The sequence below is a fragment of the Papio anubis genome, chromosome 1 (assembly GCF_008728515.1).
Source record: "Papio anubis isolate 15944 chromosome 1, Panubis1.0, whole genome shotgun sequence".
Taxonomy (NCBI): domain Eukaryota; kingdom Metazoa; phylum Chordata; class Mammalia; order Primates; family Cercopithecidae; genus Papio; species Papio anubis.
Window position 1 is genome coordinate 123,825,118 of NC_044976.1, and position 60,948 is coordinate 123,886,065.

The 60,948-nt window shown below is 42.8% G+C and overlaps 1 protein-coding gene across 1 annotated transcript; it reads right to left on the bottom strand.

The window, feature by feature from the left end:
• Positions 1-28,381: 28,381 nt before the first annotated feature.
• On the bottom strand, positions 28,382-47,256 carry PGLYRP3 (peptidoglycan recognition protein 3). Its single transcript, XM_021923882.2, has 7 exons — positions 43,584-47,256; positions 40,014-40,215; positions 37,883-38,001; positions 36,483-36,635; positions 35,041-35,239; positions 31,417-31,535; positions 28,382-30,744 (listed from the first exon to the last, which is right to left on the bottom strand). Exons 1-7 carry the CDS (start codon positions 43,636-43,638, stop codon positions 30,566-30,568), a joined length of 1,026 nt encoding a protein of 341 aa, XP_021779574.1. The 5' UTR covers positions 43,639-47,256; the 3' UTR covers positions 28,382-30,565.
• Between the last annotated feature and the right edge of the window lie 13,692 nt (positions 47,257-60,948).

Below are 60,948 nucleotides of genomic sequence, written 5' to 3' on the forward strand. Positions count from 1 at the left end.
ATTCAATGCCATCCCCATTAAGCTACCAATGAGTTTCTTCACAGAATTGGAAAAAACTGCTTTAAAGTTCATATGGAACCAAAAAAGGGCCCACATTGCCAAGACAATCCTAAGTCAAAAGAACAAAGTTGGAGGCATCACGCTACCTGACTTCAAACTATACTGCAAGGCTACAGTAACCAAAACAGCATGGTACTGGTACCAAAACGGAGATATAGACCAATGGGACAGAACAGAGCCCTCAGAAATAATACCACACATCTACAGCCATCTGATCTTTGACAAACCTGACAAAAACAAGAAACGGGGAAAAGGTTCCCTATTTAATAAATGGTGCTGGGAAAATTGGCTAGCCATAAGTAGAAAGCTGAAACTGGATCCTTTCCTTACTCCTTATATGAAAATTAATTCAAGATGGATTAGAGACTTAAATGTTAGACCTAATACCATAAAAACCCTAGAAGAAAACCTAGGTAATATCATTCAGGACATAGGCATGGGCAAGGACTTCATGTCTAAAACACCAAAAGCAATGGTGACAAAAGCCAAAAAAGACAAATTGTATCTAATTAAACTAAAGAGCTTCTGCACAGCAAAAGAAACTACCATCAGAGTGAACAGGCAACCTACAGAATGGGAGAAAATTTTTGCAATCTGCTCATCTGACAAAGGGCTAATATCCAGAACCTACAAAGAACTCAAACAAATTTACAAGGAAAAAAACAAACAACCCCATCAAAAAGGGGGCAAAGGATATGAACAGATGCTTCTCAAAAGAAGACATTCATACAACCAACAGGCAAATGAAAACATGCTCATCGTCACTGGCCATCAGAGAAATACAAATCAAAACCACAATGAGATACCATCTCACACCAGTTAGAATGGCAATCATTAAAAAATCAGGAAACAACAGGTGCTGGAGAAGATGTGGAGAAATAGGAACACTTTTACACTGTTGGTGGGACTGTAAACTAGTTCAACCATTGTGGAAAACAGTGTGGCGATTCCTCAAGGATCTAGAACTAGAAATACCATTTGACCCAGCCATCCCACTACTGGGGATGTATCCAAAGGATTATAAGTCATGCTGCTATAAAGACACATGCACACGTATGTTTATTGCGGCACTATTCACAATAGCAAAGACTTGGAATCAACCCAAATGTCCATCAGTGACAGATTGGATTAAGAAAATGTGGCCCATATACACCATGGAATACTATGCAGCCATAAAAAAGGATGAGTTTGTGTCCTTTGTAGGGACATGGATGTAGCTGGAAACCATCATTCTCAGCAAACTATCACAAGAACAGAAAACCAAACACCACATGTTCTAACTCATAGGTGGGAATTGAACAATGAGATCACTTGGACATGGGAAGGGGAACATCACACACCGGGGCCTATCGTGGGGAGGGGTGAGTGGGGAGGGATGGCATTGGGAGTTATACCTGATGTAAATGACGAGTTGATGGGTGCTGATGAGTTGATGGGTGCAGCACACCAACATGGCACACGTATACATATGTAACAAATCTGCACATTGTGCACATGTACCCTAGAACTTAAAGTATAATTTTTAAAAAAAAGAAAATTTTGAAAGCAAATCTTGAAAGCAGAGAAAACTGACGTATCATCTGTAGGGAAACTATTATTTGAATGATAGCAGATTTCTTGTCAGAAACCAAGAAGGCCAGGAAAAAATGTCACCACATCTTTCAAGTGCTAAATGAGAAGAACTGTCAACCCAGAATTCTGTATCCAGTGAAAATGTCCTTCAGAGATGAAGGTAAAACAAAGATAGTTTCATATGAAAGAAAAATAAGAAAATATGGTGCCGGCATACACATCCTAAAAGTGTGACTAATGGAAGTTTTCAAACAAAAAAGAAATGAAAGAAACCAACATGGAACATCAGGAATAAAGGAAGAACAATGTGAAGTCTAAAACTATAGGACAGTATCCTTTTCCTCCTGAGTTTTTTAAAATTATATTTGATAGTTGAAGCAATAACCACATCATTGATATATATATTTTGTTATAATAGCACAAATGAAATGAGGCAGAGGTGATATATCATTGTGACTTAAATTTGCATTTCTCCAAAAATTAATGAATGATTTTGAGCACTTTTGTATACCCGTTGGTCATTTGTATGTCTTCTTTTGAGAAATGTCTATTCAAATCCTTTGCCCATTTTTTAATTGGGTTTTTTTTTTCTTACTATTGAGTTGTTTGAATTCCTTATACATTTTTTATATTAACCACCTATCAGATGTATGGTTTGAAAATATTTTCTTCATTCCTTAAGTTGTCTCTTCACTCTGTTGATTGTTGCCTTGGCTGTACAGAAGCTTTTTGGTTAGATACAAGCCCATTTGTCTATTTTGCTTTTGTTGCCTGTGCTTTGGGGTTCAATATCCAAAAAATCATTGCCTAGACTGGAGTCATGGAGCTTTTCTTATGTTTTCTTCCCGTAATTGCACAGTTTCAGGCCTTACATTTAAGTTTTCATCAATTTTGAGTTGATTTTAACATACGATGTAGGATAAGGGTCTAATTTCCTTCTTCTACATGTGGATATCCAGCTGTGCCAACAATTATAGAAGAGACTGTCCTTTTTCTATTGCATGTTCTCAGCATATTTGTCAAAACTGATTTGTTAAGTGGATTTATTCTTCCTTTGATCTATGCCTTCAATTTTGATGCCTTTTATTTCTTTCTCTTGTGTAATTGCACTGGCCAAGACTTCCAGGTTGTCTTTCGCCATAAAGTATAATGTTATCTGAGGGTTTGTCATCAAATAACCTCTACAAGTTGGGAGATAATGTCTTCTATATATCTGGATCTTCTGAGAGTTTTTATCAGAAAAGGTGTTGAAATTCCTCAGATGTTTTTTCTGCATCTATTGGGGGTGATTCGTATGGTTTTTGTCCTTCATTCTGTTCATGTGGTACATCACATTTATAGATTTGCATTTTTAAAACCATCCTTTCATTCACAAAACAAGTCCCACTTCATCATAGTGAATGATCCTTTTAATGTGCTTTTTTTTTTTTTTTTTTTTTTTTCCAGATGGCGTCTCGCTCTGTTGCCCAGGCTGGAGTGAGGTGGTGCGATCTCAGCTCACTGCAACCTCCACCTCCCTGGTTCAAGCAATTCCCCTGCCTCAGTCTCCTGAGTAGCTGGGATTACAGGTGGGTGCATGATAATATCCTGCGCTTGTGTGGGTTTGGTGGTTTGGGTGTGGGGGGTGTTTTTTTTTTTTTTTTTTTTAGTAGAGACAGAGTTTCACCATGTTGGCCAGACTGGTCATGAACTCCTGACCTCAGGCAATCCACCCGCCTCAGCCTCCCAACTGCTGGGATTACAGGCGTGCGCCACTGAACTCAGCCCTTTTTAACTCAGTGTACTAATAACTTTGTTAAAGATTTTTACACCTGCATTCATCAGGGTAAAATGACTTCTAATTTTCTTTCCTTGTAGTGTTCTGTCTGGCTTTGGTATCAGGGCAATTCTAGCCTCGTAAAATGAGTTTGAAAGTATTCCCTTGTCTTTCATTTTTGGAAGAGCTTGGAAAGGATTGATATTAGTTCTTTAAATGTTTAGTAGAATTTAGCAGTGAAGCCATTGGATCCTGGGATTTTTTGATGGAAGACTTTTTATTACTAATTTAATCTCCCTACTAGTTGTTAATCTGTTCAGATTTCATATTTCTTTGTGATTCAGTTTGATAGTTTGAATATTTCTAGGAATTTGTTCATTTCTTCTGGGCTATCCAAATTATTGGTGTATAATAATTATTCATAGTCTCTTATGATCCTTTGTATTTCTCTTGTATCAGTTGTAATGTCTCCTCTTTCATTTCTGATTCTATTTATTTGAGTGTTCTCTTTTTTTCCTAAGTAATCCAGCAGGTTTGTTGATTTTATCTTTTCAAAAAACCAACTCAAGGTTTGTTGATCTTTTCTGCTGTTTTTTTTCCTCTACTGCATTGATTTCTGCTATTATCTTTATTATTTCCATTCTTCCACTAACTTTGGGCTTATTTTATTCTTGTTTTTCTAGTTCCTTGAGATGTTATTTTAAGTTGTTTATTCAGGACCTTTATTCCTTTTTGATGTAGGCATTTACTGCTGAAAACTTCACTCAGAGAACTTGTGCTATTCCCTTTATGTCTGGGTATGTTGTGTGTCCATTTTTGTTTGTGTCAAGATATTTTGTAATTTCCCTTTTAAGTTTTTCATTGACCCATTGATTGTTCAGCAGTGTGTTGTATAATTTCCATGTATTTGTAAATTTTGCAAAATTGCTCTTGTTATTGATTTCTTGTTTCATACCATTAAGGTCAGAAAAGATAGTTGATATGATTTTAATCTTGTTATTTGTTAAGACTTGTTGGCTAACATATGATCTATCCTGTAGAATGTTCTGTGTGTCCTTAAGAAGAATGTGCATTCTTTACCATTTGGTGGAATGTTCTGTATATGTCTGTTAGGTTCATTTGGTCTAGAATGTAGTTTAAGTACAATGTTTTCTTATTGATTGTCTGTGTATATTATCTGTCCATTGCTAGAAGTGGGATACTGAAGTCACCTGCTATTATTGTATTATAATCTACCTTTCCTTTCAGGTGTATTTGTATTTGCCTTATATATTTAGATGTTCCAATGTTGGGTGCATAAACATTTACAATTGTTATATTCTCTTGTTTCATTGACTCCTTTGTCATTTTACAATGACATCCTTGCCTTGCTTTACAGTTTTTTACTTAGAGCCTATTTTATCTGATGTAACTATAAGTACTACTGCTGTCTTTTGGGTTTCATTTGCATGGAATATTTTTTGTTATCTCTTCACTTTCAGTCTATATATGTTCTTACAGGTGAAATGAGTTTCTTATAGGCAGCAATAGTTGGGTCTTGATTTTTTAATCCATTTGGTCATTATATGTCTTTTGATTGAGAATTTAACCCATTTACATTCAAGGAAGTGTTGATAGGTAAAGACTACTGTCATTTTTAAATTGTTTTCTGGTTTTATTGTAAATCCTTTGTTCTTTTTTTCCTCTCCTGCTGTCTTCCGTTGTAATTAAGTGATTTTCTCTAGAGGTATGCATTGATTTCTTACTTTCATCTTTTGTTTATCTACTATAGGTTTTTGTTTTGTGGGTTACCAGGAGGCTTACAAAAACATCGTATAGTTGTAACTGGTTATTTTAAATAGATAACAACTTAACTATGATCACATAAAAATAACTCTATGCTTTTACTTCACCCCTCCCCCATACATTTTAATATTTTTCATTTTAAATTTTTGATGTCACAATTTACATCTTTTTTATTGTATATCCCTTAACAAATTATTGTAGCTATTATTGTTTTTAATAGCTTAGTCTTTTAACTTTCATACTAAAGAGATAAGGAATTTACACATCACCATTACAGTATTAAAGCATTTTAAATTTGACTATATAATACTTTTCCCTCGTGAGTTTTATATTTTCTATGTTTTTATGTTACTAACCAGTGTCCTTTTCTTTCATCTTAAAGAATTCCCTGTAGCATTTCTTGTAATATAGGTCTGGTGGTGATTAACTCCCTTGGCTTTTGTTTGTCTGACAAAGTCTCTACTATCCTTCATTTCTGAAGGGCAGATTTGCTGGGTACAGTATTCTACATTGATTGTTTTGTTTTATTTTGTTTTTCCTTCAGCACTTTGAATATATTTTCCCACTCTCTCCAGGCCTGTAGGATCTCTGCAGAGAAATCCACTGTTATCCTTATTGGAGCTCCTTTTATGTTATTTTCTTCTATTCTTTTGCTGCTTTCAGGATTCTCTCTTTGTCCTTGATTTTTGACAGTTTGATTACAATATGTCTTAGTTAGTCTTGTTTGGATTGAATCTGACTGGAGACATTTGACTTTCGTGTACTTGGATATTTATATCTCCGTCCAAATTTGTAAAGTTTTTGCTATTTGTTTAAATAAGCTTTCTATGCACTTTATCTTTCTCTCTCCTTCACGAACTCTTACATCTCAAATATTTTCTCTTTGGATACTGCCTCATCAATTCCGTAAGCTTTCTTCATTCCTTTTCAATCTTTTTTCTCTTTTCTCCTCTGAGTAAATATTTTAAAATAACCTGTCTTTGAGTTCACGGATTCTTTCTTCTGCTTGATTAATTATGCTGCTGATGCTATTTCATTTTTCATTTAATTCATCATCTTTCTTCAGCTCCAGAATTTCCATTTGTTGTTTTTCTTTTTACCTCTACCTTTCTTTTTACCTTTCTCTCTATTTTCTTGAAGTTTCCTGAGCTTCCTTAAAATAATTATTTTGATGTATTTGTCAGGCTGTTTGTATATCTTCATTTCTTTGAGGTCAGCTGGTGGGTAATAACTATGCTTTTTTGGTGGTGTTATGTCTCCTTGGTTTTTCACATATCTTGTCTTATGTTGATGTCTGTGCATTTGAAAAAGTAGAGACTTATTCAAGTCTTTGAAGATTGGTTTTACCTGGGAAATCCCTTCACCAGTTAGTCTATCCATAGATTCTGGGCAGGTCATCTGGTATAGTCTAAAGGCAGGCTTGCTGCTGGAATCCTTGAACAGGTGACCTGGTGTCTGGGTTCATGGAGTTGGGCCTGTAACTTGGATCCTCTGGAGTAGACTTGTTGATTGGGTCTTTGGTGATGGGCCTGGAGCCTGAATCTGTGGGGGCCAGCCTGAGACCTCAGTCCACAGAGACTGACCTGGCACTGGAATGGGCCTTGAATCTAAGTCTCCAAGGGCTGGCCAAATCTGAGATGGGCCTGGTGCATGGGTCCACTGGGATAGGGCTGTAGCCTGAGTCCCTGAGGGCAGGTCTTGGTCCTGGATCCACAGGGGCTGGCCTGGAGCTTGGGTCCGCAGGAGTGTTCTTGGAGCCTCAGTTCATGGGATCCAGCCTGACACCAGGATCTACTAAGTGGGCCTGAACCATGGGTCTGCTAGAGCAGACCTGGATTTTGAGTCCTTTGGAGGCTGGAACCACAAGGACCAGCCTGGAGTCTGGGGCCAGCCTGGTGCTAGGGCCAGCATACAGCCTGGGTCTGTGGAGGCAGATGTGGAGCCTAGGATTGTGGGTAATGTCCTGGTGCTTAGAGCCACAGGAACTGGCCTGGAGCTTGGGGCCTTAAGGGTCAACCTGGGACCTAGGTACACAGGGGAAGTCCTGAAGCTTGGGTGTGTTGAGGTCAGTCCACCACTGGGGTCTAATGAGACAGACCTGTGCCATGGTTCTTCTGGAACAAGCCTAGACATTGGTTCTGCTGGAGCGTAGGGCCATGGGAGCTGGCCTGGAGGGTGAAGCCATGAGGACTGGCCTATCATCGGGCATATCTGGAGCCTGTGCCCATGGGTGACCACCTAGTGTTTGAGGCAAGGAATGCCAACCTGGTGCTGGGGTGGGCCTAAAGCCTGGGGTCACAGCTGAGTGCTGGGTGAGCCTGGATCCTGTCTGTTATGGCCAGTCTGGAGGCTAGGTCTGCATATGCCAGACTGATGACTAGGGCTGCAGGGCTGGCCTTGCCCTGGGGCAGGCCTGGAGCTTGATTCTGGGAGGGCTGACTTGGTGCTGGGGTGGGGGTCAAAGCCCAGGGATGCTGAGGCCTACCTGGCACTGGGGCTGATATGGAGCCTAGGGCTACTGGGGTCAGCCTGGCACTGGGGCAAGCCCAAAGCCTGCATTTCCTTGTCAGGCCTGGAGCCTGAATGTGCAATGTCTTGTCTAGCACTGGGGCAGCCTTCGAGATTCAGTCCTCAATTACCATCCTATAGTCTGGGGCTTGTTTGGTACTGGGTTGTGCTGGGGTGGGCCTGGTTTGTGGGTCCAAGGAAAAGTCTGGCACTCACTTTCCTGGAGTGCAGTGGCGCAATCTCAGCTCACTGCAACTTCTGTCTCCCAGATTCAAGCAATTCTCCTGCCTCAGCCTGCTGAGTAGCTGGGATTACAGGCGCCTGCCACCATGCCCGGCTAATTTTTGTATTTTCAGTACAAATGGGGATTCACCATGTTGGCCAGGCCAGTGTCGAACTCCTGACCTCAGGTTATCCACCCACCTTGTCCTCCCAAAGTGCTAGGATTACAGGCGTGAGCCACCGCACCTGGCCAGCACTTCCTTAATAAAATCATTTACACACAAACCTGTGGTTCAAGGGAACAAAACCTAAGACACTACTTCAATTTTCTATTGGGTTTGACTTCAGGCCAATCCTCCTCTTTTTGGTAGAAGCTTTTTTTTTCTTTTTTAATTCAAGATGTGTTTTGGATATAAGGCCACCTTTCATCGAGAACCTCACATCCCTCCTGGGATGATAAAAGACCCTTTGTCTTTTCTAGCAAATCCTTTCTGGTATAAAGACCGCTGTCCTGGTTTGAGTACTCTGGTTTCTACAGAATTTATCTTCTGTCTCTGAGGCATGTCTTTGCTGGTGAATTTACTTTTTTCTGCACACCTAATTTAATATTTTGTTTGATCTGCATGTCTGGTTTAAAATTTTTGTGAACATTCTTATCTTAATTTGATTATGTGCATCTGTAAGTGATTTGGCTTTTTTTCCCTTGCTTGTTTCTAAAAATCTTCTAAGAGCAAAAATAAACATTCTAAATGTTGGATACAGAATTATTAACTAAACACCACTAGAGCAGTCACCACCACTAAAACACTGATCTAAACTCCTGATGTTCTTTGATGCTACTTATGGGATTTTCTTTGCTCTCTAGAAATTAAGGAGAAATGGAGTGGGATTTTCAAACATGAAGATATGCCAGGTTTTCTGGGACTCCGGCTGGCTACATATTACTGACTCAGAGTAAAAATGGCCATTATTCAAAATTTCTTTTAAAAAACAATTAAACCCTGCAGCTATAAAGTTAACATGTACAGACTTCTAAATTCTCTATGTCTCTGGTGTTTTGTTTTGTTTTCTGCCTACTTGGAATCTGCTAATTTTTCTGCTGGAGTTGAGAGAAAACTTTCTGCTTATGACATTCCAGCCAAGATTTTTAAAGTGCTCTTTAGAAGCTTTCAGATGAATAGCTTTACAAATTATAACAGCTTCATGGTAACTAACAATCTAGATCTCTTTTGGAAATGTAAATTTATAACAGTCTGATGGTCCCAATGTGACTGACATTGTCAGCCATAATTCTGGTTGTTCTCTCTTAAAATGCTGTATGGGATAGAAATAACTAAATTTATTTTTTAATTTTGAACTTCTGTCAGATTTTTAACCATGGCTATTTCAAGTTTTTGTCATCCACAGCTATTGCTTTGGTTTTTCTCTAAAAGCATTTTCAATTGATTACATTTTAAAATTGTATTTCATGGAAAAGACTCTAACAAGTAGTCTTGAACACAGATTTCTGATAACTTTAAGATCAATGAACTAAATAAAATGTCTTCAAAACTCGAAGAAACTGATGGGTTCATGAAACTGAATAAGATAAAGCACAACAAAATTAATTGCATAAGATTGAATAACTGATGAAGATAATGTTTTGATGACTTTTATTTGAAATGTTCCTTACTTACATGTTTTGTTTTACAAATTTCAGAAAATTTTCCTTTTGAGCTATCCATATGTTACAACAATTTGGTAAAGTATACTTTGTGAACAAAGGTGGAAATATTTGCTTTTTCTCCCTACTTGATTCCTCCAAAATTTAGAAACTATTCTTACTATGTTTTTAGCAATATGGTTATTTACATAAGTTCAATAAGAATCTGTTCTCTATTTATAACAGGATACAATTGGAAACATTGGTTATACAAGGCTTTGACTAAAATATCATATTTGGGAATGTGCATGAAATGCCTGGCTTCAAAGGTTTACAGCCTTACAGTGAATGAGTAAAAATTGTCACTTCCTAGCAGGCCCAAGAAACTTAAGTCTAGCTCTGTTGCCCAGGCTAGAGTGCAGTGGTGTGATCTCAGCTCACTGCAACCTCCACCTCCCAGGCTCAAGCAATTCTTCTACCTCAGCCTCCCGAGTAGCTGGGACTACAGGCATGCATGCCACCACACTCACACCACCATCCCCGGCTAATTTTTGTGTTTTTAGTAGAGACAGGGTTTCACTATATTGGCCAGGCTGGTCTCTAACTCCTGACCTCAAGTGATCCGCCCACCTCAGCCTCCCAAAGTACTGGGATTACAGGCGTGAGCTATTGCACCTGGCCAAGACTGTAGATAATATCTCAAGTCTGCTTCGATTTGACTTCCTAACTTCAAGAGATTTTTTTAATAAGGGATTTCCTATGTGGTTAGTGTATAGAGAAAAATTTATATTTCTAAAGAAAAGCTATAATATACCTGTTATTACACTGTAGTTTTGTATGTTCTTTCTGTGTTCTTATTATCCATCTACAGACTAGACTAGATCCTGAATTCTTCTAGATTTCTCCAATCCAACTTTCCTCCATGGAATTACTAAGAATGATAACTTTTCTGTTTCTAAAGCCCTATCAGCAGAAACTAAATGAATTTTAAGAAACAAGTCTTATGCCTGACGTATAGTCCACCCAAAAAGTTCACAAAACCACCCGATGTCATAACTAGAGACATTCAAACTGCAAGCCAGTACGAGAAGTTGATGTTTTCACTCTGTAGATAGCTTTTCTGAGGACATCTGAACAAGACTCTGTATCTTAATGAGACTCTAACCCCTCTTAATGCTACCTTTTACACTTGGCAGGATAATTATCATTTGATTTATTCTTTCAGTTGATTATATGTAAGCCTAGGATCCTGGCTCAAAACCATTATGCAAACTGAGATTGTCATATTAACATTTATTTTATTTGGGAATTTTCCCTTTTTAAACTTTGTGGCTGCTACTTGTTAAATTTTTGTAGAAGTACAACTCTTAACAGAATAATACAGTAGTTCCAGCACTTTGAGATGATAGCAAAAGACTACAAAACAGATGAAATTGAACTTAATAATGGACTCCAGGTAGACTCAGCCTGAGGGCCACTCCCTTCAGAACTCCCTTGTTGCTCAAGTGTGGCTTAAAAAGTTTTGACACTGACTTCTAGCCACCATTCACTCCTTCCAATATGGGATGATATCAATAATCCAGGACAGGCCTTTTTTGGCACCAATGGACATCAAAAGCTAACTACAGGATGATTAATTAGTGACGCTTTTGGAGAAAAATCTTGATAAAAATAAAAATAAAAACTCCCTAACAAACAGAGTAAGGGAAGCCCCTAAAGAGAAGGTTCTCATGCATAAATGCCTGATAACAAAAACAATCATGAAAGACTGCAAAAACCATGACTTGTACAAACGACATTGCAACCTTATGCAAAAAATACTTCTGTTGAGGACACTTGCCCAGCCTTGGACTGGCATCACCCTTATTATTAATCCTTGAAGCCAAGGATAACTATCTCAAAATAATTATGTAATCATCCTCATTTTTTCTTTGAAAACCTTTGTCTTCCTTTACTTCCCTGAATATGCACATAGTTTACTGTGGCACACATATTTTCATTGCAATGCCCTATTCCCAAATAAATATTATTTTCTTTTAGAAAGCCTCTCTGCGGCTGTTATTTAGGTTGACAGAGGACAATGGCAGCTAGCAAGGCCTATCTTGACTAATTCAGCTTCCAACCACAGCACAGAGGAAGATGTCCAAACTAATATGGGGAAAAAGTTAAAATTTCTACAATAGAGGGAATGTGGATATATTAATAACCCTATGCTAATTGGCATATACACTGCAGTGGACTGAATTGTGTCCCCCTCAAGATTCATATGTTGACACCCTAACCACCACTTTGATTATATTTGGAGATGAAGGCTTTGGGAGGTAATTAGGGTTAGATGAGGTCATGAGGATGGTACCCTGGTCTGATGGGATTACTGCTCTGATAAGAAGAAACACCAGAACTTGATCTTGCCTGCTGTCTCTCTCTCTGTCTCTCTCTCTCTCTCTCTCTCTCTCTTTTTCTCTCAACACAGTGAGAAGGCAACCATCTGCAAACCAGAAAGAGAGCCCTCACCAGAACCCAATCATGCTGGCCCCCAATCTCGGACTGTCCATCCTCCAGAACTGTAAGAAAATAGATATCTGCTGTTAGAGCAACCTGTCTATGGTATTTTGTTATGGCAAAATGAGCAGACTAAATACATGGACTTTGTGACTACTTAGCAAACAACTAACATAAATTTGATAAATGAACAAACAAAAGACTTCCCTGAATTCTGTGGCCAGACCTATGAAAAGCAGCACTCGACAGTTCCCTTCAAAGCTGTTCCCTCTGTTGCTAAAGAAAGCATTTGGAGGTGATGAGTTCCTTGTTACATGGGCATGGAAAATCCTTTGGTGGATCGCAGTTAAATAGGAGGTAGAAGCAAGTATGTGGAAATGTCTTTAAGAAAATATTTTTTAATTGTCAGATCTACCAAAAAACCAGTGTGATATGCCAGAAACAGCCCAAGAAGTGGAGTAAAAGAACTGGGTTGGGGACCCAGGGTCTCCAAGGTTTGACCTTGAGCAGATCATCCAACCTATCTGAGCCTCCATAAAATGAAAGTAGTAAAGCCCACATCACACAGCCACTGTGGAGCTCACAGCTACAAATCCCTGTCTATATGAATGGAAGTCATTGTTGCTTCATAGTCTCAACCTATCTGAAAGTCTCTGATGCAGTTTTCAGGTGCCACCTGCATCCCACACACGGCCAAGGGCAGACTTCACCTGCTCCCTGCTGGTGAACAGCAGCACTGCACCTCATGTCTAACACTGGAGCCTCTGCAACCTGAAAGTTTACTGTTCCCTTCCACTCTAGCTGGTATTTGTCTTACTCAGTTGCAGTGTTGAACTGGTAGCCTTGTGTGTATTCATTATTTGCTGATAAGTGTTCCCTGGGTTTAGTCATGATTTCCACACAAAAGAAGGTATAGAGTGTCCCTGTATCTCTATGGACATTAGCAGTAAATAAATAGCTTAGGCTAGATGAAAGTGCCCTGGCTTTGAAGTCAAACAGGCTTGAGTTTGCAGACCCTATGACATGCCCTTAGCAACAAGGCCATCTTGGGCTTCCCACTGGCATTCATTGAGAGTTGTCACCTTTCTTAAGTCACTTAGTCTTCTAAGAAAATACCAAAATATTAAGAGAAGCAAAACAAACAGTTCACATGACTTCAAAGACTGTCACTCCATCACTGTGGATACAGAGTTTCCCACAGCACCCATCTTATAGATACAGAGTAAGAAACTCAGGTTCAGAGAGATTAGCCAATCTATCCAAGGACACTAAGTTTATGTTTGTTTCTATCTTTATTATTGCTAATTTTAACTGAGATCATCACCTTCAACTTGACGAAAAGCCCATTATGGTAGAGGAAGAATGGGGAGATGCAGAGAGAAGGGGTGGAGGATACAACCGGGAAGTCATTTTTCACAGAGAAAGGCAATTCTGCTTCAAGGAGCCCCCAGCAGAGATTCCCAGTTTCCTTCTGGGGTCTAATTCAGCCTGAACTGCCCCTCCACCCCACCAGCCCCCAGAATGATCATCCAAGCCATTTCCATCTGAGGGTATCCTCTTTCCTTTATTCATGATGAAATTCATCTCTCATTTTCTCAAGCTGTTAAGCTACTGACACAAACTATTAAGCAACAACCACATTCAAGAACGGGGCGAGACCCTGAAGACACAGATGAATGGCATGTTAATTTGATTGATCATTGGAGATGTGTTACAAAATCTAGACTTGCAGATTATACTAAGCAGTATAAAATCCAAGCCGACAGGAAGGGCTGTGGAGACAGCATGCTGCTTCTGGTTTGAATCTTGTCTCTGACCGCGCCTTTTTACTCTTCTCTTTAGGTTTTTTCCTCCACCTGCTTGGCATGTCAAAATTTTCCAGGACTCTGTCCTTTTCTCTTTTTCCTCTACCTTTCCACAGATTATCTCCTCATCATCATAGTTTTAATTTCCAATATATTGATAATGCTTGATATATCTGAAAGGCCCTGGCCTTTCCGGAGCCTAAGTTCCAGTGGAGAAACAAACAAATAAACCAATAATACCATTAGTTCATAACCACCTCCCAAAGTGTTTATTGATCATGTAGGGGCTGGGACACCATCTCAGAATAAGACAGAATCTCAGCCTCCACAAAGCTTACAACTTCATGAGTGATGAAGAGAAGTAAGACAAAACCTTAGCACAGCATGAAAAGCAAGAGTTTTCAGGGCCTCTCATTAGGGACCTCTGCCTTGGAGGACTGAGAAGGAATAAACAGAAGACGTGATGTTGGTGCTGGGGTTTTAGGAACCATTAGGTTATCAGGCAGAGAAGCACATTCAGAGGCACTGATCTAAGAACAGGTTCTGGTGTATTCAGGAAACAGGTGTTCTGGTTGAGTCCAAGAGAACAACAGGGACAGGGAAAAGAGTGGATGTGGAAAAGGAGATCTCAGTGATGCTGGCAAAGGGCCTGGTGCGTCAAAACAAGAAGTTTCTATTTTATCCCACGGTTAATAGGAACACAAGGGCCTGATAAGTCAGATGTGTTTTGTGTTTGATTGATTGCTTTGTTTTTACAGAAATATTACAATGTAAGTGGTATGAAAAATGAAAGACAATAGTGTGATTAATGAAGCAACTGGGTGAGAATGATAAGAACATTAACTCAGGCCATGGCATGGAAAGAAAGGGAGGGACTACAGTCAGGAAACATTTCTGAGCTCAAAATCATAAGGCTGGCAACTAATTGGTTGTAAATAATCGATACTATATATATTGAGGACTATTATGCTCTTGGTTGCTATTAGGCATTTCATCTATATTATCTCATAATAATCTGCATTGTCTTCACAATGGCCTTATAGGTTATGAACTTATACATCCCATTTTGCAGATCTGGAAACAAAGGCTTCGATTTGACCCCAATTCCATCCACATCCAAAGTATAAGTGCTGAGCCGGTAACTGCCTCCCACATTGAATGTGGATGAAGAGGAAGGGGGAAAGGTGACATGGAGTTTTCCAGCTTGGAAAAGGCTGTTGGAGAAAGGAGACACATTCACTGCTGGATATGTGAGAGCTGAGATGTCCACTGCAGAGCCCCATTGCACATATGGGCCTGAAGCTCAGAGAACGATCTTGGCTAGACCCATAGAATCAAGCATTATCAATATATTGAAAATTAAAACCAAGATGATGATGAGGCAATCTGTGGAAAGGTAGAGGAAAAAGAGAAAAGGACAGAGTTCTGAAAATTTTTGACATGCCAAGCAGGTGGAGGAACTAAAGAGGAGAGTAATAACGGGCAGTCAGAGACAAAATTCAAATCGGAAACAGCATGCTCTCCCCACAGCCCTTCCTGCCGGCTTGGATTTTCTCTGCCAAGGAAAGCTTACCATAATCTGCAAGCCTACATTTTGTGACACAACTGCAATGATCAATCAAATTAACAAAAAACATATCTGACTTGTCAACCCCTTGATGGGTCTCAGCTACCCGCAAGACAACATTTTTTATTTTATTTTATTTAGACATTGTCTTACTGTGTCACTCACGCTGGAGTGCAGTGGCACAAACTTCGCTCACTGCAACCTCTGCCTCCCAGATTCAAGCGATTCTCCTGTCTCAGCCTCCCTAGTAGCTAGGACTATAGGCACATGCCACCAGGCCCAACTAAATTTTTTTTTTTTTTTTTTTTTTTGGTATTTTTAGTAGAGACAGGGTTTCGCCATATTGGTCAGTCTGGTCTCAAACTCCTGACCTCAGGTGATCCACCCGCTTCGGTCTCCCAAAGTGCTGGAATTACAGGCAGGAGCCACCATGCCCGGCCCCAGGACAACATTTTAATGAAAACATTGAAGTTTTGCCAGTCTAGGGCTGACCTCTCAGAAATGACCCTTTTCACACTTCTCCTTGCAGAAAAGTTTTTATTTCTATACTTAAAACAAACCCCTGCAAATAAGAAAACAGTTTTCCCCAGTGCCATACAGAATGCTGTCAAAATGTGTTTCAAAATCCCAACAGGTCACACTTGCATATTCACTCCTTCAGAATGCTGGGATAAATGAAGCAGGCTGACTTTTTTCACAGAAACCCTTTTGCTTTCCACAGCCATGGCCAATCACCAATCACACATCTCAGCTATGGGACTGTCTAGATCAGTCATGCCCAATAAGAGTATAATGTGAGCCACCAATGACAGCCTCAGAAACACAGACATACAGATTAGAAAGGAAGAAATAGAACTGCCTGTGTTCACAAATGATAGGATTGTCTATGAAGAAAATCCCAAAGAACTGACCAAAACAATACCTGGAACTAATAAGTACAGCAAGGCCACAGGATACAAGTTTCACAGACAAAAGTCAATTGCTCTCCTATATACTAGTAATGAACAGTTGAAATGTGAAAGTTCAAATAATACAATTTACAATAGTACCAAAAACAATAAAATACTTAAGTATAAATCTAACTAAAGGCTGGGTGTGTGTGGTGGCTCACACCTGTAATCCCAGCAGTTTGGGATGTCAAGCCTGGAGGATCACTTGAGCCCAGGAGTTTGAGACCAGCCAGGGCAACATAGTGAGACCCCACCTCTACAAAAAAAAAAAAAAAGTAAATAAATAAATAAATATCGAACTAAAGATGTACAGGATTTATATGCAGAAAACTACAAAACTCTGATGAAATAAATAAAATCTAAATAAATGGAGAGATATATTCTGTGTTCAGAGATTAGAAGACACAGTACTGTTAAGATGTCAACTCACCCAAATTAATCTATAGATTTAATGCAATCCCAATCAAAATCCCAGCAAGCTATTTTGTAGATCTTGACAGAATGATTCTAAAATTTATATGGAAAGGCAAAAGACCTAGAATAACACAGTACTGCAGGACACAAACAAAGTTGGAAGATTCACATCATCTGATTTCAAGACTTGCTAGAAAGCTATAGTAATAAATATTGTGTGGTATTGGTGAAAGAATAGACATATATATCAATGGAGAGCCCATTGGGCCCTAGTCAACTTATCTTTAATAAAGGAACAAAGAAAATGAGTCATTTTAAGAAATTGTGCTGAAATCATTGGGTGACCTATTTAAAAAACTGAACCTAGACATAGACTTTACACCCTTCACAAAAATGAAAAAAAAAGATCATAGACGTAAATGTAAAATGTAAAACTATACAGCTTCTAGAAGAAAACATAGGAGGAAATCTAGGTAACCTTGGGTATGATAATGAGTTCTGAAATACAACACCAAAAGCACAAGTCATGAAAGAAAAATTAATAAATTGGACTTCATTAAAATTAATAACTTCTGCTCTGCAAGTGGTAACGTTAAGAGAATGAAGAGACAAACCATAGACTTGGAAAAATATTTGTAAAACACCACGTAATAAAGCACTTATATCCAAAATATGCAAAGATCTGTTAACACTCAACAATAAAACAAAAACAAACAACTCAATTACAAAACAGTCAAAATATTTAAGCAGATATCTCACTAAATAAGAAATGCAGATGGCAAACAAGCATATGAAAAGATGCTAAATATAATTTGTCATTAGGGAATTCCAAATTAAAATAACAATGAGATATTATTATGCATCTATGAGAATGGTCAGGATCCAGAAAGCTGATAATATCAAATGCTGGTAAGGATGCGGAGCAACAGGAACTATCATTTGTTACTAGTTAATACAAAATGGTATAGCTCTTTGGGGAGATAGTTTGGAAGTTTTTTACAAACTAAACCTAGTCTTACCACATGATCCAGTAATCATACTTCTAAGAATCTACCCAACTGATTTGAGAACTTAGGTCCACAAAAATGTGCATGCAAATATTTATAACATTTGTGCCATTGACTAAAGGTGGTGACATTTTCATCACATATCAGAGGGTACACACTATCAACATGACATCACTATTGGGTTGACCTGGATCATCTGGCAATGTAGCATTAGCCAGGTTTCTCCACTGTAAAATTACTTTTATTCCCCTTTTTGCACACGGCACTCTTTGGACGAAAGTCACATGTGCAATCCACACTTAAGGAGTGGAGAGTTATGTTCTACCTTCTTTGGGGCAAAGGATCTATGTAAATTATTTGTAATACTTTTTTCTCTTCTCTTCCATTTATTTATTTATTCAATTATTTGTTTATATTAGTATGGAGTCATGGATGTTTATTTTATACTCTAGATTATAATCCAATACTAATTCATTTATGTTCTTGTTCAAATTGTTTCATTTTGGCCATTAAGAATTCTTTCAGTTGGCTCCTGTATTTTTTTATATACCCCACCATTTTACTATTACTATTTTTGAGTAGTGCCTTACTTACTGGTACTATAAGAGGTTCCAAACTTATATTGTATATTTCTTCTCAATCCTAGAGTCAGCCATTTCTCCAAGAAGCTTTGGTTTATTTCTTAGAGAATGGTATTAGAAACCAAGATCTGGCTACTAGGTGTGCTCACTGCTATCTCTGCACTCTTTCTCCCAAAAGCCCATAACCCCATTCTCATTATGAGAAAGATGAGACAAATCCCAATTGAGGGACATTTTACAAAATGCCTGACCAGTAATCCTCAATATTGTCAAAGTCATCCACAACAAAGGATGTCCCAGAAGCCATCACAACCAGGAGAAGCCTAAGAAGACATGACGACTAAATACCTGGTGCCATCACTCAGGGAAAGCAGAGAAAGCAGATGGAGAGGATCCTTATGATGGGGGAGGGAAAGGAGCCCTTAAGGAAAACAATGAAAGACAAGAAGAAAGAAATCTGAAAGGTGTATTGACACCAGAACCACAGAAAATGAAAGGTTTCAAAAATATGTAAAAAATAATGAGGTGTGTCAGATACAGTAAAGACTGTAAGAAGAGGAGTGAGTGACAACTGTCCCCTTGGACTTGGCTTTTACAGTGTCCTCAGGAAACCAAGTAAGAGCAATTCCAGTGGAGTAGCGCCAAGTGGGGGTAAGGGCAGAACTGTAGTGCAGAGTAAATAGTGAGAAAGAGAATAATCTTTCTAGAGATGTGAGTGAAAAGAATAAAAAAGAGATTAGAAAGTAACTAAAGAGAGCAGTGGAGTTAAAACAGATTTATTTTTGTTGTTTTGTCCAAATTGTTTCAGGATGAAAGAATCTTGAGTATCTTTATAAACTGTGAGTATGAAGAGAGAGAAGATAGTATGTGAAGATGCATTAAATAAATTCATTCTACAAATATTTTTTGGATTCTTACTCTGTACAAGAACATTTTTTTGAGATGTCTTTGTTCAGCAGAAAACAAAACAGCTGAAAATCCCTACTCTCCACGGAGCTGACATTCTAGTTGGGGGAGATAAACAAGATAAATGAGTAAATACATTGTATGAAAGAGGGTGCAATAAAGCAAAGAAAGGAGACAGTGCTGGAAGGAAAGGGTGTTGCATTTGTGGGTGGGGTGACCAGGGAAAGTCTCATTGAGAAAGTGGCATTTGAGTAAGAGCCTGAAGAATATGAGAGAGAGGGCTATGTGAGTGTCTGAGGGAAAAGCACCGCAGGCAGAGGGAACAGCAAATCGAAGACCCTGAGGCAGAAGCCTGCCTGGAATGGTCAAGGAACACCAAAGAAGCCAGTGAGGCTCGAGCAATGAGAGAGGGAAGAAAGAGTAGAAGGTGTGGTCAGAGGCAAAATGAGAAGCTGGATCGTGTAGGACCTTTCAGGTCATAGTAACAACCTTGGCTCTTATTGTGAGTGACATGGGGAGCCATTAGAGGGTCTTGAGCAGAGGAGAGACAGGATCTGATATGGATTTTAACCAGATCTCCCTGGCTTCTGTGTTGAGAATAGACTGAAGGGCTGAAGGACGTCAGAATCAGAGGGACCAATTAAGAGGCTATTGCAGCACTTAATGTAAAAGATGATGCTGACTTGAACCAGAGTAGCAGCAAGGGAGGGTGTGAGAAGTGGCTGAAATAATATATTTTTAAGGCAGAGCCAGCCAGATGAGGGGAATGGGAGAAAGGAAGGAGTCAGTGGTTCTTTGTCATTTGGCTATGGATCATGAAGCTCCATGCAGGCTCCACAGCTTGAATCAAGTATAAGAGTCCTTCCATGTGTCACCCTTGGCTTCCTATATGAACACCACACTGTTACCCACATGCGTGGTTCAGTATTATTAGGGTGATGTGCCCAAAGTTCACCTGGAGAGCTAAGGGTGGGCTCAGGGTCAGTTGGCCGCAGTACCAGGCCTGACAGTGGAATTGCCATTTACTGATTTGTCCTGAGTGTGGAAGTGTCACTTACTGAGCTGAGGAAGACTGTGGTAGGAGAGCTCTTGAGGCAAGATCAGGAGTTTGGCTTTGGGCATGTATTAGATGTTCTATGACACACAAACGTGGAGAGATAAATACATGGCAGAATTTGAACCTGTATTAAAGAAAAACGTGGTCAGGTGCAGTGGCTCACACCTATAATTGTAGCACTTTGGGAGGCCGAGGTGGGCAGATCACCTGAGGTCAGGAGTTCGAGACCAGCCTGGTCAACAACATGAAACCCTATCTCTACTAAAAATACAAAAATTAGCCAGGTGTGGTGATGGACACCTGTAATCCCAGCTATTCGGGAGGCTGAGGCAGGAGAATCGCTTGAACCTGAGAGACGGAGGTTGCAGTGAGCTAAGATTGCACCACTGCACTCCAGCCTGGGTGACAGAGCGAGACTCTGTCTCAAAAAAAAAAAAAAAAAAAAAAAAAAAAAAAAAAAAACAGTTTCCACTGTAAATATAAATTTAGGAGGTAAAGGTGATGAGTTTAAAAAGAGAGCTCAAGGAACATGAACAGGATGGGATCGAGGGACGGAGTGAAAAATTGACCTTCTGAAGCTGATGACAAGGAAGCTTTGGGAATGTGGTTGCAAGAACATTTGCAAGGTTGCAGGAAGTGGAGCGAGATCCTGACAGATGGCCTCAACTTTCTCTGCTGAGCTGTAGGGGGTTGGGAAGGAAGTTTTGGGAAAGAGGTAAAATGTGGGCACGAATATACATGAGGATAGTGCTAGCAGGAGCCTAGACAGGTAGGAGACTTGTCCCAAGGCAGTGCTGGGGCCCCAGCCTGCAGGCAGGGGAGGCTTAGTTCCTCTGACCTCCAACTCTTGGGACAGACAGCCTCACTACTCTGGCCCCTGATGTGCCAAGAGCAGTTTTGTGGCCAGAAGTACCAGGATGCCAACCCCCCGACCCACCCGTGTAGCAAGCAACTGTCCCAGCAGGTTTGCATCTCCAGCCATTCTCCCGTCCTTTCTGTGCCTGTACCTGCTGGGTGCCCCGCCTCTTCACCAGGCAGGTCTGGGCAATGGCTCAGCTAAGGGTGCTCCAACTCCACACCCACCAGGGTTGGCCCAACCCTAGCCCTGACCATGGAGCCAGCTCACCTGCACCACCTACTGGCGAGGCACGGCAGGACTCCAGCGCCCTTCTGCTGCTATTCCCCAACCCCCCTTCCACACCAACAGCCCCTGGGACTTAGGGCTCACACTAGGACTCAGACTCCAAAGCATTTCAGACCTGGAAAATGCCCAGGTCACCAGTTGCAACCCCACTGTTTTACAAAAGAAGATACTGAAGCTATTCGTTCATTCCACAAATATTTCTGGAGCTACCATTATGTGATGGTGTACCTGGCATCACTCAGGAGCTAGGGATGCACTGGGGAGGTCCTGCCCTCATAAATGGAACAGGTCATTGAGGAAGACAGATATAAAATAAATAGCCACAGAATTAAAGATACAGCTTTAAATGGCGCAACGTTGGAAAGGGAAAAGTTTATGAATGAATTTATGGCTGGCAGGAAGGAGGGCTCCTCTCTGAAGACATGACCTTAAGACTGGAAACTGAAGGTTGAATATAAATTGGCCAGAAAAAGAAATGAAGGTGGGAGAAACATTCCAGACAGAGGAAACAGTATGTGAGAAGGCCCTGATGTCCACAGCCTATGAACAGAGGGCCCTGTCAACAACAGGGCTCCAGGGCTCCGTCTCACCTCATGGGGAGAAGAGCCTGTAAGGCACACATCTGTTCCCTGATGGGCCCCTCCCTCCCTCATCCCCCTCATCTCTAAATGAAAGCCTCCCTAAGGGAAGGCAATATTGCTTGCTCTTACTTTACTCGGTTTGAACAAATGTATTTTATCCCTCAACTTCATAATATTATGAGTTCTTCCTCTTTTCCTTTAGATAGCAACCCAGAGAATTTCACTGTTGCCCAAATTTGACAGAATAGCAAACCAAGAAGGTTGATCAAGTATCCTTGGCTTCACTGAAACTAGCATCTAAACCAAGACTCCCTGTGCTTTTAAACAGCAACACACCTTTAACTTCCTTAAACACCAGAAGGCTATGCATCATGAAGCTCCATGCAAGCTCCACAGCAAGAATCAAGCATAAGAGTCCTTTCACATGTCACCTTTGCCTTACTATATGAACACCACACTGTTACCCACATGCCTGGTTCAGTATTAGGGTGGTGTGCCCAAAGTTCACTTGGACGGCTAAGTGCCGGCTCAGGGTCAGTTGGCCACAATACCAGAAGATGCACCCCTGAAACGTGAACCTCATCACCTGTGTGTAAAAAGACTAAGAGAAGAAAGGCAAGTAAGAATGGAGTTAAGGGATATTCTTGCCTTTCAGGGAAAGTCAATAATGAAAATTCCAGATTTGGGATCCATAAGAATATTGGTGATAAATAAAATGATTGTGGGTATTCAGTAAGGAAAATTGACTAATTCATAATAATGAGCAGTGGTGTTGGTACCACACACACACATACAAACACACAGACATCAGCCATGATTCCTCTTTCCCTCAGCAGTCACAGAATTACCACGATTGGATGATAAATAGTACCTGTCAGTGCTCTTGTGGGCGGTGCAATGAACAGAAGCAGAGACTTGTGGCTAATGGATTACTGTCAGCCTGGAGGTAGATCTCTGCAAAACCTACACAAGGCTATGGTGGTGTGGGGAAACAGACACTACCTAAGCTGAATCTGTTATTCATGTATAAAGTTGGGGGGATAATAGTGCCCTCCTCACAGGGTTCTCGTGAAGGTCAAATGGAGTGATCTATGCAAAAGTTCCTGATACTCATTGCCCAATACATGTGGATATTTGGGGCATGGGTGTTAATGAAGGATTTGAATAAAAATGCTGGGCCTGGGGTAATCCCAACACTTTGGAACGCCAAGGTGGGTGGAGCCCTTGAGCCCAGGAGACCAAGGAGCCCTTCAAGACCAGCCTGGGCAACATGGTGAAACCTTGTCTTTACAAAATACAGAAATTAGGCAAGCATGGTGGTGCACACCTATAGTACCAGCTAATCAGGAGGCTGAGGTGGGAGAATGGCTTGAGCCCAGGAGGTCAATGCTGCAGTGAGCTGAGACTGTGCCACTGCACTCTAGCCTGGGTGACAGAGTGAGACCCTGTCTCAAAAAAAAAAAAAAAAAACCTGAAGATGAAGTGAGCAATGACACGTAGAGGATGACAATATCAAAATTCAAAAAGATTTCAACAGATTTGAACTAAAGGGAACACCACTAATACAACACTAACTCAAGACAAACCAGAGTCTTGCAGTTAGGTTGAAAAACAGGCCTGGTGAAGATAGGAAGTGGTGAGAGGTGGGTTAATAACAATCATGATGAAGTGGAGGCTGACGGCATGATGCGGTGGCCAGACAGGTAAAGCAATCTTGGGCTGCATTGCTATGGCCAGGGTTGTTATTATCGCATGAATTCAGAGCTACAGCATTTACAGAGGGTTTCACTTGTACCACCTATTAATTGAAGAATATTGTTAGATCAAGGGAAGTGATTACTCCAATGAACGCTGAGTCAGGGAATCCCTGGAATTTTGTCTTCTGCCAGTCACTAAGTGTAAAAGGAATATAAGTAACCAAAAATCCCGTGTAATATGGGCAAAGGAACAAAAACCCAGCTCAGCATTGACACGCACTAGCTATGCGACCTTAAGGAATTGACTTCATCTCTCCAAGCTGAGCCTTGGTTTCTTCAACAGAATGGCAGGTCCTGCCCTATAGAGCCGTCTTGAGGATCAGATGAAATCCCATATACCACGTGCCTACCACAGAGTCTGCAAGCAGAAAAGACAGTCCATTGTCATTAGGCCCTCAGCCCTCTCAATTATCCACTTATGGGTATCTGCTCTGTAGGTCTGCTGGAACCTGGTTTCATTTCACATCAGTTTCCTTCTCACCCCTTTGTCATTACACACTGGGCCCTTCCCCCATCCTCACCCCAGTCGGAGCTGAGTGGGGACAGACCCAGACAAAGCCACTGTACTTGCCCCCTTCCCCAAGACATGCCAATGGACTATCACAGCACGTTCCCCAGACCTGAGGCTCAGCATGTCCAAAATGCTGACGGAGCACCAGCTACACACCAGGACTAGGTATGTAGCATCGGTGTGCTAAAGATGGTTCCTGCTTTCACAGAGCTTATAATCTAGTGGGAAACACAGATGATTGAAACATGTATACACGCACAGAGAGAAAAACACATAAATAAGTAATTACAAGTGAACAGAGTAGAGGGAAATCCTAATTTGGGGACCTCAAGAGCTAGACTCTTAGATGAAGTGGCACATGAGCTGAGCACTGAAGAGAGAAGAGGAAACTCCCCAGCTCCCCTTCCAGACAGGCAGCTGTTTCACTTTTGGGTACCAGAGGGCTCTCAGCCACTCTGAGAGGGAGCCCCAGCTCTCCACCCATGGGGTGACATTCTTACTCCAGCCTACCATGGAAAGTTCCCAACACGTCCCTGCCACACCTCCTGGGAGCTCCACCCCTGCCCACCAGTCCTTCCACCTAATAACACCTTCCCCTTTTCCAGGGCCAGGCTCTCATTAACGCCCCACCCGATGGAACCTGCTGGGCCAGAAACACACTGGGTGTGCTCAGTCTCGCTCCCAAATGCATACCTTGCCCAGAGCCACCCTGCCCCTGGCCTTCTGACCCTCTCCTCCCACTCCCAGCACCCCCGCAGCCCTGGGGCAGGGTGTGGAGATGATTTTCAGGGCACAGCATGGAGATAATTTGTGGGTGTCTACTGTACTGAGTCTCAGATCCACTTCCCCCACTAATCCTTTCACACTGCCATATTCTAGATGTTGGTGAAAGAGAAGAGAAAGAATAAAGACAGGGACGAACAGGAGCAGACAGACAGAAAACGAGGAGCATGAAGAGACAGGCAGGGAGGCAGCGTGAGAGAAAAGAACAGAGAGGCTGAGAGGGAGGGGAGGGAGGCACAGACAGACACAAGACACAATGGTGGAAAGAAAAAAGCCCACAGCATGGAGAGGAAGAGCCCAGGAAGCACGGGGAAGGGTGGTAGGAAGCTCAGGAAGAAAGGTTTTCCTAAGTCAGCCAGTCGGAAGAAAGCCACCGCCAGGGGAGCAACTGCAGCCGCCTCTCCCGCCCCGCCACCCACTCTCCACCCCCCCCCCACTCCTCCCCACCCACCCCCAGCCCCAGAGGCTGCATCCACCACAGTGAGGGGTCACAGGAGCCTCCACAGAGGCAGGGTGGAGGGCATTGGTGCTGGAGAAGACAGAATATCTCCTCCAAATCTCACCAGCAGAGGGGAAGCCACCAGAGGGTAAGAGCCAAGGATGGCCTGGCATTAAGAGGGAGTTCCCTGTGAGAAATCTGCGGAGGCTCAGCTGTGGAGACACTGGAATTTTCCACTCTGCGACAAGCGTCTGAGACCAGCTGAGGGAAACACTGCCTCTGCCCAATCCACCCTGGCTTTCCTCCTACAGACGCTTAGGTGGCCCCAGCAGTGTGCCAGGCCTTGTGCTGGCCCAGGAGAGGGAGTGAGGGAAGCAGGTGCAGCCTTCGGGGAGTCCAGGCCGGCAGGGAGAAGGCACGCGGGCAGCAAAGAGACACTATGAGGCCGGGGCCAAGTCCATGGGCGCCTGCGGTGGGAGACGCCATTTCTAGTTTGGAGAAGCAGGTTCTGGAAGATCAAGCCTTTGAAAAGCAGCTAGGAAAAAAAAAAAAAAAAATCACCTACCCGGGAGGCTAAGGTCAAGAGAGCGGCAAGTTATGCAGACAAAGGCAGGAACATGGGAAAGCCCAGAGTGTGAGACTGCAAGTGACCCGCACAGGCTTGTTCTGTGGGAAAAAGACTGTGGAGGCCCTCACTGGCATACTCATGTATTGTTAGTTGACTCAGTGGGAAAGGAGAGGCCATACCATGATTTTAGCACAGGAGCGATAGGAATCATGCTGTGCCTCAGCCTCGGAATCTGGATGCTCCTTCCTCTACTTAACTCACAGGGCGAACTTGAACAGGTCTTCTACCTCCTTCCGGTTCAGTGTTCGGTGAAACAGGAGGCTTTAACCAGACTGATATTCACTAGGCTGGAACCAAAGAAAACTTTGGAATCTTTTTTTCCCAGCTTATAATTGTGAACAACCACTGAGTCAATGAGCTCTGGGCCCTTCCCACCCTGACGATGCCAGGGGCCATGAAGGGGCTGTGCCCCCTCCTTCACCGTTGGCTCCTTCAAACCTGCCCCACCCACTGGCAGGCCTGTCTGGTTCCTCCCTGCTCATCACAAAGTCTGGGCACAACCTGCACCAATTTTCCCCAGGCAGCTGCCGTTGATGCCCACGAAGGCACATCCTTCCTGCCCCTCACACAGGAGTAATAGACAGCAACAATCACACGCCTCACCCGATGCCAGTGGTATGGTTCTCCAATGCTGAGCACGAATTCTCAGACCCTTACACCTGATCATTCATTTAATCCTCACGACAATCCTCTGAGGTGGGTGTTAGTACTGCCCCTCACTCTAAATGATTAAGGGGAAGCTGGGAAGAATTTATGTATAAAAAGACACAGGAGAAGCAAACTGCCTGGAATAAGCTGCCTTGAATTTGCCTTGAAAGAGCGTTTGCTGGTCAGGCGCAGTGGCTCAGGCCTGTAACCCCAGCACTTTGGGAGGCCAAGGCAGGTGGATCACAAGGTCAAGAGATCGACACCATCCTGGCCAACATAGTGAAACCCCATCTCTACTAGAAATACAAAAATTAGTCCATCTCAAGTAAAAAAAAAAAGAAAGAAAGAAAGAGCATTTGCTGGTTGAGTGCTCTGATTTTATTTAGTATGTATAAGATCAATAAAAGTAGATACTTTGGGAAAAACAATAATCCAGACCATGCAGTTTTTGTTTTTTGTTGTTTTGTTTATTTGTTTTTTTGAGACTGAGTCTTGCTCTGTCACCCAGGCTGGAGTGCAATGGCACTATCTCAGCTCACTGCAACCTCCACCTCTCGGGTTCAAGCAATTCTCCTGTCTCCGCCTTATGAGTAGGTGGGACTACAAGTGCCTGCCACCACGCCTGGTTAATTTTTGTGTTTTTAGTAGAGATGGAGTTTCACCTTTTTGGTCAGGCTGGTCTTGAACTCCTGATCTCAGGTGATCCACCCACCTCGGCCTCCCAAAGTGCTGGGATTACAGGCATGAGCCACCGTGCCCAGCCAATATTGTTGTTTTGAGGACTTCATGAGTGCTGATAGAGATGGGGAGTCTACAGTCTCTTCCAAAGTTCATAAGGGATGGGGGTTGGGGAGGGAGGTTAATGAGTCCCTAAGGCCTGGGAATGGTGTTTAAATCAAAAGGAGGAGACCGTCTATTTTGGAGGATTGTAAGGAAGGCCAAGAATTATAAGGATACCTTTCTCATGAAACCATTTCTCAGCATCTCAGTCTACCCCTTTGGCTACTTCCTGCATGAGGGAGTGTTAAACTCACCGCTGCTGGGGAAAGTTCCTCTGGGAAACCTGTGCCTACTCCTACTCCCCACCCCTCCACCAGAAAGGGGCCAGCAGGAGTGTCACTTCTTACTGCAGGAGGAAGACTTTTCACTGCACGAGTTCTCCTGGAGCCACCTTCCTCTGATTGTACAAATGGGGCAAGGGTTCTGAGTCTCCCTGGGTTTATGTGACCCTCTAGACAAACCATTCTTCCCCTGCTTACATAACCAGGATGCCATAGGGCTAATGACAAATGGACAGAATCAATCTAATGAGATCGGAGGGACTGTTTTGAAAGCATAGAGCTGGCCGGGCGCGGTGGCTCATGCCTGTAATCCCAGCACTTTGGTAGGCCGAGGCGGGTGGATCACGAGGTCAGGAGATCGCGACCACCCTGGCTAACATGGTGAAACACCATCTCTACTAAAAATACAAAAAATTAGCCGGGCGTAGTGGCGGGCACCTGTAGTCCCAGCTACTTAAGAGGCTGAGGCAGGAGAATGGCGTGAACCAGGAGGCGGAGTTTGCAGTGAGCCGAGAGTGCGCCACTGCACTCCAACCTGGGCGACACAGCGAGACTCCATATAAAAAGAAAAAAAAACCACACAGAACTGTATACAGATTAGGCTGTTAAAGCCTGCCTTGTAAGAGATGTGAAACACTCTAGAAGCAAAGACACAGCATCAGGACTCAAAACATGTACAGGGGGAAGAAAGCTCATGTTTCTGGCTCCCCTTCTTCCTAATCCCCCCAACTGACTGACAAACCCTCATCTTGGCCAAGGGTATTCCAAAGGAAACCTGAAAATCTAGTTCAGGCCATGTTGGGAAGTGGGGTCGGACATGGCTCATTATACCCTCCTCCCTTAGGGATTCAGGCACAACTGACCAGTATTAACCTTAAAACAGAGATCTTAAGACTGACCAAACAGACTGTTGCAAAAAGATATCAACATGACAGGTAGCAGGCCCTAAAAGAAATTGAAGTATTTTACCCCAAACTATACTTATTTGACATATTTTGAAATGGCCCTGTAATGCTGTCTCTTGTGGGGAAAATTCCCATTCTATAGAGAATTCTCTTCCCCATCCAGGTCTTTTCCCTGATCCAGAAGAGAATTGACGGAAGAGTCTGGCACCTTTTAGGTCTGATGAGAGCTCTGCAGCCTGCTATCTGGAGGTTTCATGTGCATGATAAACCGTGGTCTCCACAACCCCCATCTTAACCCAGACATTCCTTTCTATTGGTTCCAGGTCTTTAGATAATAACTCTTTCAACCAATTGCCAATCAGAAAATCTTTGAATCCACTTATAACTTGGACGCCCTCCCGCCGCCCACCCACCTCCTGCTTGGAGTTGTCCTACCTTTCCAGTGAAAACAATATGCATCTCACATATATCGATTGATGTCTCATGTCTCCCTAAAATATATAAAACCAAACTGTAGCCTGACCATGTTAAGCACATGTTCTCAGGATCTACTGGGGCTGTGTCACAGGCCATGGTCACTCATATTTGGCTTAGAATAAATCTCTTCAAATATTTTACAGAGTTTGACTCTTTTTGTCAACACCTTCCCTTGTTTCCAGATCAAAACCTGTGAAAACAAGAGCCAGCTCAGGTGCTTCCAGTAAACAGCAATAAGTCATCACGCCCCCATCTGAAAAAAAGGAGCTTCCCTCTGGGCAAGAGGAGCCCAGGTAGGGAGGACTACAGAGCACCAGGGCTCTGGGCTCTTTCTAAGCCCAACACCCAGCGGGGCCCTGCCAGGCAAGGGCAAGTGGCAGGTACTGGGCAGCTTGTGTGGACACAGCCCTGGCCTGACCCTAGGGAAGCACATGCTCCCTGCCTTCAGGGTGCTTTTGGGGGACATGGACACAGGACCCTAGCAATACAGTCACCATTACAGACAGGCCACCGGAGCCAGCTCTGAGCCTTGGACTGGGAGGGAACAGGAACGGAGAGAATGCTGGTGGGATGGGGACACCATCCAGGATGGCTACCCCAGAGGGGAAGTTCTGAAGCAAATTGGCCAGGTGAACAGGGACCAGGGTCCATTCATTCATTTATTCATCCATTTCTTTAACAAACATCTGCAGAACCTACTAAACTCCAAACACTGCTGAGGAACTGAGGACAGAGATGAATAAAATAGAATTCCTCCCTTGGAGAAACTTACAACCCAGAGGAGAGGACGGACATATCTATAAAAAATTACACCCTTAAGTAAGGGCTGCATCCAAATATGTACCAGTCCATGTGTAAGCAGAGAGGAGGGGTGGGCACACTGACCTGGGTCATGGGTGAGGGGTGAAGGGTGGGGGCTTCCAGGCAGACAAGAGGGAAGGCTCACCAGGCAGACAGAAAGAGAGAGAGAGAGAGAAGACAGGGGTTGGGGAGAGAGAGAGAGAAATGCCACAAGGACCAGCCCCTTGTCTCACCCGACTGAAGAGGTAGGTGCCCAGGGGAGAGGTAGGTGAGGAGAGAGGAAGTCTAAACTCAGACCAGGAGGGCTGTGAATGCCCAGCTGCGAGGTTTAGGGGCTCCTGGAGGATGTTGGCAGGAAAGGGCATGACCATTCAAACCTGAGAAAGGATGGGCTGGCAGGGGAGGGGGACACAAGGTGCTGAGCCAGGGTGTCTGGTGAGGATTAGAGAGACCCAGCAGGGGAGGGAGGGTAGTCTCAGAGGGAGCGGGGCCTCCTTCAGTGCTTGAAATGAGGCCAGGTGCTGATGATGTTGTACAAAGCCTGCCCAGGGGACAGGATGCTGACCACGTCACTGTGGCCCACCAGCAGGTAGTTTGGAGTCAGGTACCCCTCAACCACGGCACACTGGATCAGGTCCTGGGCCGCCTCCAGTGCTGCAGCATTTGGTGGCTTTTCTGCAAAACACATTTTCCCCATCAGTCATTAGGGGTCAAAGTTTCTTGATTAGGGAAGGGACAAGCACCTAGATTCCAGTTTCTTTCTTCCCTCCGCCCCCGCCCCATTCCACAGTCACCATAGCCAACACATTTACATAAATTGTGGCAATCAGGCACAAAAAGAAAACAAGGTCACAGCTTTCTCTGATTCCTCCATGCCAAAGTTTCTTCCAGAAGGTTAAAAAACTGCTCTGGAAGAGAACTGCAGCACAATACACCACTTCTGAGCAGGTATAAAGCAGATACAGCACCACAGAGACGCCTACTGGTTTTCCATAACAGACATTGGTGCTCCCCAAATTGTTGCCATGACTACCAAGAAAGGGGACCCATTTGCCAACTGAGCGATAAAAGCACTGAAGTTTCCAAAAGACTTTTCCCCCCTTGCTCCATGTTTGCCTTGGATATAGAGCGAGGTGGAGCTGGGCATGGGGATGGGTGGATTTGGGGGTAAATGCTCTGTCTGAAAGGGGATCTTGGTGACATCCTGTATTAAGAGTCCACTTTAAAGCTAAACTGTTCCACTCACACTGCCAGACACTACAGGACTGCCTTTCCCGCCATGCTTCCCAGACATGCCGCCTGGTCCCTCAGCCCCCAGCACCCCTCTACCGCATGCTCACCCCTTACCTACAAAGTAGCCGATGAAGGCAATTCCTAGGGCAATATCATTGAATCCATAAGTGTGAGAGCCTTGGACGTGCCATCCAACCCCTTCATACACGCCACCATCCTGGCCCACCAGGAAGCTTAAGTCAGGAAAAGAAAATGAAGACAGTCACTCTGGGAAACAGAATTTAAATACTTCATTCACTCTTTCAACCATTCGTTCATTCTTTCATCCATTCACCAGATATTGACTGGAGATCTCTTATGTGCCAATGTGGACAAGGACAGAAAACAAAACAAAACAAAAAAACACCACAATCCACTTCAACTTGGCCTTTGTTCCCACCACACCACTAAATCTGACCCCTCCAAGGTGAGCAGTGGCTTCCTGGCACTCAGTACAATGGACACTTATTTTACTTCTGGACTACACTGACCCTGTTGACCACTCTCTTAAAATGTTCCCTTCCCTGGGCTTCCACAGTCGCACCCTTCCACAACCATGACTCACTCCACCCTTCCCCTGCTGCTCTCTCAGGCCCCTCTGCCACCCCGCTTCCCTTCCTCAAACATGGTGGTCCTCTGCACTCTGGTCTAGGCCATTCTCTCACTCAACGTATTCACCCTGGAAAATCATTGCCACAGCTTCAAGAACTACCTGTAAAAACAGTGCAAGCAAACTCGCCTTCTTCTAAAATTTCTCCAGCTAGAAAACTGGACAACACTCTGAATGCCTTCTAGCCTCTCACTCAGTCCATCTGGTCACCAATCATGGCTTGTCAACTGTGTCTCCTACACAACTTCTAAATTCCTCCACTTCTTTCTAGACCGACTGCCATGGTCCCACTCCAAGTCACTGGATCACTGCAATAGCTTCCTGCCCAGAGTTTTGCCTCCTTCCAATCCATTCTTAAAGTAGCACCCAGAGTGATTTTTCTAAAATACAAATCCTATCATAGGTCATGACCTCCCAAATAGTCTGCAGCTGCCTTTCAAATAAAGTCAGTCTCTCTGAGTCCTCTATGAGGCCCTCTGCAATGTGGCCCCCACAGGCACTCCCACCCTTACTGCTCACCACTCCACTCTTTCAAATCTATTTGCAATGCTCTGTCTGAACCCTGGGCCCTGGCAAATGCTGTTCCTCCTCACCCAGACACTCTTCCTCCTTCTTTGCCTGAATAAACCCCACTCCTTATCCTTGTCCTAATGAAGATACTCCTCCCTCTAGAGGCTATTCTCAGACCCCAGTCACTCCCTGCAAAGCCTTGATTAGAAGCTCATCCTATACATTATCCTGTTCTGCATCCATCACAGTGCTCAACACTTTGACTTGTAGTTACTTGTTAGCCCTCCTTCTCTCATATCTATCAGTGAAAGTTGTCAGAATCAAAATGGAGTCAGTTGTGTCAAACTCTAACAAAAATAAATAAAGCCAGGAGGTTGAGAACGGTGGACCCTCATGCCCACAAGCCTACAATAAGAACTAGCGCAAAGACTCTGAAGGACTCTTATGCACACAAGCCTGTAACAAGAGCTTTTGCCAAAAAACGTTCGAAACTGCAGCTTGTTACTAGCCACAAGAACATCTGGTGATGAAGAACACTTGCCCAACACACTGTCTCCACTAACGAACTGGTGTCACCTCCTGCCTCCTGTGATAAGCGCCAATGTTCTCCAGTGTTCCCTTTATTTCAAAACAAATGATGTATACTTTTCCCTTTTGCCTTTAAAAGCTTCCTCTAGCCTGAACCTCTTTGGATATGCCTATGGTTCCTGTAGCATGCATATCCCAGATTTGCAAATTCCCTGTGCACTACCAAATAAACTACTTATCTTTATTCTCTTGCTTTTGTTTTTGGTTTTTTTTTTTTTTTTTGAGACAGGGTCTCACTCTGTTGCTCAGGCCGAAGGGCAGTGGCAAAACCATGACTCACTGCAGCCTCAAACTACTAGGCTCAAGCAATCCTCCTGTTTCAGCCTTCCAAGTAGCTGGGACTGACTACAGCTATACATGCCACCACACCCAGCTAATTATTTTATTTTTTTGAAGAAATGGGGGTCTCCTTACGTTGCTCAGGCTGGTCTCAAACTCCTGACCTCAAGCAATCCTTCCGTCTCGGCCTCCTAAAGTGCTGAGATTCTAGGCATGAGCCACCGTGCCTGGCCAAATTCATCATCTTTGGAGAATCTCTTTCTGTGTGTTGTTAGATTGACATATCTTGTCTAGCACCAGGCATACAGTAGCTATCCAATAACTATTGATTAAAAAGCTAGAAAATAATGTGTGAGTGGATGCTTTGTCCTGATTACAGTCCACATCAGGGTTACAGATGACATATCATGAGGCTGGAGCAGAAGGATATTGCAACAGGTTTTGAAAAGTCAAGGAATGGGGATCGAGTCTCTAAAGACTAAGTGAAAGAGGAGAACAAACATTCCCTCAACTTCTAGCATTTTCCATGTGGAATTTCCAGATTTATAGTCAATTTCCTGTTACCTGTACTAAATAATCATAGAAAGCCTTTGGAAAATCCCGCAAAGTGAAGCAAGAGTTCCCTCCTGGCCGGGCGCGGTGGCTCAAGCCTGTAATCCCAGCACTTTGGGAGGCCCAGCCGGGTGGATCACGAGGTCAGGAGATCGAGACCATCCTGGCTAACATGGTGAAACCCCGTCTCTACTAAAAAGTACAAAAAACTAGCCAGGCGAGGTGGCGGGCGCCTGTAGTCCCAGCTACTCGGGAGGCTGAGGCAGGAGAATGGCGTAAACGTGGGAGGTGGAGCTTGCAGTGAGCTGAGATCCGGCCACTGCACTGCGGCCCGGGCAACAGAGCGAGACTCTGTCTCAAAAAAAAAAAAAAAGAGTTCCCTCCTGCTTGCAAAGGCTGCTTTTAAAACAGGAGTTAAAAGGAGAGACAGTAGGCCCAGAACAACACATTTGCAAAAGCACGTCTACCTGAGACTTTGTAGTATTTGTTGTGATTAAGTCACAGATGAATAATTGAAATACATTCTACTCTAAAAATTCCAAGACATTTTCCAAATAGCTTCTTCTACCCCATTAGTTTAATGTGTTTCTTTATTACAGACCTGGCATTAAAAGTACCAAAAGAGAATGTTTTGATCTCACCCCCTGTATTCAAACAGATAAAGTATTGTCCCTATTGTAGAGATGAGATAAAAGAGGCCCAGAAAGGTCACAAATTCCTGCACCTATAAAATGAGGTAAGTAACACTGGAAGAATAGCAGGATTCTAATATCAGAGAGAGCAAGTTTGGAGCTGGGCAGACTGAGGTAGTAGTGAGCAAGGCCTTTGTCTCTGACAGGTTAGAAAGGATTGCATTAAAAAGGTATAACCCTTCATGGCCTTCCCCGAGGATATCACAGTCTTGCTTTATCACTAGGCTTCTAATTCCTTCTTTTCAGAATCTTCCCAACCACTTGTGGAGATACGTCCAAGCGAGATAACTGACCATTAGCTATGCTCTGAGTGATCCTCAGCCCAGTCTTGCAAAAATAAAATACGATTCCTCATGGAAAGCACCCAGTCCTAAGGAGAGCCTCAGGAAACATCAATTCCCTCCCGCAGCCTTCCTTCCTACAATTCTGAAGAAAAAGAGGCATTGTCTTGGCATTGATCCCACTTACTGATATCCAATGTCACAAAAGTTCCGTGTGTCCATGTGAAAGGACTGTATGTTTCGGACGACAGTCTGGCAGTCTGTGGATACAGTGCAGCTTGTGCCAGCGGTGTGGATGATGATGACGTATTTGGCTGGGAGGTTCATTTTAGGGCAGTGTGTCTCTCTGGCTTCCCAAACAGATCGTTTGATGATGTTGGGGCAAACTGTGGTAAGATGAAAAGTCAAGGGAATAAGAATTTGGTTTTGCCTCCCTGTGAGCAATCGCTCAACTCCAGGTTGAATTATTGCTCAGCCTCTCCTAGGCCTCCAGCACCCACGGGTGCATCCTAATGTAAGATCGGCTGTGGGATCCTGGGGAAGTCCAGATGGAGGGTTTCTGAGTCAGATGGCTGGAGCCAAGGGGCTGAAGCAAAAATCTACAGGCCTGATACCCATAGAAATCAGTGTAGAAGCAGAAGGGAGAGGACTGTGGGTTATACAGAGGCATGGTCATTGTCTTCAAAAGACCGTGCATTGCAAATACATATGCAAGTATGTGTGCTTCTGTATCAGGGCCACTACATGGAAAGTCAGTGGACTCTCTGAACTGATCACACATATTTGGAAAAAACTTAAAATCTAGGAAGAACTGTACAAATATTAAGGAATTATCATTATTGAAGACAGTGCCTGTCCAAAAGCAAGAAATATTTTATTTAGCGATTCACAATTTTAAAAAGCTAATCCTAAAAATATCATTGTTCCCAAGAAAAGGTCCACACTAGCAGAAGTGCTTATTAATTTGACTGGTTTTAGGTTGCTGCTTATTCGCTTCAAAATAATGCTTTACTTTCATTACTCAGCTTTTTGTTATATGCACTCTGATGTCAGCATCATCTGTGAGCATGAGCTTTTCTCTGAGCTGCGGCCATGCTGTGGCCAGGGCAGGTTTTTGCGTTTAGAAAGGTATGTAAGTTTATGTAAGTCTTCATGTCCCCACATAATAGACACAAATGTGTATACATGTTAATCCCACTGCATTCCCACTCTATTTTTTCTCCATAGCCTTTATGCCATCTAACATCATATGTATTTATTTGTTATTTTGTTCATTTTCTGTCTTTTCTCACTGAAGTGCAAGCTTCCTGAAGGTGAAGAGTTTCATCTGTTTTGTTCACAGCTGTATACTCACTACTTAGAACAGTGCCTGCTATGCAGTAAATATTTCTTGATTGAGTGGAAATCTGTGTATATATGTCTTTGTTTTAAGAATAAGTCCATGGCTATATCATTCTGATGGGATAGAGAGGAGGCCAGGAAGATGCCCTGTCAGAATTTTCCAGATCTCAAAGTAGGCATGACTTATTCTTGGTCCTAGAATCCCAATGGGGTCTAACAGGAAAAAGCACTCCCAAACATGGCTGGGTGGTGACAAGGAGGAGGGAGACATGTCATGGAGGGTCTTACCTTTCCTGGGCATCACTGGGTGTTGAGGGTCCAGGCAAGTCTCTTCTTTCAGAAGAAGTGGCTGAATATACCTGGGCGAAAGGTGACCCTTCTGGATGGCATAGGAGATCAGACCCTCTGCAGCTGACAAGGCAGCAGGGCTGGGACTGCTGCCTTAAAGAGGAGGACAGGGAGTACAGAAATGTAAGAAACTTCACCTGGACCAGATACCTGAAGGAAGGATGATATGACCACTTGAGCTTGAATAACTGGATTGGAAGAGAGGAAACCGATTCAGTTGCCAGAACAGAGGGCCTAAGAGGCAAGAAACTACCTAGATCTCTCAGCAGCCAAGGCTGGCAACTTCTTCCAAGAGTCAAGCTAAGACTTTATCCACTCCATCTCTAGGCAGAAGACCTGGAAGGCAGTGAAGGATACATGCAGAGGGAGGCCCACTTGACCAAGTCAGGTGTGTACTAGCACAGGAGAAAAGGCAACCAGAATTTGCTCATAGCTCCCCTGATGAGGTATGCAGTAGGCTCTTTATATCTGTTAACTCATAAGTCTCACAGAAAACCTCTGAGAGAAATGCTGTTACCTAGCCCCAGCTGTCAAATGAGGATGCTGGCAGGTGCTGGTTCTGTACGTATTATTTCTCAACTCCATCCCTGTTCTGTGCTTTTCTCTGTTTTTCTAGGGGCTAGAAGCCTGCAAATTATAGCTCCAGGCCGGGCGTGGTGGCTCACGCCTGTAATCCTAGCACTTTGGGAGGCCGAGGCAGGCGGATCACGAGGTTAGGAGATCGAGACCATCCTGGCTAACATGGTGAAACCTCGTCTCTACTAAAAATGCAAAAAATTAGCCGGGCGTGGTGGCGGGTGCCTGTAGTCTCAGCTACTTGGGAGACTGAGGCAGGAGAATGGCATGAACCCGGGAGGCGGAGCTTTCAGTGAGCCAAGATCGCGCCACTGCACTCCAGCCTGGGCGACTGAGCAAGACTCCGTCTCAAATAAAAAAAAAAAAAAATTATAGCTCCAGATTTCCTTGACTGCTGCCTTCTGGTCAGTTTCTACCAATGGAAGAAACTAGAAGAAGAGATGAGCCATGCTTCTCTGCCTGTGCAGTCACAGCATCTATGTCAGACAACCTCAGACTTTACAAGTGATGGCAATAACTGTGAGCTCAAGAAATGCCCATGCTGGCTTCGGCAATATCACAGGAGTACAGACCAGTAAAGAGAGGCAGAGGACAAAAAGTAGGCATGTCACAGAATTCAAAGGAGAAAAGAACTTCACGAGAAGGGCAATCATCAGATAAGGTAAGCATGATGTAGGGTGAAAAGATGAGCGCTGAGCCTTGGGAGTGGAGGAAGAGAGTGTACACAACTCTCCAGCACAGGGTCCACAGGGAGTGACTCTTACCTATCTTACTGCCAAAGAAGGCGATGCCCAGGGAGATGTTGTTGTAGCCCTGGGTGTGCAAGCCTTGGATGTTCCAGCCAACACCTTCATACACCCTGCCATCATCCCCAACCAGGAAGCTGACAAGAAGGAAATAATGGGTTTATTGGCAAATCCCCATAAATGAAAACCTCTCACTGATCCTCAAAAGGAAAAGGGATTCTGGAGGCTCATAAATAAGTACTATGTTCCAATAACATAACAATGGGAGGTGCAGAATAACCAGTTTTAGATCTCCAAGAGACATGGGAATATATTTTAATTTTTGTTGTGATTTAGCTTACATGTATTTTCCAGAACCTCACTTTAAAAATACTCATTTTGTTCAAAGTGGAATTTGACTGTGTGACACACAAGGACCTAAGGACATTAGTCCAACACTTTTCAAGAGCTTAAGAATTAATACATCATGTTTTTAAATTAAGGGACCAAGCACTTGAACATTCTCTTAAACAATTATGCCAGATTCAATAGGTCCTTTTGTATTGATGTTTTTCTTCAGATTCCCTTTAGGAATTTCCTTAAGCTTTTCTTTACCATAGAAATTTGTTTAGAATGTTCCTTTTTAACATTTATTTTTTAACTCAAATACATTTTTTATTCTACTTCTTTTATTCCTGCCTCTTCATAATTTCTCTCCTCCACTTTCCAATCAGTCTTCAGAACTGATGTTTTCACAACTTTGCCTTGTTCATATTTTAATAGAACGTGAGTTTCCACAGCAAACTGAACACAGAAAGAACACCTCCCTGAGGTCAAGGAAAGACTCTGAACTGAGTCAGACCGACTATCCGCCCTACACCGATGTTGACCTGAGGAATGGGTGTGGAGTCTGGTGTGTCCACCCCTTCCCTGGCTTTGCTGTCAGTACTTTCACAGGTTCCTTGGTCACTCTTACAGCAGCCTGTGGTTAGTCTGGTGTGAACAGTCCCTGACAGCTACTGTCAGCTTCATTGCAAAAACTGGAGATTGTCAAATGGTCACTGCAGAAACCTGACTTAGAGACGCAGTGGCTGAAATAACTTAGGAATACATTGACCAAACCAGACAACACAGCAGCGACAACAGCAGGATGGTGGAGGTACTGGTGGCAGGGGCAACAGGTGAGTTGTGGTTGACACGGCACACACGGTGGGCAGACAGGGAAGACCCAGCCATCCCAGGGGTGCTGGGGGCCACAACCAGGGCCTGTGGCTGCTCTTATTTATTTGTGTTTATAAATAAATAAATAAATAAATAAATAAATAAATAGACTTAGGTTTTCCTTTCCAAAATGGATAATTCAGAAATTATTTATGTTTGTCTTTAGAGTTCCATGAGGGACAGCCCCATTCCCACTCTGTCTTTCCCTCTCCTTCTACATGTGTCTCCTTATTCCTGAGGCTAAGGGAGAAAAGGTTCTGGGCTTCCACTGATGATCCCCAGAGCAGATACTCAATGCACAGTGCACAGCTCCTTCATGCCCTCCCTTGTTTCCTCGTGGGGCTCTCTTCCCTGCCATTCCCAACGCCCACTCTCCCCTGTGGGGTCACCAGACTCGCTGTCAGAGTGGCCCTTCAGGGTAACAAGTGAGGCACTGCTTCCCAGGTGCGAGTCCCTGTGAGGTGAGGAGGAGCGGGGGTTGCACTGACAGGCACCCTGACACAGCTCTGGGTACATGCTTCCTTGCTCTGAGCAGAGATTTTAATTCCCCTGAACCATGGCTTTGTCACCCATGAAATAAGGGTAGGAACCCATTTCTCAGAGTAGCTGGGAGGGCCAAATTGGGTGATATTTGTGAAGACCTCTGTAAACTGTAACGTTTCATGAGTTCCAAGGGCTCAGTTAAAACTGCAGTTGTTACATAACCTTCCTTGCTTCTTCACAGGAGCGCCAGAATCGAAAGCCACTTAAATAAGTGGCTTAGAGTCATCCCCCTTACAATCCCCGGAAGATTCGGATTTTGTTTGATTTCCCTTTTACCATTTTTATTCATTACAAAAGCAACATAAATGAAGCCCAGAAAATAAGAGACACAGAGAAGGGGAAGTGGGAAGCACCCCAAGAGGGGTGACTTTGGATGCGGGCCTCGGGGAGTTGACTAGCCTCTTACTTGTATGCCACGTCGCACCAGCCTATGGTGTAGATGGAATGGGACTGCAACCCCCGCAGCATCTGGTTGCAAATGCTCTGCTCCTGGCACTGCATCCCTGGCAGCTGGTCTGTGATGATGTAGGCCACAGGCAGGGTCAGCAGGGCCCTGCAGGCCAGTGGTCTTGCCCCCCACTCCTTGCGGGAGACGACAGTGGGAGTATCTGTAGGGAAGACCACAGAATGTCACATGGCAGGCCCTGCCCATCTTCCCCCAACAGGTCGTCCATGTCCCCTGACCTCTCACACTCAGGCCCAGCCTGCCCTGCACATGGGAGACACCCTGGGGGAGCTCTTCACCCCCACAGCCCCCTCCTCTCCACTGTGGCTGAACCACTGCCCAGACACACGCAGCACTCAGCCTGGGAAGTCGTGCCACCTTGTTCCCAGACAATCTCTCCTTGTCTTTCCCTGAAGGGCAAATCTCATCCCCTACTGCCCCCTGGCCTACATGCTCCCCTCCTTCAGAAAGCACCCCAGCCAACCCCGCCGCCCACCCTGGGGCTCTGAGCTGCCTCCTTAGCCAGGAAGCCTGAGGATGTATTGTCCTCACTGGCGTTGGTCCCAGTCTCAACTGTGTCTCTTGTCTTCCCCTCCCCTAAGAACTGTGAGTCTCTGAAGGAAGCTCCATCAGTCTCCTCAACAAGCGGCTCCAGAGCTCACAGGAGGCTCCATGAACACGGTGTCTGCGCCTCTTTCTTCCGGGCGAACACTCCCTAGTGGCAGGGCTGTGAGATCCCACCCGCGGCTGCAGGCTACCTGAGGGCTCCCTTTCTCCATCCTCATCATAGGAGCCCCAGGAGCATGCTGAGGGACAGTTGAGACACTGTCATGCTGGAGCTGAGAGTGGAGGACATGTCTTTTCTCTCTGGGTTTTTTCTCCCTCTCTCTCTCTTTTTTTTTTTTTTTTTTTTTTTGAGATGGAGTCTCACTCCATAGTACAGGCTGCAGTAGTGGCGCAATCTTGGCTCACTGCAGCCTCCACCTCCCAGATTCAAGCCATTCTCTTGCTTCAGCCTCCTTAGTAACTGGAATTACAGGTGCATGCCATCATGGCTGGCTACTTTTTTGTATTTTTAGTAGAGACGGGGTTTCACAGTGTTAGCCAGAATGGTCTCGATCTCCTGACCTCGTGCTCCACCCTCCTCGGTCTCCCAAAGTGCTGGGATTATAGGCATGAGCCGCCACGCCCAGCCTCCTTCTCTCTTTTTTCATCTGGGTTTCTCTTCTTTTTCTCTCCTTAGGCTGAGGAACTCCCCTTTGCCTAAGGACTCAGGATGATCCAAGGGAGTGGTTGGAGATAAACATCTTGGGATTCCTCCCCACCCCATTCACTCTTAGTCTAGACATTATCAAGTCCTGAGAAACATTTCTGACCACTTAAGCCCCAGCCAATCTTCAAACCGCCTCACCATTGGGACCCTTGCGAATGAACTGTGAGATCCTGACAAACAGGTCCATAAGCCTCTGGGACAAGCCTCTGACTTGGGTGTCATTCCAGGAGAACTGTAGAAAATCCCCTGCAAGAGAGCACTGGTGCATTGGTGCACTCCTTGGAGTGCACGTGGTCAGCAAGCTCAGAGGCTGAGCCAGACATCCCACTCCGCAGTGCATAGCCTCTCCTCCTCCCCAGGTCACCTAAGGCCCTCTAGGGAGCACACAGAGGAGAACCACAGAAGTCTCTGGCCTCGGACTGACTCTGCCTTCCATATCTTCCCAGAGAGGCCTTTTTCCTCCCACCTCCCCCAGCCTCCCTCCATTCCAGGAACACTGCAGTCTCGCCTGCTGCCTTATCTGGGCAGTGCTACCTTTCCTGGTTCACCTGGAGACCTACTAATCAAACCATGGGTACCCAGCAGAGTGTCACATACCAAGATGGTTGTGACATGTTGAGCTAACACACATGTCTTAATCACTTATTGGTGCCAGACAAGGTTCTTGAAACAGAAATATACAGATCATTGTGACTGCCTTCAAAAACTAGACGTTTCAGAGATGCTTTATTGTGGATTAGCCACTGCCAGCCTGTCCTTATCCCCCACTGCTCCCATTCAGTATGAGGGATCCTGGGAGCAGTGGCCAGTGGCAGCAGTGACATTGTCACCAGCCCCACCTCCCACAGACCAGCCCTGTGATTACAAAGCATGTCTAAGGGCGCTATCAGAATTGTGGCTTAAAACAACTTCATGAGTTAAGCAAAGCAACTATGATCTCTATACAAAAGGGAAACCAAGTCTTAGGGAAGTTAGGTAACTTGTCTAACATAACAGAGGTTTTAAGCGTAGATTTAGATTCCAATCAGAATCTCTAACCCCGAAGCCCATGTTCATAACAACTGTACTCTGCAGCCTCCCCAAAGTTGTCAGATGAACTTGGGTTAGTCACTGCCACAATGTGACCTGTTTCTCTTCCTACAAGACAAAGTCATCGAGGGTCTCCACCATGGTTCTGGGATTCTGTCTTTCTGTGAAATCAAGAGCAAATACATGACCAGGACACCAAGGCCAAGGTGTGCTAGAGAGACTGCTGAGGACGGGAGCCCACCTCAGCAGGCAGAGGGCCTGAGCTGGGCTGTGAAGGGGATACAGAGGACTGGGGAGGGGGGAAGGCGGAGCCTGGAGAGGACACTTTGCAAATGAAACCCAGAGGACTCTCAGAGTGGAAGAGCAGCCTGCAGGCCAGCACTGACACTTGGCAGGCAGGACAGGGGCAGGGCAGGAACCAGGAGACAGGGATGAGAACCACACACAACTCCCCATCTTGCTTGGGCAAGTTAATTTCCCCATCAGGGCCTCAGCTTCTCCATTCATACAATGAAAGGCTGAACTGTGTGTTCCCTGACCTGTGAGTTTCTCCAGCACTAACTCCAGGTAATCCCATTAAATTTGCTGTCTGAGTAGCAGAGGACAGAAAGAAAGCTATATTACATTATTCCTTCAGAAAGGGGACTGCGTATGTAAGACAAACTGAAAAACATGTCATATTTAAGAATCACCAAGCTCACTTTCGTTTTAATTCAACAGCATTTGTTTATTGAACATTGCTATGTGTCTACTGTTATGTATAAAATGATAAGAAATCTTCTTAATCTAGAGAAAGGGCATTGCTACTCTTGGGGAATTTGCTTTTATTTACAAATGTAGACCTAAGTGCTGGGTTTAACTATGATTGGTATAATAATGATGGTGATAAAAATTAAATCATAGCTACAAATTACCCAGCACTTACTACTTGTGCTTAATGGCGCACACTTGTGAACTAATTTAATCCTCAAAAACAACCCTAAGAAATGAGCAATATTATCCTTTTATCATGGGAACAAATACGATTCAAAGAAATTGAATAACTTGTTGAAGAAGGGCAGGCAAGGATTTGAACAAAAATCGTAAACTCTAGAACAGGGCTCCAAATTGCAAATCTACACTATCCACTAGCAAAGGGAAAGCACTTGGATGGGTTTCTGTTATTAAACTTGAGAACGGTTTTCTCTTGCTCATCAAAAGCACTTCTGATACAAGTAAAGAAAACTTACCCCAAGCCTGGAGACCCAGAATGGAGAAGGCAAGAAGCCACGGCAGCATCCGCATGTGGTCCCAGGACTCTGACCAGGAGAGTGTGAACGGCGGCCCTGGAAGAAAGGCTAACAGCTAACACAACCATGCTAACTCTGCAAGTGGAGCACCCACCTACTATGTGGCAACCGCTGTCTGCCTCCCCTACCATCCTGTGGCTTCCTGAAGGCCAGCACCTGGCTCAGGCTTCTCAGGACCCCTTGAATACATCAGGTGCCCAATAAATGTGAGGACACTAATGCCTATGTCTAGCCACCCCACTCCCCATCCACCTCCTGTTGCCCTGGGCAACTCCTGGTTCCTCATAGAAGCCCAGTGCCTGATCTTAGGCCTTTCAGGGTAGAAAATAACCATTTCTAAAATCCTCGAGGGAGCTGTTATGAAAAAATCCTGTGTATGTATTTTCATATCTAGTGGTGCAATTTCGTATTTAATCCCATTTTTATAGGTAAGAACATTGAGGCTCAGATGGAGTGAACTACAAGCAGAAGCAAGCTTGGCTTTGTCCCCTGCACCATTTGAGAGTCTCAGGTACGTAAAGTCATTCAATTCAGTCCTCTTCTCTGCAAAGATCCCTGACAGATGCTTGACTAACCTCTTCTTTAGTGAGAATCATAATAACAGCTACCACTTACAGACTGCATTCTGTGTTCCGAGGTTTTTGCTGAGGACTCCATGGATATTCACTAAGTAGTCTCACAATGACCCATGAGACCCGCACTTATCATCAGAACGCTGGGCCTCAGAGAGTTTGAGTCACTTGTTCTAAGTTTCCCAGCTAATAGGGTCAGAGCCAGATTCATACCCAGGTCTGGCTGACTCCAGAGCCTCTGCCTGAAACTTCACAACCTGCTTGAGATTCTGATGATGGACGTTCTCAATGTGGGCCCGAGGTTGAACTATAGGATCACTACAGTCTTTTCCAGCTCCAGGAATCTTTCCTGCTCTTTCAGGTTGAAGTGAATTGCTTACTCATCCTCAGTCAGACTGAAACTTTAGCTTTATGAGCTACCACCCAAAACATCAACTTTCCCCCCAATTTTCCTACTGAGAAACTATAAAGTGGAGTTTGAAACCAAATGGGATAGATCATTGCCATCCAAGGTTTTTAAACTGCAATCAGTAGTCCCCAGATGGAAAAATTTTAAAACCACATCTTAAGAGTAGAGCATGTAGAAGCTTCCTGGGTCAGGACAAGCAACCACTTAGCAGATAACATCCAGGATTCCATTCACTCAGGAAAACTGCAGTGAAGACAAAATGAGCCAATTACAAATGAGGCAGGCACCTAATAAATATGAGGGAAAATGTTCAGTCTCCCTTGTTAGTTAAATGAGAGGTAAGGATTCACTTTCCCAAGATTGAAGCCCTGTTAGGAGCTGGTCTCCTGCAAAGTTTCTGGAAGCCACTATCAATTCTGGTTTGGACCCTGGTCATTTAATCATGGTGCTTCCACAACCATGTAATGTCAGTATGGCGAATCCTGCCCCAAGCTTGTCATATCATACATCCAAAATATCAAGGCTTCAGCCCAGTCCCTGACCTTGCCAGAGACAGAACTGATAGTGTCTCCAATCCACACCATGAACTGCAAACACTAAGATGGCAGGATAAGCTAGAGCCAAGGATTTACAACCTTGGTTCACATTGTTGTGCATCCTATATACTTAAAGAAGCATTAGAGCAGGAGACAAGTGAGACATAATAGATAAGAATTTAGGGCTCTACAGAAAGGGAATAAGTTGGGTAGAGGTAACCCCAGAACCCACAGCCTTGCCAAGAAAGATCCAGGAATGATGAAACCAAACTCATTTAGAAGAATTTAGAATGAAGAGACTTTTCTTATTTGGAGAAAGAGTTCCACAAGGGAGATCAGGGTTTTCCTATCATGTGCACATTTTAACCCTATAGACTTCAGTCCCATTGCTGGAAGAGGGCTTCTAAAGAAACAGACTCACACTCAAACTCACAGATACCTGTAGGTTCTGTGCTGTCCCAGCCCAGCAGGTCAGAGTGCAGTCGGCTCGCCCCTGATTGGCCAGCAGCTCCTTCCCTTCGAGACTTGGCCTCCAGGCCCTGCCCTTCTTCTCCAGCTGGTGCCTCCTCCCGCCTTCACTCTCCCTGGCCCTAGAGGGCACTCCCTCCCTGGGAATGGAGCACTTGGGCTCTGGCTTCCCAGAGAGAAGAGGAGAACCCAAGATCCCTAACAAAAGATGGAAGAGGAGAGAAAGGCCGAGGGCTAAGGCTCCAAGCCAGCTCCGTTTACAGCACCCAGAGAAACTTAAGTGGGAACAGACTCAGCCTGAAAGCACCTGGAGACCCGCCCTGTGAATAAGCCCAGGTAGCTCCTCCCTGGGAAAGGGCGTGATTGCCCAACACTCCCTGAGTTCCTTCCTCATCCCCAGCCCTTGTGCCTTGTAGACCTGGGGTCTCGGGGGTTCTGTCCCTGACATCTGGGAACTTCTTACCAATGAAGATCTATCTGTTCCAGTTTCCACTGGAGTCACCAGCAGGGGCAGGAGAAAGGGACAGAAATGGAAAGGCACATTCCCAGGAGGCAGCTAGCAATATGTCATCACTAGAACTTATTCTGACCCCATAGCTATCATGCCCATTCATCCACCACCGCATCTCAACTTCAAACTCTTCGCCTGAAACAAACCAAGGCTCTCCTCTCCTCACCCATTCCTGACAGTGGCCCTCAATCCTCAACTCCAGTCTCCAAGAATCACTGTCTCTTCTCTGAAGCAGTTGATGCATAAGACTTTCCAGTCTGGCTCAGTCAGGGGTACCTGAGCTGCAGCCCCCTGGATGGGGAATGCTCAGGCCAGAGGTCTTGGAAAGTACCATTCTCTCTTGAGAAGATACTTGGGTATCCACTCTGTTCTATACACTGATCAGCCCAAACCACACTTCAGGGACAAAAGCTGGGGAGACCTCTGCTAGACCCCACACCTCATATGGCTGCCAGCATCTGAGGGAGACATGCTGAGTGAGCTCCATTTTCCATAGGGTGGGGAATCTTGGGTGAGGACCTCAGAGACAGACATCTAGCAAGGGGACTGGGAATTACAGTTGATGACAATGACAGACACTACCTTATAAGTCTGAAATTTTTATTTATGACTTTGGATCTTTTGCAGTCATGATTAAGTCCTTAAAATGATAACGGTTTATCTTTAGAACAGCACGTTAGGGAGAACTGAGGAGACTGTCTCACTCTGAAGACCAGACATGGAAGAGAAGAAACCCAAGTGATAAAGAGGGCAGTGGCAGCCCACAAAGGGAAAGGAAAATGGGTAGGATCCTGCAGTCCCCAACTAGGGATCGAAGGACACCAAGGGATTAGCTGGCAGAAAGTCTGAAGCAAGACCACTGTTAGCCATATGGTATTTTCATTAACATTAGAGAAAGTGTTCCTTCCACAGGTAAAAGTTGTAGCCAATATGTTAAGGCTAATGAAAACAGGATAAACAGCTACTTTGTATGTTATGTAAATTGAATTATTAAACAAAATAACACTTTGAATTCTTTTTTTGTTGTCTTCACATTTTGAATTCTTAATCACAGTAATTAGGAACTCAAAGTTACTCAGATATACTATGTTTTTTTAATTATACTTTAAGTTCTGGGGTCCATGTGCACAACGTGCAGGTTTGTTACATAGGTATACATGTGCTATGTTGGTGTGCTGCACCCATCAACTCTTCATTTACATTAGGTATTTCTCCTAATGCTTTCCCTCCTCCAGCCCCCCACCCTCTGACAGGCCCCTATGTGTGATGTTCTCCTCCCTGTGTCCATGTGTTCTCATTGTTCAACTCCCACTTATGAGTGAGAACATGCGGTGTTTGGTTTTCTGCCCTTGTGATAGTTTGCTGAGAATGATGGTTTCCAGCTTCATCCATGTCCCTACAAAGGACATGAACTCATCCCTTTTTATGGCTGCATAGTATTCCATGGTGTATATGTGCCACATTTTCTTTATCCAGTCTATCACTGATGGACATTTGGGTTGGTTCCAAGTCTTTGCTATTGTGACTAGTGCTGCGATAAACATATATGTGCATGTGTCTTTACAGTAGCATGATTTATAATCCTTTGGGTATATACCCAGTAATGGGATTGCTGGATCAAACGGTATTTCTAGTTCTAGATCCTTGAGGAATTGCCACACTGTCTTCCACAATGGTTGAACTAATTTACACTCCCACCAACAGTGTAAAAGCGTTTCTATTTCTCCATATCCTCTCCAGCATCTGTTGTTTCCTGACATTTTAATGATCACCATTCTAACTGGCATGAGATGCTATACAATTATAGTTTTGACTTGCATTTCTCTAATGACCAGTGATGATGAGCATTTTTTATATGTCAGTTGGCTGCATAAATGTCGTCTTTTGAGAAGTGTCTGTTCATATCCTTTGCCCACTTTTTGATGGGGTTGTTTGATTTTTTCTTGTAAATTTGTTTAAGTTCTTTGTAGGTTCTGGATATTAGCCCTTTGTCAGATGCATAGATTGTAGAAATTTTCTCCCATTCTGTAGCTTGTCTGTTCACTCTGCTGATAGTTTCTTTTGCTGTGTAGAAGCTCTTTAGTTTAATTAGATCCCATTTGTCTATTTTGGCTTTTGTTGCCATTGCTTTTGGTGTTTTAGTCATGAAGTGTTTGCCCATGCCTATGTCCTGAATAGTATCGCCTAGGTTTTCTTCTAGGGTTTTTAAGGTTTTAGGTCTTACATTTAAGTCTTTAATCCATCTTGATTTAATTTTTGTATGAGGTGTAAGGAAGGGATCCTGTTTCAGCTTTCTACATATGGCTAGCCAGTTTTCCCAGCATCACTTATTGAATAGGGAATCATTTCCCCATTTCCTGTTTTTGTCAGATTCGTCAAAGATCAGATGGTTTGTAGATGTTTGGTGTTATTTCTGAGATCTCTGTTCTGTTCCATTGGTCTATATATCTGTTTTGGTACCAGTACCATGCTGTGTTTTGGTGACTGTAGCCTTGAAGTCAGGTAGCATGATGCCTCCAGCTTTGTTCTTTGTGCTTAGGATTGTCTTGGCAATGTGGGCTCTTTTTCGGTTCCATATGAAATTTAAAGTAGTTTTTTCCAATTCTGTGAAGAAAGTCGTTGGTAGCTTGATAGCATTGATTCTATAAATTACTTTGGGCCATATGGCCATTTTCACGATATTGATTCTTCCTGTCCATGAGCATGGAATGTTCTTGCATTTGTTTGTGTCCTCTTTTATTTCATTGAGGAGTGGTTTGTAGTTCTTGAAGAGGTCCTTCACATCCCTTGCAAGTTGTATTCCTAGGTATTTTATTCTCTTTGTAGCAATTGTGAATGGGAATTCACTCATGATTTGGCTGTCTGTTATTGGAGTATAGGAATACTTATGATTTTTGCACATTGATTTTGTACCCTGAGACTTTGCTGAAGTTGCTTCTCAGCTTAAGGAGATGTTGGGCTGAGACAAGGGGGGTTTCTAAATGTACAATCATGTCATTTGCAAATAGAGACAGTTTGACTTCCTCTTTTCCTAATTGAATACCCTTTATTTTTCTTTCTCTTGCCTGATTTCTCTGGCCAGAACTTCCAACACTATGTTGAATAGGAGTGATGAGAGAGGGCATCCCCATCTTGTGCCAGTTTTCAAAGGGAATGCTTCCAGTTTTTGCCCATTCAGTATGATATTGACTGTGGGTTTGTTGTAAATAGCTCTTATTATATTGAAATACATTCCATCGATACCTAGTTTATTGAGAGTTTTTAGCATGAAGGGCTGTTGAATTTTTTCAAAGGCCTTTTCTGCATCTATTGAGATAATCATGTGTTTTTTTTCATTGGTTCTGTTTATGTGATGGATTACGTTTATTGATTTGCATATGTTGAACCAGCCTTGCATCCCATGGATGAAGCCAACTTGATCGTGGTGGATAAGCTTTTTGATGTGCTGCTGGACTCAGTTTGCCAGTATTTTATTGAAGATTTTCACATTGATGTTCATCAAGGATATTGGCCTAAAATTCTCTTTTTTGTTATGTCTCTACCAGGTGTTGGTATCAGGATGATGCTGACCTCATAGAATGAGTTAGGGAGGATTCCCTTTTTTTCTATTGATTGGAATAGTTTAAGAAGGAATGGTACCAGCTCCTCTTTGTACCTCTGATAGAATTTGGCTGTTAGTCCATCTGGTCCTGGACTTTTTTTGGTTGGTAGACTATTAATTATTGCCTCAATTTCAGAACCTGTTATTGGTCTATTCAGGGATTCAACTTCTTCCTGGTTTAGTCTTGGGAGGGTGTGTGTGTCCAGGAATGTATCCATTTCTTCTAGATTTTCTAGTTTATTTGCATAGAAGTGTTTATAGTATTCTCTGATGGTAATTTGTATTTCTGTGGGATCGGTGGTGATATCCCCTTTATCACTTTTTATTGAGTCTATGTGATTCTTCTCTCTTTTCTTCTTTGTCTTGCTAGTGGTCTATCAATTTTATTGATCTTTTGAAAATAAAACAGCTCCTGGATTCAGTGATTTTTTGAAGGGATTTTTGTGTCTCTATCTCCTTCAGTTCTGCTCTGATCTTAGTTATTTCTTGCCTTCTGCTAGCTTTTGAATGTGCTTGCTCTTGCTTCTCTAGTCCTTTTAATTGTGATGTTAGGATGTCAATTTTAGATCTTTCCTGCTTTCTCTTGGTGCTATAAATTTTCCTTTACACACTGCTTTAAATGTGCACCAGAGATTCTGGTATGTTGTATCTTTGTTCTCATTGGTTTCAAAGAACATCTTTATTTCTGCCTTCATTTCGTTATGTACCCAGTAGTCATTCAGGAGCAGGTTGTTCAGTTTCTATGTAGTTGGGCAGTTTTGAGTGAGTTTCTTAATCCTGAGTTCTAGTTTGATTGCACTGTGGTCTGAAAGACAGTTTGTTGTGATTTCTGTTCTTTATATTTGCTGAGGAGTGTTTTACTTCCAATTATGTGGTCAATTTTAGAATAAGTGTGATGTGGTGCTGAGAAGAATGTATATTCTGCTGCAATATTTGGGGTGGAGAGTTCTGTAGATGTCTATTAGGTCCGCTTGGTCCAGAGATGAGTTCAATTCCTGGATATCCTTAAGTTCCTGTCTCATTGATCTGTCTAATGTTGACAGTGGGGTGTTAAAGTCTCCCATCATCATTGTGTGGGAATCTAAGTCTCTTTGTAGGTCTCTAAGGACTTGCTTTATGAATCTGGGTACTCCTGTATTGGAGGATAATTAGCTCTTCTTGTTGAATTGATTCCTTTACCATTATGTAATGGACTTCTTTGTCTCTTCCTCCATCCCTTTATTTTGAGCCTATGTGTGTCTTTGCACCTGAGGTGGTTCTCCTGAATATAGTACATTGATGGATCCTGATTCTTTATCCAATTTTCCAGTCTGTGTCTTTTAATTGGGGCATTTAGCCCATTTACATTTAAAGTTAATATTGTTATGTGTGAATTTGATCCTGTCATTATGATGCTAGCTGGTTATTTTGCCCATTAGTTGATGCAGTTTCTCATGTCGTCAATGGTCTTTACAATTTGGCATGTTTCTGCAGTGGCTGGTACTGGTTGTTCCTTTCCATGTTTAGTGTTTCCTTCAGGAGCTCTTGTAAGGCAAGCCTGGTAGTGACAAAATCACTCAGCATTTGCTTGTCTGTAAAGGATTTTATTTCTCCTTCACTTACGAAGCTTAGTTTGGTTGGATATGAAATAATTCTGGTTTGAAAATTATTTTCTTTAAGAATGTTGAATATTGGCCCCCACTCTCCTCTGACCTGGAGGGTTTTCTGCCAAGAGATCCGCTGTTAGTCTGATGGGCTTCCCTTTGTGGGAACTTTCTCTCTGGCTGCCCATAACATTTTTTTCTTCATTTCAGCCATGGTGAGTCTGACGATTATGTGTCTTGGGGTTGGTCTTCTTGAGGAATATCTTTGTGGTGTTCTCTGTATTTCCTGAATTTGAACTTTGGCCTGCCTTGCTAGGTTGGGGAAGTTCTCCTGGATAATATCCTGAAGGGTGTTTTCTAACTTGGTTCCATTCTCCCCATCACTTTCAGGTACACCAATCAAACGTAGATTTAGTCTTTTCACGTAGTCCCATATTCCTTGGAGGCTTTATTCATTTCTTTTCACTCTTTTTCCTCTAATCTTGTCTTCTTTCTTTATTTCATTAATTTGATCTTCAATCACTGATATCCTTTCTTCCCTTGATTGAATCAGCTATTGAAGCTTGTGTATGCTTCATGATGTTCTCATGATGTGTTTTTCAGCTCCATCAGGTCACTTATGTTCTTCTCTACACTGGTTATTCTAGTTAACCATTCCTCTAACCTTTTTTCAAGGTTTTTAGCTTCCTTGCAATGGGTTAGAACATGCTCCTTTTGCTCAGAGAAGTTTCTTATTACCCACCTTCTGAAGCCTACGTCTGTCAACTCATCAAACTCATTCTCCATCCAGTTTTGTTCCCTTGCTGGTGAGGAGTTGTGGTCTTTTAGAGAAGAGATGTTCTGGTTTTGGAATTTTCAGCCTTTCTGCTCTGGTTTCTCCCCATCTTTGTGGTTTTATCTACCTTTGGTCTTTGATGTTGGTGACCTACAAATGGGATTTTATGTGGATGTCCTTTTTGTTGATGTTGATGCTATTCCTTTCTATTTATTAGTCTTCCTTGTAACAGTCAGGCCCCTCAGCTGCAGTCTGTTGGAGTTTGTTGGAGGTCCACTCCAGACCCTGATTGCCTAGGTATCACCAGCAGAGGCTGCAGAACAGCAAATATTGCTTCTTCATCCTTCTTCTGGAGGCTTCATCCCAGAGGGGACCTCTGCCAGCCAGAGCTCTCCTGTATGAGGTGTCTCTCGGTGACTACTGGAAGGTGTCTCCCAGTCAGGCTACACAGGGGTCAGAGACCCACTTGAGGAGGCAGTCTGTCCGTTACCAGAGCTTGAATGTCGTGCTAGGAGAACCACTGCTCTCTTCATAGCTGTCAGGCAGGGACGTTTAAGTCCGGAGAAGCTGTGCCCACAGCTGCCCCTTCCCCCAGGTGCTCTGTCCCAGGGAGATGAGGGTTTTATCTATAAGTCCCTGACTGGGGCTGCTGCTTTTTGTTCAGGTATGCCTCGCCTACAGAGGTGGAATGTAGAGAGGCAGTCGGCCTGAGCTGCAGTGGGATCTGCCCAGTTCGAGCTTCCCAGCAGCTTTATTTACACTGTAAGCATAAAACCGCCTACTCAAACCTCAGCAACGGCAGATGCCCCTCCCCCTGCCAAGCTCCAGTGTTCCAGGTCAATCTCAAACTGCTGCTCTAGCAGCAAGAATTTCACACCAATGGATCTTAGCTTGGTGGGCTCCATGGGCGTGGGACCTGCTGAGTCAGGCACCAGAGGGAATCTCCTGGTCTGCCAGTTGCAAAGACCTTGGCAAAAGTGCAATATTTGGGCAGGAGTGTACCGTTCCTTCTAGTACAGTCTCTCATGGCTTCCCTTGGCTGGAAAAGGGAAATTCCCTGATCCCTTGCATTTCCCGGGTGAGGCAACGCCCCACCCTGCTTCAGCTCGCCCTCCATGGGCTGCACCCACTGTCCAACCAGTCTTCATGAGATGAACCAATGAACAAGGTACCTCAACTGGAAATGCAGAAATCACCCGTCTTCTTTGTCAGTCTCTCTGGGAGCTGCAGACTGGAGCTGTTCCTATTCAGCCATCTTGGAAGAGCACTCTCTTGGTTATGCTCAATATGTTTAGTTGCCTTACTTTCTTTTGTTTCTTTTTCCTTTTTTTTATTGAGATAGAGTTTTTCTCTGTCACCCAGGCTGGAGTGAAGTGGCACAATCTTGACTTACTGCAGCCTCAACCTCCCAGGCTTGTATGCACCCACCTCAGCTTCCCAAATAGCTGAGATTCCAGGTGAGCCACCACACCTGGCTAATTTTTGTATTTTTGTAGAGACGGGGTTTCATCATGTTGCCCAGGCTGGTCTTGAACTCCTGAGCTCAAGGAATCCACCTGCCTTGGCCTCCCAGAGTGCTAGGATTACAGGTGTGAGCCATCATGTCTGGCCTAGTTGTCTTACTTCCTCAAGAGAAATGATCCTGCTTGAAAGAGTAACCTGTCATGTCATGAGAAGGCCTATGAAGGGGTCCCAAGAGTGGATCTGAGAGAAGCCTCTGGGAGCTAAGAATGTTGCCCAGGCCAGTATCTAACAACAAAACAGGGGCCTCAGTCGCACAGCCATAAGGAAATGAATGATGCCAACAAAGTGAATGAGCTTGGAAGCAGATTTTTCCCCACTCAAGCCTCCAGATGAGAGTGCAGCCCTTCAGACCTTAACTTTGCCCTGTAAGGACTTTAGCAGAGGACCTACATAAATCATGCCCAGATTTCTGACCCATGGAAACTATGAAATAATCAATGTTTTTGTTTTAAGCCACTAAATTTGTGGTTATTTGTTATGGAGCAATAGAAAACAAATACAGTATCTAAGATAATCAGGTAGTCTCCTGGCCATATAGGAGCATGTCAGCAGCTGAGAATGGAAACTTTGATGTATCTTTCTCATAACCATACAAAGATACAAGAAGAATTAATGTCTTAAAATTAATTAATATCTTAAAATCCTACACCTTCAGCAAAATTAGCAGATAAAAAAATCCAATTTTAGTTACAAGGATGAATATGTTTGGGAGATCCATAGTACTGCAAGGTGATCATAGTTAATACTAATATATTGGATACTTGAAAATTGCTGAGAGTAGATCTTAAATCTTCTCACCGCAAAAAAATAAAACAAGTATGCATGGTGATAGATATGTTAATTAACTTGATTTAACCATTTCACAACGTATACATGTACCAAAACATCATGTAGTATGCTGTAAATATATATAATTAGTTATTTTGTGGTAATATTTTAATCCATAAAAACTATCAAATGAAGTCATAATATTTTACATTCCAATTTCTACTATAGTGAGGCATACTGAAAATGTTTTCAAAATGTTAAGAAGTCTTTTTTTTTTTTGCTTTGATTCATCTCATGATAGTTTCCCTTGATAGAGAAAATGCGTGACTCTAATATTAAGAATGTGAGGAGTTATGTAACCATACTATAGGTAGTAGAAACAGAATTACAGAAATATGGAGTGTATTTTTCTGTACAATCTTGACCAATTAAATATTATTTATTTTTGAAAAAAAAAAAAAAAGAAGAAGACAAAAATGTTCACAAACTTCTAGGTATGTGAAAGTAAGTGTGGAGAGGGGAGAGAGCAAGTCAGGAAACTGATACTAGAAGCCATAACAATGAATAGTGAGGTGGTGGAGTGGTCAGTGCTATGAGGAAACGTGGGGATGGAAAAAGAGACCGTTATAAGCAGAATATGGAATCCACAGCAAATATTCATCACCAGAATGTGAGGGACCACCTAGAGGGGCACTGCTCTGGACAGTTCTAAGAATGAAAAGGGTATTGCATGAGAACTGGTGGAGATCGACAGAAATGACTGGGAGAGCAAAGAGAGCAAGGTAGTATCACAATATATCCAATAAACTACCCATTGAGCGCAATAGATGGAAGAGCCAATGAACTGAGAAACAGAAGAAGCTACATTAATTTTCTCCCACCTCCAAACACAACTGCCACAGGATACTCCTGTAGCAAATGGACCAGAAAAAATCCAACTCATCTAAATATGAATAATAAAAGGCAAACTGTCACATCCAAACAAAGGCTCCATTTAAATATATGACATAAAATCATATTTTATTAACAAAAGTCATCATTAAAAAAGGTTAAAATAGGCAGAGGGGAAAAATATTTCAACATAATTTTCCTAATTGTCTACCTATAAAAAAGTTTACAAAATAGAAGTAAAAGACCTCAGAAAAGAATTTAACTAGACAATAGAAGGATGTGAAAGAGAAGTGACATAATCATCTCAGGAATTAAGACTGAAATACAAGGAGTACAAAGGGGAGCATGTGCCCCAGAAAACACATGTCAGGGGTCTAGAGAAAAGAAATTTTAAAAGTCCAAGGAAACTAAAAATTTTTAAAAAGACAGAGATAAAAAAGAATTAGAGAGAGTTTGTACACAATATGATGTATTTATTATCTCAGAGCTGTACACTTAATAATACTTACGATGGTAAATTGTATGTGTATTTCGCCACATACACCTCCAATAAAAAATTGGAGGAAAAAAGAATTAAAGCAAAAGTGATCAATGTAGAAGACAGGCAACGGAGATCCAACATACACATAATTCATGAACCAAAAGAAGAAAACCAATGTAAAAGAATAAATACTTTAAACAATAATTCAAGAAACGAATGTTTTGAAATCAAAGATATGACTCTACATATCGAAAGGCCACACTTTTACCTGGGAGAATAACTGCAATAGTAATTGCTAAACCATATTATAGTACTTAAAATATGAAGAAATAAAATTTAGTCAGTCATGTGAAGAGACCAAGTCATTTAAAAGAGAAAAAATTAGATTGCCATCAGGCTTCTCAACAACAACATTCACATGCAGATTGTGGAGAAGAACCTACAAGACACTCATCAAAGAAAAGAGATAACATGAGCCAAGGATTTTACGTCCAGCCAATCTACCCTTCAAAGTATAAAGGCTACAGATAAAAACTGTTTTGAATATATAGTAACTAGGTAAATCTTGTTGCTCTATGAGCCCTGCTATGGTTTGAATATGTTCCCCAGAATCCATGTGTTGGAAATGTAATGCCCAATGTGATAATTCTGAAAGGTAAGGCCTAATGGGAGGTGTTTAAGTCATGAGGGCTCATGCCTATCTGCCTTCCACTATGTGAGGATATAACAAAAACACCCTCACCAGATGCTTGTGCTGTAGTCTCAGACTTCCCAGCCTCCAGAATGGTGAGCCAATAAATTCCTGTTTATTATCAATTAGCCAGTGTCAGGTATACTGTTATAGCAGCACGAAATGTACTAAGGCAAGGCTCTTTTTTGAGCACTTTACTAGAGAATAATCTTTATCCAGTCAACAGATTATTGGAGAAATTTCGACCAAAAAAAACCTAAAAACTTGTGGTGAGCATTGAATGTGTTTAACTGTAGAACTAGGGCTAAAACAAGTCTGAAGGACACAAAAGTAGATCCAACAAGTAAATGGGCATTTTTAATAAATGTTATTGAAACAAGATCTAGTTCTAGATCCTCCCATTCACAATTGCTTCAAATAGAATAAAATACCTAGGAATCCAACTTACAAGGGATGTGAAGGACTTCTTCAAGGAGAACTACAAACTCAATGAAATAAAAGAGGACACAAACAAATGGAAGAACATTCCATGCTTATGAATAGGAAGAATCAATATGATGAAAATGGCCATACTGCCCAAGGCAATTTATAGATTCGATGCCATCCCCATTAAGGTACCAACGACTTTCTTCACAGAATTGGAAAAAACTACTTTAAAGTTCATATGGAACCAAAAAAGAGCCAGCATTGCCAAGACAATCCTAAGCCAAAAGAACAAAACTGGAGGCATCATGCTACCTGACTTAAAACTATACTGCAAGGCTGCAGTAACCAAAACAGCATGGTACTGGTACCAAAACAGATATGTAGACCAAAGGAGCAGAACAGAGCCCTCAGAAATAATACCACACATCTACAGCAATCTGATCTTTGACAAACCTGACAAAAACCAGAAATGGGGAAAGGATTCCCTATTTAATAAATGGTGCTGGGAAAACTGACTAGCCGTATGTAGAAAGCTGAAACTGGATCCCTTCCTTACACCTTATATGAAAATTAATTCAAGATGGATTAGAGACTTAAATGTTACACCTAAAACCATAAAAACCCTAGAAGAAATCCTAGGCAATACCATTCAGGACATAGGCATGAGCAAGGACTTCATATCTAAAACACCAAAAGTAATGGCAACAAAAGCAAAAATAGACAAATGGGATCTAATTAAACTAAAGAGCTTTGGCACAGCAAAAGAAACTATCACCAGAGTGAACAGGCAACCTACAGAATAGAATAGTGGCCAACATGGTGAAACCCTGTCTCTACTAAAAATACAAAAATTAGCTGGATGTGGTGGCACACACCAGTAGTCCCAGCTACTCAGGAAGCTGAGGCAGGAGAATCACTTGAACCTGGGAGGAGGAGGTTGCAGTGAGCCGAGATCACACCACTGAACTCCACCCTGGGCAACAGAGTGAGACTCCATCTTAAAAAAAAAAGAAAGAAAAGAAAGAAAGAAAAAAGAAAAGAAAAAGAAGCAGCAGCAAAGTGTATTTTTCTGTCTTACTAGTATTGATATGGTCGTGTGACTTGCTTTGGCCAATAAGTAGAACGTGGAAGTAAGGTGCAAAAGTTTGAAATTTACATGTGCAGTTGAGCCCCAGAATAAATATGCATGGGTCTGATCTGTGCCTAGTCTGGAGCAAGAAGCCAAACCCAGACAGAGCCACAGCTTGAAGCAAAGCCTATCAGTCAACTCTAAATCAGCTCATTCACACTTGTTTCTCAGTGTGAGAATAAATGCTTATTGCTTTATTCTGCTAAGTTTTTTATTGCTGTATTCTGCTAAGTTTTGAGGTGATTTGTGAGGCAACATTATTGTGGCCAGTGCTACATTGGGGAAACAATATATTATTTTAAAGAATCAAGATTTTGTTTTGGGGTGTGTGTGTGTGTGTATGTGTGTGTGTACGTATTGTTTTTTATTTTTTCTGTATAAACTCTATCTCATGATGTTCAAATGGTTGGTAAAGGGAAGCTTCTCTTTATAAAAGTATTCCAGCTAATAAATGAAGGTGGAATGATTGAATTATAATATCAGCATTTTATCACCCTTAATGAATTTCTGAACATGATTATCAGTGGCTGCTAACATCAAAAAGAAAAGCTAAACAGGCCATCAGGCATTATGTGACTTCTAATGGAAGAATCTAACCCCATCATTAAGTATTCTCGCCCTCAAATAAATTGAACCACAAACCTCTAGATCTGCCAACTTACAGGAAATTTCAGAGCAGAGAGATGTGTTAAAATGTACCATGGATACACAATTGCAAAATTTATGCTGTGGAAAACTGTAGCAAACCAAACTCGTTTCTTCAACAAATAAATAGTAAGGAAAAAAAAGAGATGCTAGGAGCCTACAGATTAGAGAAATTATAAAAGACGACATATCAAACACAATGTATGGACTGGGTATGGTAGCTCACACCTGTAATCCCAGCACTTTGGGAGTCCAGAGTGGGTGGATCATTTGAGGCCAGGAGTTCAAGACCAGCCTGACCAAAATGGTGAAACCTTGTCTCTACTAAAAACAAAAAAATTAGCCAGGTGTGGTTAGTGAAACCCATCAGACTAACAACGGAACTCTCGGTAGAAACTCTACAAGCCAGAAGAGAATGGGGGCCAATATTCAACATTCTTAAAGAAAAGAATTTTCAACCCAGAATTTCATATCCAACAAAACTAAGCTTCACAAGTGAAGGAGAAATAAAATCCTTTACAGACAAGCAAATGCTGAGTGATTTTGTCACCACCAGGCCTGTCTGAAGAAGCAAGAGCTCCTGAAGGAAACACTAAACAAGGAAAGGAACCAACAGTATCAGTCACTGCAAAAACATGCCAAATGGTAAAGACCATCGATGCTAGGAAGAAACTGTATCAACTAACGAGCAAAATAACCAGCTAACATCATAATGACAAGATCAAATTCACACATAACAATATTAACCTTAAATGTAAATGGACTAAATGCTCCAATTAAAAGACACAAACTGGAAAATTGGATAAAGAGTCAAAACCCATCAGTGTGCTGTATTCAGGAGACCCATCTCACGTGCAGAGACACACATAGGCTCAAAATAAAGGAATGGAGGAAGATCTACCAAGCAAATGGAAAACAAAAAAAAAGCAGGGGTTGCAATTCTACTCACTGATAAAACAGACTTTAAACCAACAAAGATCAAAAGAGACAAAGAAGGCTGTTACATAATGGTAAAGGGATCAATTCAACAAGAAGAGCTAACTATCCTAAATATATATGCACCCAATACCAGAGCACCTAGATTCATAAAGCAAGTCCTTAGAGACCTACAAAGAGACTTAGACTCGCACACAATAATGAGAGACATTAACACCCCACTGTCAACATTAGACAGATCAATGAGGCAGAAAGTTAACAAGGATATCCAGGAATTGAACTCAGCTCTGCACCAAGCAGATCTAATAGACATCTACCGAACTCTCCACCCCAAATGTTGCAACAGAATACACATTCTTCTCAGCACCACATTGCACGTATTCCAACATTGACCACTTGGTTGGAAGTAAAGCACAGTTCAGCAAATGTAAAAGAATAGAAATTATAACAAACGGTCTCTCAGACCACAGTGCAATCAAACTAGAACTCGGGATTAAGAAACTCACTCAAAACCACTCAATTACATGGAAACTGAACAACCTGCTCCTGAATGACTACTGGGTACACAACGAAATGAAGGCAGAAATAAAGATGTTCTTTGAAACCAATGAGAACAAAGGCACAACGTACCAGAACCTCTGGGACACATTTAAAGCAATGTGTAGAGGGAAATTTATAGCACTAAATGCCCACAAGAGAAAGCAGGAAAAATCCAAAATTGACACGCTAACATCACAATTAAAAGAACTAGAGAAGCAAGAGAAAACACATTCAAAAGCTAGCAGAAGGCAAGAAATAACTAAGATCAGAGCAGAACTGAAGGAGATAGAGACACAAAAAAAACCCTTCAAACAAATCAATGCATCCAGGAGCTGGTTTTTTGAAAAGATCAACAAAATTAATAGACCGCTAATAAAGAAGAAAAGAGAGAAGACTAATAAAGAAGACCGCTAGAAGACTAATAAAGAAGAAAAGAGAGAAGAATCAAATAGACTCAATAAAAAATGATAAAGGGGATATCACCACTGATCCCACAGAAATGCAAATCACTATCAGAGAATACTATAAATACCTCTACACAAATAAACTAGAAAATCTAGAAGAAATGGATAAATTCCTGGACACATACACCCTCCCAAGACTAAACCAGGAAAAAAGTTGAATCCCTGAATAGACCAATAACAGGCTCTGAAATTCAGGCAATAATTAATAGCCTACCAACCAAAAAAGTCCAGAACCAGACAGATTCACAGCCGAATTCTACCAGAGCTAGAAAGATTAGCTGGTACCATTCCTTCTGAAACTATTCCAATCAATAGAAAAAGAGGGAATCCTCCCTAACTCATTCTATGAGGTCAC

Excerpts from the sequence above, each read along its gene's own strand:
- PGLYRP3 (XM_021923882.2), bottom strand. The coding sequence starts at position 43,638 with ATGCGGATGCTGCCGTGGCTTCTTGCCTTCTCCATTCTGGGTCTCCAG. Across the intron at positions 31,536-35,040 it reads TTTTGTGACATTGGATATCA|CTTCCTGGTGGGCCAGGATG; the intron begins GTAAGTGGGATC and ends TCCTGACTTAAG. Across the intron at positions 30,745-31,416 it reads CTTCATCGGCTACTTTGTAG|AAAAGCCACCAAATGCTGCA; the intron begins GTAAGGGGTGAG and ends TGTGTTTTGCAG.